Raw genomic sequence first — 72,089 nt, 5'->3', positions numbered from 1 at the left:
TGGCCTTGCAACACACAAATTGACGTTAACATGATTAATGTTATCAGATGTACACTGCTATATTCTCTAATTCGTTGTACGAAATATACACTTGATTGTATTTACTTGATTGTATTCACTTGATTGTATTCACTTGATTGTATTTACAGTTTCTTTTATTGTAAACCGCCTAGAAGTCGCAAGATTGTTGGCGGTATATAAGAATAAAGTTATTATTATTATTATTATTAATAATGGGGAAGATATTATGCTTGTGTAACACACACAGCATCTGTGCCTATTTAAAAAAAAAATAAAAAAATATAGGTTTCCTGCCCTGAACAGCATAGTAGGAGGCTTTCCCCTGCCTTTCAGCTGTTCGGGCTTCCCCTGCCAGCTCTGCGCATGTGTGAGTCACTCTCAGAGCGATCCATCGGATCGGAGAGTCAGAGATTATAGCTAACATCCACATGAATCATTTGCATGCAAACATTTTAGTATATCAATAGCTCTTTTTGAATTGGCAAAAAAATCAGATCGGTGCAAACCCACACATAGTAACGTAGTAACATAGTAGATGACGCCAGATAAAGACCCGAATGGTCCATCCAGTCTGCCCAGTTTTCTTCTTAGCTATTTCTGGGCAAGAATCCAAAGCTCTACCCGGTACTGTGCTTGGGTTCCTACTGCCAAAATCTCCGTTAAAACCTACTCCAGTCCATCTACACCCTCCCAGCCATTGAAGCCCTCCCTAGCCCATCCTCCCCCAAACGGCCATATACAGACACAGACCGTGCAAGTCTGCCCAGTACTGGCCTTAGTTCAATATTTACTATTATTTTCTGATTCTAGATCCTCTGTGTTCATCCCATGCTTCTTTGGACTTCGTCATCATTTTCCTCTCCACCACCTCTCTCGGGAGCGCATTCCAGGCATCCACCACCCTCTCTGTAAAGTAGAATTTCCTAACATTGCTCTTGAATCTACCACCCCTCAACCTCAAATTATGTCCTTTGGTTTGACCATTTTCTGGAAAAAATTTTGTTCTAAGTTAATACCCTTCAAGTATTTGAACGTCTGAATCATATCTCCCCTGTCCCTCCTTTCCTCTAGGGTATACATATTCAGGGCTTCCAGTTTCTCATACATCTTCTGGCACAAACCTCTCATTTTCGTCACCCTTCTCTGGACTGCTTCAAGTCTTCTTACGTCTTTCAACAGATACGTCCTTCTCCAAAACTGAACACAATACTCCAAGTGGGGCCTCACCAACGACCTGTACAGAGGCATCAATACCTTCTTCCTTCTACTGGCTACACCTCTCTTTATACAGCCCAGCATCAACTACTGCCTTGTCACACTGTTTTCTTGCCTTTAGATCTTCGAACACTATTACCCTAAGGTCCCTCTCCCCGTCCATGCATATTAATCTCTCACCTCCCAGCATATACGGTTCCTTCTGATTATTAATCCCCAAATGCATTGCTCTGCATTTCTTTGCATTGAATTTTAGTTGCCAGACATTAGACCATTCCTCTAACTTTTGCAGATCCTTTTTCATATTTTCCGCTCCCTCTTCGGTGTCTACTCTGTTAAAAATCTTGGTATCATCTTCAAAAAGGCAAACTTTTCCTTCTAACCCTTCCGATCCTCTTAGTGCATCTAGGCCTCGGTCTCCTTACAGCGCTGTGCTGCCCGAAATCCCTTCCCCCCTTGAACAGAGAGCCTGGTCATTTACAGGCTCCAGCAAGTCTGTTGGCACCTACTTTTCACTTCTAGGTGCTGATACATTCAAATCCAAACTGTAAACTTTCTGCAGCCCACAGATACCTTATACCACAGGTAGCCCTGGTGTCCAGGGACTACTATCCCAATCTCTGCTGTATTTGTTCACCACTGCTATTAGCAGTCACAGTGAACATATGCACCACTTATTCCTTCCACCATTGCATAATACCGTATTTTCGCGGATATAACGCGCACCATTGTAAAACGCGCACAGGGGTATAGCGCGCAGAAATCACGATGATATGTACAAAAACTTTTCTATACCGCGCTCAAGCATATAACGCGCATGCTGCCCGACTCTCCTCTGGCCACCCCGACTCTCCTTTCGCCCTCCCCGACTCTCATCTGGTTGCCCCGACTCACCCTGACTTTCGGTGCACTGCCCCGACTCTCCTCTGGTTGCCCCGACTCACCGTTCACCCGCCCTGACTTTCGGTGCACTGCCCCGCCTCTCCGTGCCTGTCCCCCTTGAAGTCCTGTCCCCCCTTGAAGGTCTGCCTGTCCCCCCTTGAAGTCCTGTCCCCCTTGCAGGTCTGCCTGTCCCCCTTGAAGATCTGCCTGTCCCCCCTTGAAGTCCTGTCCCCATCCTGAAAGCCTGATGCCCCCCCTCGACGTCCGATTCTTCTCCCCCCTCGGCAGGACCACTCGCACCCCCACCCCGAAGGACCGCCGACTCCCCGACAATATTGGGCCAGGAGGGAGCCCAAATCCTCCTGGCCACGGCGACCCCCTAACCCCACCCCGCACTACATTACGGGCAGGAGGGATCCCAGGCCCTCCTGCCCTCGACGCAAACCCCCTCCCCCCAACGACCGCCCCCCCCAAGAACCTCCGCCCGTCCCCCAGCCGACCCGCGACCCCCCTGGCCGACCCCCACGACACCCCCACCCGCCTTCCCCGTACTTTGTGTAGTTGGGCCAGAAGGGAGCCCAAACCCTCCTGGCCACGGCGACCCCCTAACCCCACCCCGCACTACATTACGGGCAGGAGGGATCCCAGGCCCTCCTGCCCTCGACGCAAACCCCCCTCCCTCCAACGACCGCCCCCCCCCCAAGAACCTCCGACCGACCCGCGACCCCCCTGGCCGACCCCCCCACCCCCCTTCCCCGTACCTTTGGAAGTTGGCCGGACAGACGGGAGCCAAACCCGCCTGTCCGGCAGGCAGCCAACGAAGGAATGAGGCCGGATTGGCCCATCCGTCCTAAAGCTCCGCCTACTGGTGGGGCCTAAGGCGCGTGGGCCAATCAGAATAGGCCCTGGAGCCTTAGGTCCCACCTGGGGGCGCGGCCTGAGACACATGGTCGGGTTTGGCCCATGTGCCTCAGGCCGCGCCCCCAGGTGGGACCTAAGGCTCCAGGGCCTATTCTGATTGGCCCACGCGCCTTAGGCCCCACCAGTAGGCGGAGCTTTAGGACGGATGGGCCAATCCGGCCTCATTCCTTCGTTGCCTGCCTGCCGGACAGGCGGGTTTGGCTCCCGTCTGTCCGGCCAACTTCCAAAGGTACGGGGAAGGGGGGTGGGGGGGTCGGCCAGGGGGGTCGCGGGTCGGTCGGGGGTTCTTGGGGGGGGGGCGGTCGTTGGAGGGAGGGGGCTTTGCGTCGAGGGCAGGAGGGCCTGGGATCCCTCCTGCCCGTAATGTAGGGCGGGGTGGGGTTAGGGGGTCGCCGTGGCCAGGAGGGTTTGGGCTCCCTTCTGGCCCAACTACACAAAGTACGGGGAAGGCGGGTGGGGGTGTCGTGGGGGTCGGCCAGGGGGGTCGCGGGTCGGCTGGGGGACGGGCGGAGGTTCTTGGGGGGGGGCGGTCGTTGGGGGGAGGGGGTTTGCGTCGAGGGCAGGAGGGCCTGGGATCCCTCCTGCCCGTAATGTAGTGCGGGGTGGGGTTAGGGGGTCGCCGTGGCCAGGAGGGTTTGGGCTCCCTCCTGGCCCGATATTGTTGGGGAGTCGGCGGTCCTTCGGGGTGAGGGTTCGAGTGGTCCTGCCGGGGGGGGGATGTATCGGACGTCGGGGAGTCGGCCGGGCAAGAGGGCTTGGGCTCCCTCTTGCTCCGATCGTGGATGCGGGTGCGGGTGGGAGCGCGTGCGAGCGGTCGTTCGGGGTGGGGGTGCGAGCGGTCCTGCTGGGGGGGTGAATCGGGCGTCGGGCGGGGTGGGAACTATGTTTTAAAAGTTTTGTATACCGCGCTCAGGCATATAACGCGCGAGGGGTATGCGCGGTACGTAAAATCACGTATAACGCGCGCGTTATATCCGCGAAAATACGGTAGTCAACCTGCTACACTTTACTATTTTAAACACTTCTGGAATGATGACTTAGTTTTGTCTAATGTAGTCTATTCAGCTTTATTGTGAACTGCATTGAGCCCTAATTTCTAGTGAAGATGCAGTAAATAAGACTAAACATTAGATTAGACCCTTGTTTACTTGTCTACAGGTAACTCCTTTGATAATTGTCCCCTGAATGTTTTCATAACTGTCTCAAATTACACTGTTAAAAAAAAATTTGTTCCTAGGTAATGAGTGTTCTTTCATAAATGCCTATGCTACAAAAGTATAGAAAATGGCTATCACTCTCAAATTTCGCATTTGGGACTAGGATATTGATATTTTATCTTTTTTATAGAACATTTCAGATTGATGTCAAGCTGAGTAAACTTAGGGCCCCTTTTACTAAGGCACAAACATCTGACAGATGCATTTTGCTTTGAATGCGGCCAATTTATCAAGACAAGAGGGAAAAAGGATTCCATAGAAGCATCTGCTAAGATATGTGATGCCTACAAGGCATATTTTGGCATGCCTGCTAGGGATCAAGGCAAACCTTGGGCACCTCACTTAACATTCGAGCACTGCCAAGAAAAACATACATATCCAGGGTAGGAGGGAGGGGGGAGGGGTTTGTATTGGAATTGTTTTGGGGAATTTTTAGATAGTTTCTTATGGGTATTTATTTTCTTGATTAATAGGTGGAAGGGTGGGGGAAAATAATTGCTTATTACTATATGTAAGTTTATTGTGCTTTTCTTGTAATGTACATGAATTATTTGTATGCACAATTGTAGTTGGAAAATTTTAATAAAGACTAGCTGATACCCCGGCGTTGCACGGGTATTTAATTATAGCAATAACACTGTAAATGGATTCAAATAAAGATACTTTATAGTGGTGAATGAAATTATTTTTTTACAGCTTAATAAAAAGTACAATATTCAAATTATAATGTGAAATATTTGACAAAATGAATACAATACAACTAACGCAAAACGTGATTATAAACAACATTTTTAGTTTCACCTCCAGGAGCAAGAACATATAAATTCTTGGGTGAACCCACCCTTGAGCAAGCAACATAGAGTTGTGGGCCGTGAGACCCCCAGAACATATCACCCCAGGTAGTGAGGGATCTGCATACCAAGTTTCGTTCAAATCGGTCAAGCCGTTTTTGAATTACAGTGAAAATGGCAGCTTTTTACATTTTTTCCATTGACATGAATGGGTGAAATCAGATTTTCAGTTTGTAGCTCCGCCCACGTGTGCAGGTGGGCCGCGAGACCCCCAGAACATATCACCCCAGATAGTGAGGGATCTGCATACCAAGTTTCGTTCAAATCGGTCAAGCCGTTTTTGAATTACTGTGAGAATGGCAGCTTTTTACATTTTTTCCATTGACATGAATGGGTGAAATCTGATTTTATGTTTGTAGCTCCGCCCACGTGTGCAGGTGGGCCACGAGACCCCCAGAACATATCATCCCAGGTAGTGAGGGATCAGCATACCAAGTTTCGTTCAAATCGGTCGCTTTTTACATTTTTTCCATTGACATGAATGGGTGAAATCTGATTTTCTGTTTGTAGCTCGGCCCATGTGTGCAAGTGGGCCGCGAGACCCCCAGAACATATCACCCCAGGTAGTGAGGGATCTGCATACCAAGTTTCGTTCAAATCGGTCGCTTTTTACATTTTTTCCATTGACATGAATGGGTGAAATCTGATTTTCTGTTTGTAGCTCCGCCCATGTGTGCAAGTGGGCCGCGAGACCCCCAGAACATATCACCCCAGATAGTGAGGGATCTGCATACCAAGTTTCGTTCAAATCGGTCAAGCCGTTTTTGAATTACTGTGAGAACGGCAGCTTTTTACATTTTTTCCATTGACATGAATGGGTGAAATCTGATTTTCTGTTTGTAACTCCGCCCACGTGTGCAGGTGGGCCGTGAGACCCCCAGAAAATATCACCCCAGGTAGTGAGGGATCTGCATACCAAGTTTCATTCAAATCGGTCAAGCCGTTTTTGAATTACTGTGAGAATGGCAGCTTTTTTACATTTTTTCCATTGACATGAATGGGTGAAATCTGATTTTCTGTTTGTAGCTCCGTCCATGTGTGCAAGTGGGCCGCGAGACCCCCAGAACATATCACCCCAGGTAGTGAGGGATCAGCATACCAAGTTTCGTTCAAATCGGTCAAGCCGGTTTTGAATTACTGTGAGAACGGCAGCTTTTTACATTTTTTCCATTGACATGAATGGGTGAAATCTGATTTTCTGTTTGTAACTCCGCCCACGTGTGCAGGTGGGCCGCGAGACCCCCTGAACATATCACCCCAGGTAATGAGGGATCAGCATACCAAGTTTCGTTCAAATTGGTCAAGCCGTTTTTGAATTACTGTGAGAATGGCAGCTTTTTACATTTTTTCCATTGACATGAATGGGTGAAATCTGATTTTATGTTTGTAGCTCTGCCCACGTGTGCAGGTGGGCCGTGAGATCCCCAGAAAATATCACCCCAGGTAGTGAGGGATCTGCATACCAAGTTTCATTCAAATCGGTCAAGCCGTTTTTGAATTACTGTGAGAATGGCAGCTTTTTTACATTTTTTCCATTGACATGAATGGGTGAAATCTGATTTTATGTTTGTAGCTCCGCCCACGTGTGCAGGTGGGCCGCGAGACCCCCAGAACATATCATCCCAGGTAGTGAGGGATCTGCATACCAAGTTTCGTTCAAATCGGTCAAGCCGTTTTTGAATTACTGTGAGAACGGCAGCTTTTTACATTTTTTCCATTGACATGAATGGGTGAAATCTGATTTTCTGTTTGTAGCTCCGCCCATGTGTGCAAGTGGGCCGCGAGACCCCCAGAACATATCACCCCAGGTAGTGAGGGATCAGCATACCAAGTTTCGTTCAAATCGGTCAAGCCGTTTTTGAATTACTGTGAGAACGGCAGCTTTTTACATTTTTTCCATTGACATGAATGGGTGAAATCTGATTTTCTGTTTGTAACTCCGCCCACGTGTGCAGGTGGGCCGCGAGACCCCCTGAACATATCACCCCAGGTAATGAGGGATCAGCATACCAAGTTTCGTTCAAATTGGTCAAGCCGTTTTTGAATTACTGTGAGAATGGCAGCTTTTTACATTTTTTCCATTGACATGAATGGGTGAAATCTGATTTTCTGTTTGTAGCTCCGCCCACGTGTGCAGGTGGGCCGTGAGACCCCCAGAACATATCATCCCAGGTATTGAGGGATCTGCATACCAAGTTTCGTTCAAATCGGTCAAGCCGTTTTTGCGTGATCGCGGCACATACACACACACACACATACATACCTCCGATTTTATATATATAGATTATAAAAAATACCCCAAACTCTGGAAGGTAAGACAATTTTGGGCTCCTTTTACGAAGGTACACTGGCAGTTTTAGCGCACACACTGGTTTAGCGTGTGTTATAGTGCGCGCTAGCCGAAAATCTACCACCTGCTCAAAAGGAGGTGGTAGCAGCTAGCGCATGTGGCAAATTAGCGCATGCTATTCCACGCATTAAGGCCTTAGCGCAGCTTTGTAAAAGGAGCCCTTTGTTTCTCAATAGGTTGACATAATTTCTGCTATAAAATTTCTTAGAATGTTTAATTTCTTTAAATATGTAAATATTAAAATTTTCAATGAGAGAAACCCATACTATCCAAACCAAAATGACCTCAATGACTTTGATCAGAGATCTTGGCCTTAACAAGTCAAATGCTGAGCTTTTGACATCTAGACTTCAGCAGTGGAACTTGGATGAAAGTGTGCAAGTCACAGATCAGAGAAGGCGTCACCAAGCTTTTTCCAACTTCTTCATCTATCAGAATGGGCTCTGCTTCTGTCACAATGTGACCAAGCTGTTTTGGGCAATTGGAGTCACCTTTAACCCATCTATTTATTGACAGCTCATCCAGGAGCATCAAAGCCATGCTGCTCCATAACTGGAAGAAGTACCCGTCTCTTCTACTTGCTCAATGCACCTCAAAGAGGATTACAACAGCATCAAGACCTTACTAGGTGCCTTGAAGTATGGCTGAGAGGTTATCGAAGACTTCAGAATTGTGGCATTCCTAATAGGTCTTCAAGGTTGTTTTACCAAGTTTCCCTGCTTTCTTTGCCTTTGAGAAAGCAAGGACAGAAAGGTGGGACTGAGCACAACAGACTGAGTTCTTTGTGTGGAGAAATGATGTCAAATGGGTACCACTAGTGGACCCCTGGAAGGTGCTGATGCCAACACCGCACATCAAATTGGGCCTAATGAAACAATTTTGTTAGAGTTCTAGATAATGAGTTAGCAACCTTCAAGACATCTTCCCTAATCTGTCTGAGGCTAGTGTCTTCATTGGACCACAGATAAAGAAAATCCTGGAGTGTAAGGAATTTCCCAAGAAGCTAACTAGGAAGGAGAAAGTGGCTTGGAACAGCTTTTTTGCAGTGGTTTCCTGGGCAATCATAAGGCTGCAAACTATGTGGAGTTGGTTGAGAATCCTGTGAAGAATTACAGTAAAATGGGCTGTAGGATGTCTCTCAAAGTCCAAGTCCGTGATGCTCATCTTCAGACATTCAAGGAGAACAGGGGAGCTTACTCAGAGGAGCAAGATGAGTGCTTCTACCAGGATATAGTGGACTTTGAACGCTGCTACCAAGCACAATATAATGAGAACATGATGGGAGACTATATCTGGGGGCTGTTTTGTGAAAGTGACTTACAGTATAATCACAAATCTAGAAAAACTACTCACTTCTAAATCTTCTATGGTCATCTTTATATAACCTCAGTATAATATAAATACATGTTGTGATTCATATGTTGCTTTTTATGACTTTATAAGAATGAAAAGATGAAAATTTGGCGTTTTCATGTTTTAAATAGGTAAACTGCAAAATTTGACTATCCTGGTCACAAAAGCAAAGTTCTATGGAAATAACAGACATTTTCTGCACTTTTTAGGCATGAGCAATTCAGAAATTACACTTACTGCCCAGGAACAAAAATCATGTTACATAGTATTATTTAACATTTTTTTATACTTTTGTATATTTTATGCTTTTGAATATTTTGCTAATATTTAAATGAAGCATCCTGAATGTAGCTGTCTGAAGTACAGGAGTAGCTTTATGGTTTAAGTGGACTGAAAAAAAGTGAGTCAGGGTTCAAATGCCATTTGCTGCTCCTTATGACCTTGGGCAACCTTCATTGCCTCAGGCACAACCTTAGGCACTGATTCATTTACCTTGCATTAATCATTTGCTAAAACTTAGCACATGCTTGCATAACAGAAAAGTTTTGCTCCCCAATGCTGAAAGTAGCATGCAAATTATCACAGAATTAAAAAGTAAGATGTAGCCATTTGCTAGATTGAGAAGTAACATATTTCCCTTCGGTTAGTGGGATCTCACAAGCTGACAAGAAGGCAAATAAATTTTTTACAATGCTGATCTTCCACCAGCTTACGCACAATATTCCCCTAAGTTTCAAGTTTAAGTTTCAAGTTTATTCATTTGTTTGATTAAACGCTTAACCAAAGGTACAAAGAGTTGTACAAATAATAAAAGTAACATAATATACATAATTCTTTACAAGACATACAAGGGTAACTACTTTTTTAAAGTCACAAGAAACAATAGGGAAGAGGGGGAGAAATACAATTTTGAAGAAAAAGAACATAAAAGGGAAGTACACAAAGGGATAAGAAGAAAGAATTTGGTGGCAAAGATAGGGTCAAAGTAGAGAACTGCTAACATATCGGACTCCCCTCCAAAAGTTTCCTGATAGCTGAGGAGGCCTTAGAGTGACCCCTGACACTTTTACCTCCCCTCTGCTCTCTCACACACTTTATCAGAGTCAGTTTTCATGGTCTCATATTTGAATTCAGATTATTTTGTAAACTCCAGATTTGCTTTTTTTCCCCCTTGGATTCCTGTGATTAATGGTAGAGAGAGATTTTTAAAAGTATTTAAAAGTAGTGTAAATCTTTCCAACAGATGCACAGGTCTTAACAAAAATTGGCTGGATATTGAGATTTCAGTGCAGCCATAGATAACTAGAGTTTGAGTCATATTGTGTCTGGCTGGATTTTACTCAAACTCATTCACAGCCTGTCCAGGTTCAGATCTAATTATCTGATCCTCTTCCTCAGATGAAGTTTGGCTTTAATCGGAAGCAGTTCAACTTTTTTTCTGATTCTTATCATCTGTATTAACAGTAAAATTCTTAATCATATATATCATAATTTTGTTAAATAAACACAGATAACAGTAAAACTTAGTGGACTTTTCAGTTACATTTTCCACCCCTCCCTCCTCATTTTTCTGCATGTCTGGTCATGCTCTCCGCTGCAGGTATTTGGATAGAGATGAAACTGGAGCTTATTCTTAATTACAAGATGCTTTTGGCAGAGCAATGTGCTTAGAAAAAAAAGCACGTTGTAATTCTCTCTGTTCTCCAATCACAATTTGCTCTCATCTTATCTTTTTCACACTCATTATCCTTATTCCCTAAATGCTATTTCTTTTCTATTTGTGCTTTCCAAATTTTAATATCCATCTTCCCCAGCTGCCTCTACTGCACTGATTGCTTGTAATCCTTTTAAGCCCTCTATCCAGTGCTACCTTACATGCTTTAGTATTATCTGCACTTGCTTATTTCTTACAAGAGGGTCTAGAGTCATAAGAACATAAGAATTGCCGCTGCTGGGTCAGACCATTGGTCCATCATGCCCAGCAGTCCGCTCCCGTGGTGGCCCTTATGGCAAAGACCAGTGCCCTAACTGAGTCTAGCCTTACCTGCGTACGTTCTGGTTCAGCAGGAACTTGTCTAACTTTCTCTTGAATCCATGGAGGGTGTTTCCCTCTATAACAGCCTCCGGGAGAGCGTTCCAGATTTCTACTACTATCTGGGTGAAGATGAACTTCCTTACTTTTGTATGGAATCTATCCCCTTTTAACTTTAGTGAGTGCCCTCTCGTTCTCTCTACCTTGGAGAGGGTGAACAACATGTCTTTCTCTAGTAAGTCTATTCCCTTCATTATCTTGAATGTTTTAATCATGTCCCCTCTCAGTCTCCTCTTTTCAAGCGAGAAGAAGTCCAGTTTCTCTAATCTCTTACTGTATAGCAACTCCTCCAGCCCCTTAACCATTTTAGTCGCTCTTCTCTGGACCCTTTCGAGTAGTACTATGTCCTTTTTCATGTATGGCGACCAGTGCTGGACGCAGTATTCCATGGCCTGGTACAGCGGCATGATAACCTTCTCCAATCTGTTTGTGATCCCCTTCTTAATCATTCCTAGCATTCTATTTGCCCTTTTTGCTGCTGCCACGCATTGCGCGGATGGCTTCATTGACTTGTCTACCAGTACTCCCAGCGGGATCTCTCCGAGTACTGTACCGATCATCCTGTATTTGTTTATAAGATTTTTGTTACCGAATGTCACCTTTTACTTATCCACGTTAAACCTCATTTGCCATGTCGCGGCCCATTTCTCGAGCGTGTTTATGTCACAATGCAGGTCTTCACAATCCTTCAGTGTCTTCACTACTCTGAATAACTTTGTATCATCTGCAAATTTAGTCACCTCACTCATCATACCAATTTCCAGGTCATTTATAAATATGTTGAAGAGCACGGGTCCAAGCATCGAACCCTGTGGCACTCCACTCGTGACACTTTCCAGTCCAAGTATTGCCCATTTATCCCCACTTTCTGTTTCCTATCCGCCAGCTAGTTTTTAATCCACATGAGTATTTCACCCTCGATTCCATTGCTCGCAATTTTTTGAAGTAGTCGTTCATGCAGGACCTTGTCAAATGCCTTCTGAAAATCCAGATATACAATGTCGACCGGGTCACTCTTGTCTATCTGCCTGTTTACTCCCTCAAAGAAGTGCATTAAGTTCGTCAAGCAAGATCTTCCTTTGCTGAAGCCATGCTGGCTGGTCCTCATCAGATTGTGTCCGTCAGGGTGATTAATAATGTGGTACTTTATCAGCTCCTCTACCATCTTTCCCAGTACCGATGTCAAACTCACCGGTCTGTAGTTTCCCAGATCTCCCCTCGAACCATTCTTGAAGATCTGTGTAACATTCGCTACTTTCCAGTCTTCCGGAATCCTTCCTGATTTGATCGACAGATTGGCTATTAGTTGGAGCAGTTCAGCTATAACCCCTTTCAGTTCCTTGATTACCCTTGGATGGATGCCGTCCGATCCCAGGGATTTATCGTGTTTTTTTTTAGTTCAATCATCTTTATTAGCATTTTAAAGTATACATCAGTCAGGCACGAATGACATATATTGAAGACAATAACAACGATATGCATATAAGTAATCCTATCAATGGATGCCTGGTGGGTCTAGCTATAGGGACTTTTGTCCTTGGCATGATTTCACATTTCTGAGAGTATGAAATCTTTATTAATGACAATTTTATTGATTAGATTTACCATTTAGAGATCTTCACTTTTGATATTCAATTCCTTTGATCTCTTCTCACATTCAAAACGTTACACTTCTGGTATTTCCCTATACATTTTTTGACTGGATAAAAAAGGTGCCATCTACAACATGTTTGCTGACTTTTAATTCTACAGTATGGGCTAGATTCACTAAGGAACCGATCATGTCCCGACCAATTTACGATCACTTAGCGACTCCGACCCGATTAACTAACCTTACTCCCGATCCGCGCCTGATCCGATCCGTGCATGCAAACGAGGGGGAACTTTATGTAAATATAGGCAGGCAGCGATTCACTAAAAAAAAAAAAAATGAGGGACACCGACTAGGCTGGTCGATCAAAAAATACATAGTAACATAGTAGATGACGGCAGATAAAGACCCGAATGGTCCATCCAGTCTGCCCAACCTGATTCAATTTAAATTTTTTTTTTTTTTAATTTTTTTTATAGTAACATAGTAAATAAGTGATTGCTGAGGACCAGTCGCTCAGGTCCTTTCCGACTGCCCTGCTCTCTGCCCCAAATTTCCTCTTGCCGCCTTGCTCTCTGCCCCGACTCGCCACCCTGCTCTCTGCTCCAACTCTCCTCTTGCCGCCATGCTCTCTACCCTGACTCTCCTCTTGCCACCCTGCTCTCTGCCTCAACTCTCCTCTTGCTGCCCTGCTCTCTTCCCCGACTCACCATCCTGCTCTCTGCCCTGACTCTCCTCTTGCCGCCCTGCTATCTGCCCCAACTTTCCTCTTGCCGCCCTGCTCTCTGCCCTACTCTCTGCCCCAACTTTCCTCTTGCCGCCCTGCTCTCTGCTCTGACTCGCCACCCTGCTCTCTGTCCCAACTCTCCTGCTCTTCCCCACAGTGTGAGCCCATGGTTTTAACCCACGGGTTCAAAATGGGGTAAAACCATAGGTTTGCAAATTAAAAAAGTAAAAAAAATAAAATAAATTCAAAAGCGCTGTAAGCATGCGCAGACCATCTACAAGCAAAGAAGATGGTTTGCGCATGCGTTGTGATCGTTGGGTTGGTTGGGGGGCATGATTACGATCGTCCCCATTTGCATGCAATCGCATCGTGAATCAGGTGGCCAGCAACCTCACGGATCGGATCACTAATGGATTGGATCAGATCCGTGAGGTTAGTGAATCTAGCCCTTTGTCTGTGAAATAGCTTGAGCAAAGATTGGGTGTTGATCTGTGCAAACACAGCCAAACACATTCATAGGTAGTAAAACAAACTCTTTGTTAACTCAACCCCCCCCCCCTCCAGTTGTGTTACTTTACAGGGCCAGGCAGACAAGGAACAATCTCTTTGTTCAATAAGTGAAAGTCCTAAGATGGGTCTATGGCTGACAGAACCCCAAACAAGTCTTTCTACAGTCAGGTAACCTGGTCTGGCTTCAGCCAGACCTCAGAACAAGGCTTACAAGTATTCAGCAAAAGAAGTTGGCTTGCCTCAGCCAAGCAGAATATCTAGCCGTAATAATCAAGGCATCTACTAGGACCACTTCTTTCTTGTACCTTAGGCCTCTTTAACCCAGCTCTGGCCCTGCCTCTTATATTTACTGGCAGCTGCTTTGCTGACAACAACAGCATCAAAAAGCTAAAAATTATTATAATTTTCCGATTATCCTACATGTTAAGATCTGTTCATATTAAAAACCTGATTTACCAGAAAGAAACCAGTTGTCAAAAACACAAGTTATCAGACTTAGGAACAGAAAGGGACCTAGTTTAGTGCAGAGGTAGACACCTTAGATTGATTGAGATATTCAGATATCTGATACTGAAAATATGTCAGTCTCCTGTATTCCGGACCTTGCAAAGTGAACCTAGCATGCAGTCTCAAAGCATTCCAAAACAGAAATGAGGATAGGCACTCTCCTGTCTCGATGTAAAAGTCAATAAAAACTCTGGAAAATTACCCCACACCTTGTTTTTGTTGTGATTTCGGCAGCAGCATATGTTAAGGTAACATTTTCCCTTCCATCGTTTCTGCCCTGATCACATTCACCTTGCATTTTTTGGAACATTACTGTAGCCTAACATACAGAGGTTCAAGATGGACGGTGGAGCTATAATATAAATTGCAGCTATAATATAAATGTTTGTGCAACAGTTTTACTTGGTCATATTGCTAATATGTATGGCAGCAGAGTTCTAATTCTATAAAACTCGATTCTTATAAAATCATTTGCACATCCAGCAATGTTTTGATTTTGCATGCTCCTGGGCCTGGAAGAGAGAGATGCTTTGTTTTCCACCATATAATTCATCTATTGTATTTCATTGATCAAATTTAAATACTGATTTCCTGGCATGATGGTACTAAGTCCTCTGGTTATATAATGCAGCCCATGAAAAAATTCTGTGACGAGTGTTACCTCTTGTTCCTGAGACATCTGATCTTGGTTGTGTTTCTGACCTTTTCTCTGTATGCCCGGTAGGGCGTTTTTTTTTGGGTTTTTTTTCTGGATTGATGTATGTCCCTTTACCCTGTTCTGTTATGTGTGTACTGGTTTGCTCAATAAAGAAATATTATATATATATAAAAAAAAGAAAACAGATTGACATATTTTCAAGGGTCAATTATAATTCTGTGTCTCGGTTGCATACTGTATTATAACATTAGATAAACACAACCACCCTGATTCTTTAATCGGTGTCTGCCGGGTACCTGCCGTGTGTCAATCACCGACAGGCACTACTTCCAGAAATGTGGCTCCCAAGGACCCTATGCACTGGAAATGTAGGCCAGAGTTTTACAGGCCTACATGTACAGCACCTAGGGTCCTTTCTGAATCGTGGCTAGTGTCTCCTAGGTTACCAGACGTCCGGATTTCCCCAGACATTTCCTCCCTTTGAGGACATGTCCGGGGGTCTGGATGGCTTTTCAAAAACCCGCACTTTGTCCAGGTTAAGAAAAGAAATCACTTCAGGAGGGAGCGTCCACGCACGTGTGGATGCAACGCGGCAATGCCACATGCATGTGGGCGTGCACGTGATGTCATCGTGTTGCATCCGTACATGCGTGGATGCCTTCCTGCCTGACGAACAGGCATGGGGTTGGGGCAGAGCTGGAACATAACGGGGCGGGGGTGGGTAGAACTGGGTGGGTTTGGGGGGGGCGGGTCTAGGGATCGGATTTTACTGATGTAAAATCTGGTAACCCTAGTGATGCTGAAGCCTGGCACGACTCCTAAACATGCCCATTTCCAAACTAGGCAATGCAAGGCACCAAGGACAAATGCAGCAGCCCTTGAGGCTGCCTAGCTTCGCTTAATTTTTTGTAAGATTAGGTTTTAATTGGTTTTTAATGACATAGCCTATTGTGCCATTTAGAACCAATTAAAACCCTCAACTTAGGGCTCCTTTTATCAAGTCGCGCTAGCGGTTTATCGCGCATAATAGTACATGTTAAACCGCCGGCTGCGCTAGCCGCTAACGTCTACCTTGAGCAGGCGGTACTTTTTTGGCCAGCACGGGGGCTAGCGTGTGATTAAAAGTCACGCGCGCAAACCCTGCTAGCGCGGCTTGATAAAAGGAGCCCTTAGTTGCCAATAGGTGCGATATAGGCGCCTGCTGGCAACTAGCTTTCAGTGGCTTATTGAGAATCCAGGCCAACATGTAAAAGAAAATTCATGCATTTAGTTATTTTAGCAGAAGCAGTTTTGGAGAAATTTATGAGAAGACATCATACACACTACGTTTAACCACCGTCATTGTTAAAGTACAGTACCATAAGCTGGACGGGCAGAGACAAATCAATGGTGATATTCTCTCTCACTCGCTCTCTTTATTGTATCTGGTTTTCTATATGACTGAATCTGCCATCCAGAATGCAGGTATTACATTGAAGATGGATGAGTATTGCTCGTTTTTAATTATACTTTCTGAGAATAGCAGATCCATAAATAGAATATGACTCTGGAAATATTTCTTTATTGAAAACCTCTGGATTCTTGTTAAGAGGAATGATTGTGCTACAAAACAAACCTGTCCTTGAATGGGTATCATTCAGCTGTAGGGGACATTTTACACATTGCCTTTGCACTAAATTAAGTGAAAGCCGATGTATTTATGCAATTAAATAAAATGCTTCTAAGCTTTATAAAAATTATATTTATTTAGGCGATGTACAGCAGGTACAACTTGTTATACACAGCTTATATAATTGTAGCAAAAATAAGAGGTTGAAGAAGCAGCAGGAGGGATTAATAGAGGTTTTAGGAATTTTAGAGATGGTTTCCCCAGGCAGTACCATTCTATTTACACTGGGTCAAAACTTCAAGTCATCTTTTTCAACTCCTGAAAGAACTTTAGCTGGTCAGGAAGAAAAAATATATATTTAAATTGTGCTTTACTTTACAATGCATTTACAGGGGTATGCCAACAAGAAAGAGGCTCCTAAAGCAATTGTTTCCTGCCTTAAAGATAAGAACTGTTTCCTTCTTTCCGTGTGTGGTTTTTGAAACATCCATATATGCCCATATTTTTTTTTTCCCATAAAATAAAGATTTTGAAAATCTAAAGTACTGCTTCATAAAAGAGTCCAGGTCCTGTTGGAAAATGAAGGAAATCAATAATGTAGCTCTCTCTGCCACCTCACTGTCTTTTTTTCTTTAATATTTCTGGGCAACAGCTCATAGAGGTCCACCCAGTACTGTCTTTAGGCTCCCAGTGATGCCCACTCCAGCCTATCCTAACCATCCTGTTACTGGAGCTTCCATCAAAGCTCTTCCCAGCTCATCCTAAACCAGGGGTGTCAAACTCGATCACATAAGGGGTCGAAATCTAAAACATAGGCTAAGTCGCGGGCTGAATTTTTTATTAATATACTTAGGGGTCCTTTTATTAAGGTACGCTAAGCGATTTAGCGTGCGCTAAATGTGCACCTTAATAAAAGGACCCCGTATTAGAAGTATTGGGTTACAACCTCTCCAATCCCACGCTGGTTCTGTGATGTAAACAAAATAAATAAAAATGACTTTTCCTCTCTCTTTTAGGTCCTAGTTCACGCCTGCTGTCTAACACCAGCTCTGGCAGGATACACATTTCAAATCTGACATATTGTAAGCACAAAACAGAAAATAAAATTATTTTTTCTACCTTTTTCACCGAGACTAGAAGCAGTATCGGGAGCCCCTCTCCAGCAGGGCACCTGATCACAGTTACACCCCTCCCCCGATCCAGCAGGGGAGAACACTTTAAATATATATTTTTTATTTCTCTTGATACTTATTTTTTTTCTCTATTTTTTATTTATTTTACTTATTTATTTTTAATTCTATTTTTAATTTTTTTTTCATTACTTGGTGGAATATTCATTTCTATCTCTATCTCTGTCTTTATATTTTATCTTTATTTTTCATAAATTGTCTCTTCAGGTACTTTAGTTGGATTGTGAGCCTTTGGGACAGTTAGGGAATTTCCAAGTACCTATCTTATTTATTTTTATTTATTGTATCTTTTAATGCATTCATTTTTGTAAACCGCTTAGCAACCTCACGGTTATTAGCGGTATATAAGAATTAAATTAAATTAAAAAATTTTGTTGTCTGGTTAACAAACTCAAGACACATGTTATTTACGAATGCGTTTTGTGAAGACACTTGATATTAAAGAGGAGAGAACAGGTCAAAATTAATAGCGTTCTAGCCGCATTACTACAGTTACAAATAATGTTAATATCCAATAAGAAATACTATCACATCCGAATCAGATTTTAAAAATGCAAACAACTAAACCCTTTTGAAAGAAAAGTGTATTTAACTCCATGATAATCCAATAACTTTTTTTGAGTCTTTTGTTGTACTATATACAGAATCCCGACAGTATTGATCCTAATCTTCCGAAAGTGCACTGATCCCTCCATATATACTGGATTGGTTTTTCTCCTTCCCTGTTCGGTAACCATAATTCAGAGTCAGTAAAAAAACTAAAGTATAAAGCCTACACCCGCCAAAGATATTGCTCTCACCCAGCAGGACAGTTAGTATACAGACAAAAACCGATCGTGGTACTTACCAGAGCCCTGCCACGGCACGCTGGTGATTGAGCGAAACAGCATGACAAAAATGGTACTAAAAAATAGGAAAAAATATAGAACTACCACACTTCCCGCGGAGATCTAGAATGAACTAACTGTGAAAATGATGTTAAGAGGTCCTATTGGTCGAACCAGACCATCAGACTTGGCGTGCTCAGCTGGCTTCCGCTAGTGAGATCACTTCCGGCCGCCGCTCTATGGCTGTCAGGTTGTCAGGCATGAGCGATAGTGCTTGCTCTCCTAGCTGCAATCTGTAAGGATTGTTAGTGGCCCCCACAATATATGGTTGGTGGGGTCACTTGAGAGGCGCCCTTACAAACGCCAGGTCCCAGGTTCAATTCCCTCACAGAAAATTCACCAGGAGTAGAATCCAATAAGAAACACAGCCAGAGGTGATTGCATAAAGAATATATTATAGAAATAAGCTTACAGAAAAGCAATATTTATAAGCATTACAATTAAGCATTACAATTAAGTAGAGAGCAAAGCAGTTTCCCTGCCTTACAGAGTTCAGAGGCAAAGAGACAGAGAGTCTGAAGTTCTAAGGAGAGCCATAGAGAGAGAGAAAGGAGGATGGGGTGATGGTCTAAGTTTCGGGTTCTATAGATAAAGAGAAGGATAGACATGGAGATAGACAGAGAAAGAGATAGCCATGTGTGTTGCAGAGAGGAGGCTTTTATAGTTTGGAATCTTATTCTGAATATAGAAAACTATTGAGCTTCAATAGAAGTTAAACTTCCCCCCTCCTTCATAGACAGGAGAAAAATAGGTTGCAGTCATATGTAATTTCCAGTCTGTCTCTGACAATAGTTTCTGATTAATTTTAGTTATCTGTGCACCTGGACCCATTGTATATCCTAAGCTGTCCCTCTTAAGCATCAGACATTAACACATTAACACCTTTTAGTTGCAAGTTGATTTAATTAGGGCTACTTAAAACCGTCTTCCTGCACTCAGGGTCTATCTGCATTCACATGCCAGAGTCAGATTGATATAATTTCCCATAGGCCTTTGCTGACATTAGTTATGCCAACTGAAAATGCTGAATGCTAGCAATAGCTATGCTGACACAATCATGGCTGCAAGTCACTCGTTTCTGGCTGATGTGGCGCTTGTACCTGTCTGCCGGCTGGCCAGCTTAAGTGAAATTTTGCAATTGTCTGGCGGGCCAAATTTTATTACACCACGGGCCAGATTTGGCCTGCGGGCCAGAGTTTGACATGTCTGTCCTAAATCAAATCACCATATACGGGAAACAAACCATGCATGATTGCCCAGTACCGGCCTTAGTTTGTTTTATGCCATTCATTTTTTAATTAGAGATCCTGTGTTCATCCCCTGCTTTTTTGAATTCCGCCACCGTTAACATCTCATTCATGGGAATCACTGAACTATGTCTCTGTGATAGCAACAATATCTAAGTCTGCCTCTATCACCAGGGCCTGCAGATCATGAATTTTGTTGCTTAGACTGCGAGTGTTTGTGGTCACTGCTTTAAAGCTACCTTTCAATGGCACTCATTTTTTTGCAGTTTTCTGATTAGTCTCACTTTCTACTGCATTGCTAAGAAGTGAATTGCTAAGATTGTAGTTTACATTGCTATCTTTAATACTGTGGCGTCTTTTGCTGGGGAGGTGGAGGGGGGGGGGCCTCAGAGGCCCAGTCAGGGAGTAGTTGGCTAGGAGAGGGATGCTGAGGGTATGGCAAGTAAGTTTCCCTTGGAGCATAAGAACATAAGAATAGCCTTACTGGTTCAGAACAATGGTCCATCAAGCCCAGTAGCCCATTCTCACGGTGGCCAATCCAGGTCACTAGTACCTGGTCAAAACCCAAGGTGTAACAATATTCCATGCTACAGATACAGAGAGAATCCAGCAGTCAGAAAAAAAGGGAGGGTTTCCTTTTCCCAACTAGCTGTGCCCTACAGACCCTGAAGAGAATATGGAAGGAGAACCTGCTGAAAGTCTGCTTCAAAGAGACAGAAGAGATGAAGACAGAGTCCTTGGAACAAAGTACAGAAGAACATTCGGTTATTCCTATGTAAAGGAGGCCCATCCTGCCCTGCAACAGCAGAAATAAAAAAAATCTATTGTGCTGATTTGTGGGGAAATGAAGAAATGTTTTGTTTGGTTTCTGTGCAATGAACTTTTTGTCTTTTGCCTTTGAAATACTAAGTATTCTGAAGGGGCTATGCAGAAGTTCATTATGCATTAGGTTAAGACATACTTCCTAGATTACAAATAGACACTTAAGCACTGGCAAATTAGACACGTGGAGAGGCATAATCGAAAGGGATGTCTAAGTCCATTTACATCCATCTCGCAAGTCATCCAAAGTTAAAAAGATCCTAAGACACATTTTCGAAAGATACGTCCAACTTTTTTTTACTTTCGAGAATCATCTAATTATACGTCCTGCCGATCTGATCGTCCAAGCCACTAAATCGTCTATCTTTATACCACATTTCCATCCAACCTTCCGTCCAAGTCCAAAACGCCTAGAACAAGCCCTGTTGGACGTGGGAGGGGTCTGCAAAGTGATAGACTGCACACCCAGACATGCCACCTAAATAGTGGGGTACCTTACAGGGCACTGCTGTGAACTTCACAAAAAGGGTGCCATGGCTTCTCCTCACTAAAGCTCCCTTATAGGTGACGGTGAGCCCCCCAAACCACCTCCAGAATCCCCTAGACCCACTTATCTACCACCCCAATAGCCCTTATGGCTGCAGGAGCCACTTATATGCCAGTACAAAAGGGTTTTGGGGGTGTATAGGGGAGTGCACATGTTTAAGTATCAATTCAGTGATTACAGGGGCTTATGGGCATGGGTCCTCCTCTCTTTGGGTCCCTAACCCACCCCCAAGATGACTTAAGCTGCCTCTGGGCTGGACGACTAGGCTTTCCTATGCCAGGTGGCCAGGTGATGATGGTCTGGAGGTTGAAATTTGAAGTTGTGAATAAAATATTTATGGGGGTGAGGGGGGTTGGGGATCACTGGGGTAGTGTGTGGGGGTCTGTGTTATGTGTTTTCAGTGCTTATCTGGTGGGTTTAGATGGGTTTTTGTTACTTAGACCATGTTTTACACGGTCTAAGTCACAACGTCCAAGTTCTATCTAGGCTCTTGTTAAACTTTCGGTTATACATGCTGTATGACTAAGTCTAAGCCTGCCCACATCCCACCCAACTCCCGCCCTCGACACACCTCCCGAAACGCCCCATTTAGCTTTGGACGTTGAGAGGCACTATGAAGGCCTAGGTCGTTTAGAAATACGTCCAAAACCCGATTTTATTATCAGCGCTTGGACGTTTTTGAGAAATGTTCGTCCAAGTGCCGACTTAGGCCGGTTTTTGGACGTTTTTCTCTTTCAATTATGAGCCTCAAAGCATTGATAAAGAAGCCTAAAAGAGGAGAAGAAGATAAAGTTGCCACAGAAGCAAAAAACAACTCTTTCAGGTACATCAGAAGCAGAAAGCCTGTGAGGGAATCCATGGGATCATCAAGGAGCAAAAGAAACACTCATGGAGGACAAGGTCATTACGAAGAGAATGAATGAATTCTTTGCTTTGGCCTTTATGGAAGAAAATGCAAGAGATTTACCTGTACAGAAATGGATTTTAAGAGTGATGATATGGAGGAACTGAAAGAAATCTTGGTGAACCTAGAAGATGAACTGTTAAATCACCTGGACTGAATAGGTACTGAAAGAATTCAGATATGAAATTGTGGATCTTCTGTTAGTGATCTGTAACCTGTTGCTAAAATCATTCATAGTACCTGAAGATTGGAGGGTGGCCATTGTAACACCAATATTTAAAAAGGGTTCATGGGGGATCGGGAAATTACAGACTAGTGAGCCTGACTTCAGTGCTGGGCAAAATAGTGGAAACTATTGTTAAGAATAATATTATGTAACACATAGACAAACATGGTTTAATGGGACAGAGTCAACATGGATTAAGTTAAGTTAAGTCTTGCTCACCAATCTGCTTCATTTCTATGAAGGTGCGAATAAACATGTGGATAGAGGTGAGCTGGTTGATGTAGTGTATCTAGATTTTCAGAAAACTTTCAACAAAGTTCCTCATGAGAGATTCCTGAGAAAATTAAAAAGTCATGGGATAGGAAACAGTGTGTTCTCTTATGGATTAGGAATTGGTTATTGGACAGAAAACAGAGGGTAGGGTTGAATAGCCCTTTTTCTCAATGAAGAAGGATGAATAGTGAAGTGCTAAAGGGATCTGTAGTGGGACCTGGTGCTATTTAACATATTTATAAATGGTCTGGAAATCAGAATGAAACTGAGGTGATTAAATTTGCAGTTACACAAAACTATTCAAAGTTGCCTTATTGAATGCGGAGCTACTTGTGAACTATTCCCCTGAAGATTGTCACAACCCTAGCCCTAAAGCTCGGCTTGTGCCAGGGAAGGCTGCGCTTAACCCTAATCTTATCTTGAAGAGGGCTAACCAATGTGACAGGTTAGACACGAATAGAAAAGTAGACTCTGAATTCCCACTTAAACCCCATGTTATAAGACCCTGGGGAGGTGAGGAATATGGGGAGAACAGCCTGGAGCAGAGGGCTTATACTAAGGAACAGCCTCAGAGCAAAACCACCAGCTCAGGTAATGCACAGCTGCTGGGCTTAATTAGAGCTCAGGAAAAAACCCAGCAGAAGCTACAGGCTGCCCTGCCCCCTTTCAAGACAGGGTGTGGTCGCCTTGATGCTTTAGAGGCAGCCCTGAGAAAGAGCAAGTCAGTCTACCCTGGGTCAGCCCAGGAAGGAGGTTCTCAGGACGGGTCTCCTGAACCTCAGAGGAACCAGGATATTGAAATGGTTGATGCAGCCCCTGTTCCTGAAGCCAGCCAGCTAGCAAACCCGGAGCCCATGGAGTTTATGGACACTGCCATGGAACCAGAAGCCTCAGCCATGGATGAGAGCTAAGTACAATGACTTTACTTTTTTGGCTGTGCTTAATTTTTGTGGACTTTTCTTTGCTGGTTGTTTGGGAAACCTGTATGCACCTGTTGGAAGCCCGGTGGGCAGTGCAGAGCTCACGGCTTTAAAGGTGCCTAGATATGGTAGCATTAAAGCCAGGTTTAATTTGTTTGAAAGATTTTTGCTTTTTGCCTTTTTGCGGCTGATTTGGCTGTTAACTGAACTGTGTGCAGGGGCAGTAGAGTGGGGAGAATCCACACAAGATCCTTGGGTGGGATTGTGGGGCCATTTGTGGCAAGCTTATTGAAGAAGTGGATTCGGCTACTCCCCTCCCCCCACCAACTGCTTCTTGAGTTGGTTGGGACAGGCCTGTTGCAAGCCAGGCCTAATTGGAACACTTTCATACAACTGAGAGAGTGCAACAGTCTTATTCCTGCCCTGTTTGGAACTGCAGGCTTATTAGGACTTGACTAGTACAAACTGTTACAGTACTTACCTTTTAAGGAAGGTGTGGGCTTTTGTTTTACAGCCCGGTTATTCTTTTCATGTTTTTTTTGTTCATGAAATAAATGGACTAACCCCCGGTGAAAGCCTATGAACTCAATAAATTGAGACTCAGGGATATTTGAAACTTTATTGTTCCTGACTATTTTGTCCTTTCGTATTGACTAAGAACCAGCAGGACTTCCAGCGTCTTCTGGAGGCACGTCCAGCGCGGTCTATTCTGAGCGCTGATCGGGGGCCATCGTTCAAACCGGCACTGGCAGCGCCACAAGATGCGCCTAGCGAAACGGGGTTCTCCCGTAGGGATTTGTGATTTTGTCTATTTCTCATACAGCCGGATGAAGAGCAGCACAAGATAAGTGGTGTTTTTGAGATCTTTGTACTGTTAAGGGTTGGCTGTATGTATGGGACTCATTAATACTAGTTGAAAGACTGCTATTCTTGGTGTCCGATTGAGGAGGAGACCTATAAAGGTAGCAGATGGAGTTTTTTTAATGAGCTATGACTGTTATGGGATCACTTAATGTACTTGTACTAATGTATGTACTTGTGTTGTAGTGTTCCCTAACCTTTCGGGGCTTTAACTGAAGTCTTTTTCTCTACCTGGCTTGTTTCTTCTGCTTTGGTCTTCCGTTACCTCTCAGATTCCAGAAGAGAGTAGACTTTGTTTGTATTTACTGTTATCTCTACTCTTTCCTTATACTAATTTCATGTCATAGCTAATACACCATTAGGAATGACTGCTAGCACTTAGGCTCTGACATATTTTGTTGGCGCTGAAAAACAAAACAAACTGGAATCCGGGTTTTGCAAATGTTGCGGAATGTGATGACAGCTAATGCCATTGCTGATCTTCACAGGTGCTATAATTACTGCTCTTTTTGTCTTGAGGACTCAGAGAGTATTTTCGCATTTGCTACTGTGGTTCTACATATATTTTGTGATTTTGGTGTGTGCTCTGACTCAACCCTACACCCATTTCATTTAAATTCTGTCTGTACTACTCCTGCTTATTCCTTTCTCACCTATACCTGCTCTACTTTTCTCCATTCCTCCCTTCCCACTACATGTTATTCCTATCCCCCTCCCTTGTTCTCTCCCCCTACCCTGTTTACCACTATAGCCTGCTGGTCTTTTGCACTGACCTCCCTAAGGAAGAAGACTTGTACATTATAGGAAACAGTAGTGTGAAGTTGAAGTGGCAGTGTAGTCACTAAACAGGGGTAGAGATCAAAATAAGCCAATATGAAAAGAAAAAGTTCTGTACATATATATTCACATGTTTCAAATATCATGAATATAAGAAGATCCACATACACTTAGAATTGTATAATTTGACCAAGAGCCGAAGCTCCTACAGCCAAACCCATCACCCAATCACTGTGTATGGAATAGTGCCAAACATTAAAGAATTACTATATGGTGATTCTTTAAAAATGTTTCTTCATTCAAAAAAACTATAGTAATGAATATAACTTAGCTTTTAGGGTGTAGCTAGACCAGTGACGTACCTAAGATATGTGGCACCCAGGGCCCATCATTTTTTGACACCCCCCCATGTAAAAAAATATTTTTTGTAATAACCATGAAACGGAATAAATGGTCATAATAGAAACAGGCAGTGAAAATTTTCTTGTATTGAACCTCGTATATGTAACCATTATTCCAAACATACCATAACATAACATAAATTATGTCTAAATTGTCATGACATCAGAAGTACATATGGAGTAGTTGTAGGTGATCCTTGGGACAGTTCTGATTGTGTTAGTTCAGTTTTATGTGTTTTTTGAATAGAAGGGTTTTTATTTCTTTTTTGAAGGTTTTGTAGTCTGTGGTCGAGGTCAATAGGTTGCAGAGTTGGGGGTCGAGTGTTGCAGCTCGAATGACTAGGAGGTTGTCGAACTGTTTTTTTCTTTTGACGTTTTTGGTTAGAGGGTGTGTGAATGGTGCGTGAGTTCTCCTATGTCTGGTTGAGGTGGATTAAATTATTTAGCTGAAGAAATTAGTTACCCCCCCCCCATTCCACACACATTAATTCTCTTCCATTTTTGTTCCCATTATAAAAAACACTGATAAGTTCCCAGAAAAAAAAATACATTAAAATAAGAAGTGAAAACAAAGGCCCTTACAGATGAGAACATAACATAAGAATAGCCTAACTGGGTCAGACCAATGGTCCATCATGCCCAGTAGCCCATTCTCATGGAAGCCAATCCAGGACACTAATACCTGGTCAAAACCCAAAGAGTAGCAACATTCCATGCTACCGATCCAGGGCAAGCAGACATTCCCCCATGTCTTAATAACAGATTATGGACTTTTCCTCCAGGAATTTGTCCAAACCTTTCTTAAAACCAGCTACGCTATCTGCTTTTACCATAACTTCTGGCCACTTCATTTTTAAGCTGAGATCTTTTCTTCCAAACAGAAACCTTGCTAGATGTCAAATATAGCACAAGATAATTTCACACGGACTTAGCTGTGCAGGAAATGTGAATCTCCTCATACACCCACCATATAGTGCAAAAATGTGCAAAGGTCTGGTTTTTTCTTTCGATCACTACATAGCCTAATGCTACACAAGCAGCGCTGTTACAAACATATTTTGAAGGTCAATGCTAAGGCTAACAAAGTTTCCTTCCTTCAACCACAAGGAGATACTGACAAACCTCTGGAAGAGATCCCAAAACAACTACCCAGGCACAACATCCAAAGACCCACTCAGTGTGTGAACCAGTTGAGTGGAGTGGACTAACTGGGGGGTGGAAATGGGCCCAGAGTTTGCTCAGCAGAATTTCCCAGACCACCTCTTCCTCTCAACACATTGACACGCTGCCACCACCACTAGGAACATCTCACCGGGTAGGCCAGCAATGCTTATAAACTTTATAACCATAATATTTCAATGTCCCATAAATTCTTTGTATGAAATGTATAAATCCTATTTAGGGCTTCAGATTTGCCATTTGGCGCCACTCATTGCTGGGGTCACCAATCAACTTCTGGCAATGGCTTCTTCATCATCCCCATTTAACTTTTTTATGTTTTTGATTTATCTTCTTTTGAGAGTTACTCGTGCCATCCCGATCCACATAACATTTCTTCTAAATGTTATGTGGATTGGGATGGCACGAGTAAATCTCAAAAGGGGGGGACTTTTCTTGAAACAACCTGAGGGCGAAAAATGTCGAATGACAGGTCCCTTCCTGATAACAACTTAAGCTAAGTTATTAAGTTATTGCAATTTTAAAAAAAGCTAAGAAGTGATTTATAAATTTTGCACAGAGCACTTCATATATAAAAAGATAAATCAAAAACATAAAAAAGTTAAATGGGGCTGGTGAAGAAGCCATTGCCAGAAGTTGATTGGTGACCCCAGAAATGAGTGGCGCCAAATGGCAAATCTGAAGCCCAAATTGGATTTATACATTTCATACAAAGAATTTATGGGACATTGAAATATTATGGTGGTGAAGCTTGTTAATGGCTTACTTTAGACTATAATTGATACTGTTATAAACTTTATAAAACACATTATTATATTTTCTTACAAAGCACATATTTTAACTGAACTCTGACATCCTCAGCTTTGCCATTCACAAAAATAGGAAGAAAAGTTCCCATTTCCACCGGTCTATTCAATATTTTTCTTCTGCAGACCCTTCAAAAGTCTGACAAATCCTCGTTTCACTTGCATTATAAAGTACTGAGGATGCCATCTCTCCCCAATCCCAGGTCCTAAAGTCTAAGACAGTAGTGCAAACTAGTGCTGCCCGATTTAGGAAAATAAAATTTCGATTCGATTCAGCCTATTGAATTGGTTTTTCAATTCGATTCGATTTTCCTGCCCAATTGGGTGTTTTTTTCAAACATCCTGGTGGGTTTATTTTATAGCTTTTTCACCCCCTTTGGCTTCTCCTAACCATACTGGCGCTGTGGTGTAAACCAGTGGTTCCCAACCCTGTCCTGGAGGACCACCAGGCCAATCAGGTTTTCAGGATAGCCCTAATGAATATGCATGGAGCAGATTTGCATGCCTCTCACTTCTATTATATGCAAATCTCTCTCATGCATATTCATTAGGGCTAGCCTGAAAACCCGATTGGCCTGGTGGTCCTCCAGGACAAGGTTGAGAACCAGTGGTGTAAACAAAATAAAGAAACAAAAAGGACTTTTCTTCTCTCTGTTAAATCCTAGCTCATGTTTGCGATCTAACACCAGCTCTGGCAGGATACACTTTTCAAATCTGACATATTGTAATCACAAAACAGAAAATAAAATTATTTTTTCTACCTTTTGTTGTCTGGTCAATATTCAAATCTTGTTGGTCCCAGGCTCTGGTTGTCTTGCTTGCCATGACCTCCTTTTTTCTTCTTTCTCCGTGCTAACCATCAATCTGCCATCTCTGTCCTCCACTTCCGTTAACCTTCCCTCCCCCGGAGGTCGGCATCTTTCCTTTTTTTTCATCTCCATTCACAGATTCACCTTTTCTCAACTACCCTTTAATCCAAGATCTCTCCCTCCTTCCCCACCATCCCAGGGTCCACTATCTCTCCCTTTCTCTTCCCAACTATCCTCCTATCCAGTATCTCTATCCCCCCTCCACACCATCCCTTGTGTCCAACTTCTCTCCCTTTCTGTTCCTTCCTTCCCTAAATCCCATTACCCACTCCTCTGTTTTTAGACCCATTATTTCTTCCTCCAAAGTCCGGCATATGCATGTATCTTTGAACCCCTCCTTCCCTCCCTCCCTCCGTGTACTTCTACACCAGGACCCCCTCCCCTGGAGGTCTGTCCCCCCCAAAGAACTGCACCTCCCTCCCGAAGGTCTGTACCCCCTCAAGGCCTGCACCCACCCCTGAAGGACTGCACCTCCCCCCCGAAGGTCTGTACCCCCTGAAGGCCTGCACCCACCCTGAAGGCCTCCACCCTCCCGAAGGACTGCACCTTCCCCCACCCCCGAAGGTCTGTCCCCCCCTGAAGGCCTGTACCTCCCCCCTACACCCGAAGGACTGTCCCCCCTCCCCCTCCCCTCGGGAAGGCCTGCGTGTTCCCCTCTGGTCTCCCTTTACCCGATTCCTCTTCAAAGCAACCTGCAGAAAGGATCGCGGGTACTTCAGCGATTCTTGCAGGTTGCCATAGGCCTCCCGAGTTGTCCCTCTGACCGCGGTCCCGCCCCTCCTCTGACATCAGTTGACCTAGAATGGAAGAGTAGCAGGTTCAAACCCTACCAGGACCTCCTTTCACTCTGAGCTGTTCAGCAGTGGCATACAAAACAGGGGCTTTGTTGTGGCAGGGGTGGGCAACTCCAGTCCTCAAGGGCCAGAATCCAGTCAGCTTTTCAGGATTTCCCCAATGAATATGCATGAGATCTATTTGCATGCACTGCTTTCAATGCATATTCTTTGGGGAAATCCTGAAAACCTGACTGGATTCTGGCCCTCGAAGACCGGAGTTGGCCACCCCTGTGCTAGGGTCATAGCTGACAGAGGCAATCAGGAGTTTTACTGCACCCTGCTTGCCTTTTTTACTTACATCCCTAGGGAAGGAGGCTTGCTCATTGCATTTGGCAGTCAGCCTCTGCCAGGCTCTTCAATATCTGTTATAACTTCTCATAAGCCTGGTCAGCAAGTATGTCATCCTCAGAGAAGTTGGGCTGCCTCCTGCCTATTGCCATTTTTCTTACTGTCCCCACGCCGATGACAGCATGATGCATTATGGGCCAATGTCAGCCTCAAACTTCCATGCGGATCTTTCTAGATTCTACCATATAAAGGACGTAAAAGACACTGTGGCTCAAATTATATAAACAGCGCATAGTGGCGCCTATATTGTAGGTTCCACTTGGCACGGTTGTCAATCAACCGCTAGGCACTGTTTATAGAATCATGCCTAACGGCACCTAAGGGGACTTAGGCATTGCTAGGCATCCTAGACATAGGCACTGCTCCATTAAGTGAGCTTTTCACTCGCCTAATTTGGCGACACCTATGTCAGATGCCTAGCAATTCCCAAGTCAACCATGCCTATTCTCTGCCCATAACCCTGCATACTATTTGAGATAGGCATCATTAGGCTTGGGAGGGTGCTTCCACTTAGGCGTTGCTAGGTGTCCTAAGAGTTCAGTGACAAACTCTTAAATTGCTTAATGGTTGGGTTTTTTGATTGGCTGAAAACTGGTGTGATCAATAACCACTCTGATTAAGAACATAAGAATTGCCGCTGCTGGGTCAGACCAGTGGTCCATCATGCCCAGCAGTCCGCTCCTGCGGCAGCCCTTAGGTCAAAGACCAGTGCCCTAACTGAGACCAGCCTTACCTGCGTACGTTCCGGTTCAGCAGGAATTTGCCTAACTTTGTCTTGAATCTCAAACTTAGGTGTCGCTGGCAGCTGAAATTATGGGGCACTGTTTATATTATGGGGCACTGTATGCTTTTTTAAAGAAATCTGTGCAGAGCATAACCACACTGCCACATGCTAACTGATGAGCTTATGGATAGCACATGAGCCCTTATGGCCCTCAAAATAGGTGTTGGTAATTGCTCACATGGTAATTGCCACGCACTAATGGGCAAATTAGTGCATGGCCATTATTGAAGAAATAGGAAAATTGGCCTTTTCTCAGCAGCACTAAAAGCATCCTTAGAGTGCTGAAAAAGCCTAAGCTGGGGGATAGCTCAAGCCGCTATTTATCACTGCTTAATTAAAGGGCACCTAAATCTTTAAAAAAAGAGAAAAATCTCTGTGAAAAATTACAAAATAAACTCAATGAAACAACTATTTATGATTAAAATGATAAAAAAGAAAAATACTTTTATCAACAGAAAAAAAAAAAAAATTACAGTGCTTCTAGTGGCCCATAAATATAGGAGAAATCCAGTCTATTAAACAATAGAGCATTCTTCCATAGAAACATACAAAAGAAAATAAACAGACTGGCCAACTACAAATTTTAGCACTTTTGGACCCACTTTTGGACTGTAACCATTATCCTATAGTATGAGACAAAAATTTCTTAATTGTTGGGGATTTATGAAAATATACCTTCTATTAATAAATGCTGGGTCTTACTAAATGGCACTAGAGGTTTTTAGCGTGGGCCTGCAAAGTAAATGTTCCTACGCTTATAAGAATATATCAAAGCAATTACCTCGCCAGATCACGCTAAAAACCTCTATCGCCGTTTAGTAAAAGGAGCCCAAATTTCTTTAAACATTTACTAGGAAACTGAAGAAAAAAGATTGCATCGTACACTATACACTTCTGGTTCAAAGGAAGAAAATGTTTTCTTTAGATCTTGGTAGTCTTGGAAACATCCAAAAATACACAGCAACAGTTCATTCTTCTTTTATTTTTATATAGGCATAAAGGACAGACTAAGGGCTCCTTTTACTAAGGTGCGCTAGCAGTTTTAGCACACGCTTAGTGCGTGCTACAATGCCGCGCGCGTTAAACGCTAACGCCTCCATAGAGCTTGTGTTAGTATTTTTAGTTTAGTGTGTGGTTTGCACATGCTAATCTTTAGTGCGCGCTAAAACACTAGCGCACCTTAGTAAAAGGAGCCCTATAACTATCAGACTTGGAGCAGCCTCCATAAGTGCACGCCAGCCTAAAATTATTTAAATGCTTATTCACATAGGTATAAAACAAAAATGCAGTGGCGTACCAAGGGCGGGGAGGGGAGGGGGACTGCCCTGGGTGCATGCCCTAGAGGAGTGCACAACTGGCTGGGTCCGGAACCTTCTGGAACCTGCACTTCAGCACGGCTGCCAATCTACCCCCACAGCCAAGAAAAAGGCTAAGAAGCCGGCAGGAGTGGTAAATGCGTCCTTTAAGGAACACCCTCATGATCTAGCTCTATCCTGCTCCCTTCGTGATGCCACTGGACAGCGTTCTCAGCCATTGATCGACCTTGCATGGGTGCTGCGACCCATATAAAATGACCCCTGAAAATATACTGGTAACATGCTCATTTGATAACAAACTGATTGCAGTTAAGGTGTCTGATGCTCAGAGCCAGATTAATCAATAGGCCAAGTAAGCATGTGCCTAGGGCCCAAAACTGTGAGGGGGGCCCGCTGAAGGAGAACGATTCACCTTGCCATTTTTTAAAAACACCAATGGCCCCCTCCCGGCATTAACAGTAACGGGCCCCCCATCGATGGCAATGCGGCTGGCTCTGTTACAGGAAGGTCCTGCGATGACTGCTTCCATCCCCCTCCGATGTCACTTACTTGCTCCGGAAGAAGTGATGTCGGAGGGGGATGGACTGGCAGACGCAGTCATCACGAGACCTTCCTATAACAGATCTAGCTGCATTGCCGTTGATGCGGGGTGGGGGGCAGGCCTGTTGCCGTTGATGTATGTGGGAGGCCCGTTGCCATTGATGCCGGGGAGGGCCGTTGCCATTGATGCGGGAAGGGCCGTTGCCGTTGATGCGGGGGGGGGGGGGTAACGCATTGCAGTCAGCTGTTCTAATTCTGCTTTCGGGCTGCCTTTTGCAAAAGAGCTCAGAGGACAGAGCTGGCAGATGCAATGTTTGGAGGGGGAGAGAGAAAGGAGCATGGAAGGGTGGTGGAGGAAGAGAAAGGGGGCAGGGATGGTATGGAGGGGTAGTGGAGGGAGAGAAAGGGGCAGATGCTGATGGAATTGGTGTGTAGGGAAAGGTGAGAGAGACATAAGGGGGAAGGATACTGGATGCAATTGGGTTGGAGGGAATGAAAGGGGGCAGATGCTGATGGAAATGGGGGAAGGGAGAACAGAGAGTGAAATGGCAGACCATGGGGGTGTGGGAGAGGGAAGGGAAGGAGAGGAGAGATGCCAGACCATTGGAGGAGGGAAGGGAAGAAGATGGATGCCACACCAATGGAGGGGAGGGAGAAAGAGATGGAAGGGAGAGGCAGACAATTTCTGGAAGAGGCATACAAAGATGCCATATGGAAGAGGCAGAGAGAGGGCAGACAGTGGATGGAAGGAAGAGAATGATGAGAAGATGAGGAAAGCAGAAACCAGACAACAAAGGTAGAAAAAAATTTATATTTGCTTTATTTATTTATTTTTGCTTTAGGATAAGGTATTATTGTAGCATCAGGAGCAGCGTGGGCCATTCAGCGCAGCTCTCTGTGCTAAAAACTGCTAGCGCAGTTTAATAGAAGAGGGGGAATGTGTAAGAGGAAAATTTAAAATCTGAGATTTCTAACTCCAAAAAGATTTTCCAATACTTCAGTCTTAACATGCATAGATAAACTATCTGTAATATTCGAGATAAGAGCAGACTGGAGTACAGTAATTAAAGAATCAGTCTTTTGTGTTCTCTGTCCACTTTCAAATATTATTTCTTTATTCAATTTTCTATTTCATTCTCCCAGGGGAGCTCAGAACAGTTTACATGAATTTATTCAGGTACTCAAGCATTTTCTCCTGTCTGTCCCAGTGGGCTCACACTCTATCTAATGTACGTGAGTCAATAGGGGATTAAATGACTTGCCAGTGTCACAAGGAGCCATGTGGGTTAGTACAATGTCAGGATGTGGAGGCTTCAGTTCTAACCACTTTGCTGCATTCTCAGACATAGGGCTCCTTTTACTAAGCTACAATAGTGGTTTTAGCTCACGCTTAGCGTACGCAGAATTGCCACGTGCGCTAGACGCTAATGCCAGCATTGAGCTGGCGTTAGTTCTAGCCGTGTAGCATGAGTTTAGCGTGCGCTAAAATTCTGCGCACGCTAATAACGCTATCGCAACTTAGTAAAAGGAGCCTATAGTATGGTAAACAATAGCATGATGTGGGCTTCCACAGCCATGTAAGGCTTTAGCTTTGGCTGAACTTATTTTCAAATTCAGGCATTTTAACCAGTGCATCTTGAGAGACCTGGCACAAATCTGGAATAGTCTTTTGAACAAATTGTTCTATTCTGGTAAACACTTACCATATATCCTGTAATGTGACTGTGGTTTGATGCCTTATGTACTTTCTAGAACAGTGTTCTTCAACCTTTTTACACCTATGGACCGGTAGAAATAAAATAATTATTTTCTGGACCGGCATCGGTCCGCAGACTGGCAGTTGAAGAACACTGGGCTAAGTCATGGGCCAGACCCCGCCCATCTCTACCCAATCTCCATACTAGACACCGCCCCCATAATAGTACTAATTGTAAATACTTTTTCCATTCATTTTTCGTAGATACACACAATATAATCTTATTAACAACACATAATGGTTAACCACAAAATTAAACTACAAAAAGCACACTGACAGCAGATGTAAATTCTCAAAATTGACATAATTCAATCACTAAATTCAAAAATAAAATCATTCCCCCCCCACACCTATGTTGTCTCCCTCCCTCTATGCTATTCCTTACCTTACCTTCTGGCCTGCTCCCGCCTGGCCATTTTATGGCGTCCCTGGTGATATCTTCAGGCCAGCTCCCTCTTCCTCACTGATGCAGTGCACAAAGCTGTGGGCAGCGGCTCCTTGCACATCCCACACCTCATCTGGAAGCCTTCCCTCTGACGTTGCGATGTCAGAGAGAAGGCTTCTGGTTCAGGTGCAGGACACATATAGGAGCTGCTGCCCGTGGCTTTGTGCACTGAATCAGTGAGGAAGAGGGAGCCGGTTCGAAGATAACGCCGCACTGAGCGCATTGTGGACCGGCGGTTGAAGAACACTATTTTGGGCCTGATGCATGTGCCGGCCCTGTGGACCGGCACCAGTCCAGGGACCGGTGGTTGAAGAACACTGTTCTAGAACTCTGAGTGCCTCAGCTCAATCTAGATTGGTTCTCCCTAATCAGAAATATTTGCACTACAAATCTACAGTATAAGGAAAAGTGTGTTTTCCTGTGCTGGACCATCAGAGTGGAATAGGCTGCTAGTGTATCTTCGGCAACAGAAAGACTTGTATTAATTCAAAAAAATGTTGAAAAAAACATCTTTCTTTGTCAGATGAAATACATTACTTAGTAATAGTTTTGATTGAAGTATTGATTTTTATCTTTCTTCAGCACTTTTGAGAGAAACCTTTGATAGTTTTGAATGAGATACAGTGGTACCTCAGAATCCTAATGCCCCAGAATTTGAACCCTTTGGAATCCAAACTTTTTATTCTAGTAAATTTTGCCCCAGAATCCGAACTCTGCTTTGGAATCTGAACACCCTGCACATTGTATGTGTGTGTTTGTGCACTAGAATCTGAATGCTGCTTTGGAATATTTAATATTTTACCTTAAAATCCAGTGTATTTACTGTTAAAATTTGAATTTGTGGACTCAGGAACGGATTCATCCAGTTTCTATTATTTTCAATGGGAAAAATTGTCTTGGAACTTGAACGCTTTGGAACTCGAACAGGGTTCTGGAACGGATTAAGTTCGGATTCCAAGGCATCGCTGTATTTATATGTAGTGATTTATTAAGTGTTTTTTTTGTGTTCAATATTTTTATTGAAATTTTGTCAGAAAATATATAAGAAATGTACAAGAAAAGAAACCATGATACAGTACTGTGGCATTGTCTAGAAATACATACCAACTATCACAGGGAATATACGTAACAAGGAATATACAAAAAGAGGCAGGCAAAGTATTATATAAATCAACACATGTCTACAATAGAAGCCCAGATTTTGTTAAAAGTGGACAATGAATTAGTTTTCTCAGCTGCTACTTTCTCATATTTAATATAGAGACACACTATATTCCACCAAATAGTTGCGCTTAGTGATGCAGAATCTTTCCAGTTGGACAGGATAGATTTGTGAGCTAATTGCAATAAACTACACAGTAACCTGGATTGGTGTTTGTCCAAAATATCAGGTAAAGCAAAAGCACCAAATATCACCACAGCAAATGAGTGAGGAGATGTAATAGGTAGAAAGTCGCCCACACTTGGGACCAAATAGGTAGATGATCGCCCACACTTGGGACCAAAACTCATACACATTTGGGCAGTAATAAAACATGGGGGCAAATCTGCCAACCTCCAGAACACAAGACCAGCATTTATTAGAATGTTTGCTGTCGATTATAGACAGCTTGTGAGGTGTCCAGTAGGCCCTGTGGAGGAGAAAAAACATCTGCTGGGCCATGGCAGAAGATTTGAGGGATCTTCTCGCAGAGATCCAAATGAGTTTCCATGTGGCAGGAACAAATGTGGCATTAACAGTATCCTCCCATATCGTGTGAAGGGTTATGCAAGAAGAAAATTTGTTGTCATGAAGCAATTGGTACCATGCAGATGCTTCTTTCTTTTCTCCACTAAATTTCAAGCACCACTGTAATATAGTAGGAGTCAGCGAAGACAACTGATGGGCTTTTAGACATATCAATAAGCAGTGACATAGCTGAAGCCAACGGAAATGTTGAGTGGCAGGCAACTGAAATTCGGAGGCGAGATATTGAAATGACATTAGTTTAGAGTTCACCATCACATGGGCAATAGACCAAACATCCTTCTTGATCCATGATTTCTACTCTATGTATTGACCTTGTATCTTGATGAGTGGGTTGTGCCATATAGGAGAGTGTAAGGTCGAGTTCCAACCCAGTTCAGCACAAGTGTCAATTGCTCGCAACGCAGTTCTAGTAGAAGAGAAAATGACATTGTTGGCAGTAACATAATGAAGTGCCATGAACGGAATAAGTCTCAAATGATTTGCTGAGACTATTTCCAACTCAAGAGAGAGCCAGGACGGAGGATGCTCAAGTGGAGAATCAAGTAACCATTTTGATCCTTGACGTGACAGAAAGGCCAGATGGTATTCATAGTAGCTTGGAAAATTCACACCACCATGCTCCTTGGCAGCTTTGAGTTTTTTTTAATGCAATCCGAGGAGGTTTCCGCTGCCATAGAAATTTGACCAATATCGATTCCAACTTAATATATACCTTAGCATCCAAGAGGAAAGGAATCATGGAGAGAATATAATTGAGTTTAGGCGTCAAAATCATCTTGATGGTATCTAGCCTCCCTCACCAAGATAGTTTAAGTGGGGACCATCGGTCTGTCATAGAGGTAGCAATATAGAGCAGCAGATCTGAGTTGTATTTGCCCGTGTCCTCCAAAGTTGAACCAAAGAAGATACCTAGATATCTCATCTTCTGTGATGCCGGTTGTAGATTAAGATCACGAAGGGATTCAAGATCCACTGAGTTGTTGAGAGGCATGATCTCGGTCTTGGAGAGATTAAGCTTATATCCAGATACCCGGGAATAGTTATCGAACAAAAGGAAAATATGCGGCAGAGAAACTGGTTCAGCGTACAAAAGCACATCATCAGCATATGCAGATAATTTTGCCTGAAAATCACCTTTGCAGAATCCTTTGATGGTCGAATTAGATCTAATAGCAATGAGTAATGGTTCGAGCGCAAGGTTGAATAGTAAGGGGGATAGAGGACATCCCTGCCTGGTTCCTCGAGTAGGTTGAAATGAGTTAGAAATCGAGTCATTGATGCGTATAGTGGTGGTAGGACTCATATACAGAACTTTCACCATGGTAATGAATGTATTGTTAAACCCAAACCATTTCAGCACTGCAAAAACGAAAGACCACTCAATACGGTCAAATGCCTTCTCTGCATCCAAGGCTACCACAACAAGAGGTGTAGCAGATTGTTGAGCTTGGTGAATAATATGTGCAAAGAGCCTGGTGTTATCAGATGAGAGGCGACCACACATGAAAACACTTTGATCTGGGTGGATAACTGTAGGAAGTACAGATTGTAGCCTGAGGGCTAAAATTTTTGCAAAGATCTTCACATCTGTGTTGATCAATGATAAAGGTCTATAGTTTTTGAAACTAAGAGGATTTTTATCAGGTTTCAATAAGACAATAATCGTTGCTTCAGCGAATGTTCCTTGGACCCAACCAGTCAATTAGGTAAGTATAGAGCTGAAGAAGTACAGGAAGGAGCAAATCCTGGAAAGCAAGGTAGAATTCAACTGTGAGGCCATCCGGCCCAGGTGCTTTCCTCTTTGCCATGGAGAGTAAAGCTTCGGATAAATGAGAACATTCCAACGGCGCTGACAGAGTCGCATTTTCTTCATCAGAGAGAACATTGTGAGTCAAACCTGCTAAGAAAAGGTCAAATGAGGGGATATCCTGAGCCTCAGATGAGTATAATGTGGTGTAAAATTGATGGAATTGTGAACAAATATCAACACTATTGAGCCACATTGATCCAGCTTCATCCTGGATAGCCGGGATCATGGTTTTTTCTGTTTTTATTTTAACATATTCCGCTAATTGATGACCACACTTGTTGACATTGGCATAATAATGTGTTGACTTCATGAAAACTTCTTTGGCGGCAGATGAACTAAATAATAAATTGTATTCAAATCTCAATTTCCTTAGAGATTCCAAAGACATAGGGTCATGAAGATGAGATTTGTGAGATTCTTCAGCATCACGTAACTTTTTCTGAAGGGCAGTTTCACATTCCACAAGTTTCTTTTTCTTGGCGGCTGCATAAGAGATTATCAAACCCCTGACATACGCCTTGAAACAGTCCCAGGTGGTAGTCCAGCTCATTACTTCCGGTTTGTTAAATTCAAAATTCCCTGATGTTGCGCCGAATAGTAGATACAAATTGTTCATCAGACAGTAGACAGGAATTAAAACGCCATGCACTCTTGTTGATTCTGGCACCTAAGTCATGGAAGGACAAAAAAATTGGAGCATGGTCCGATACTGCTATTTCTCCAATGGTATCTGAGTCAACTTTAGCCATCAAATTATAACTAATTAGAAAAAAATCTATACGCGAGTAAGAGGCATGTGGAACGGAGTAGAAAGTGTAATCTAGTTCCTTTGAATGCAAGGTTCTCCACGGGTCACCAAGTTTCAGTTGTTCCATTAGTTCCTGCAATTTAAACCATGACCTAGATTTACGATAAGGAACAGTCGACTTCCTGTCCAGTAGAGGGTTTAAGATTAGATTAAAGTCGCCCCCCAAAATATAATGTGAGCCACAGGTAGAAGTAATCAGATCAGCAACAACACTGATCGGAGCATTATTAATTTGCATATTAATAGACAACCATCTGCCACCAATATCTGTAGTATGAGATGAGAAGACAAAATCCGGACGTCTCCGTAGAAAAGTGGCTACACCTCCTTTTTTATGTACTGCAGCAGAGTACAATACCGGATAGTACCCCCTCAGCACTAATTTAGTAGACTCTGTTGCAGAGGTGGGTCTCTTGGAGCAAGATAATATCTGGTGCAAATTTTTCGATATACCTCAGTATTTTGGTTCTCTTCACCGGGTTGTTGAGACCTTTAACGTTGAGGGATAGGCATGTTACTGACATGTGATAGTAAGAAATAATTCAAAAGACATAAGGTATGAAATGTAATCAATAACAAAGATATGAGTACATAGGAATAAAACATCAATGGCATAAACCTGTGAATACAAAATGATAAGTATGGCACAGACTGTATCAACGTGATAGGTTAGCAAACAAGCTAACATAACCTATGGGTTTAGTGAGTAGCACTGATAGTCCAGCGAATCTGCTATCAGAGAAACAAATCAGTGAGAAGTAGTAAACATCACTGCGGTGGAACCATTACAGAGCTTGGCTCAGTCAGCAATAACAGAGATAAAGACAACCCATATATGGAAATAACTGATAACACCATGGCAAGTGACACATATTCAGAGTTCAGGTCTTGTCAATGGAAGATGGTTGTACTGACTCAATGAACTCAGCCAGAACAGCAGGATCGATGTAATCAGTGGTTTTGTTGTTATACGTGACCCGCATGCGAGCCGGGAAGAGAACACCAAACTTGACTCCCATATCTTTTAATTTAGGCCTATAAGCCAAGAATTGCTTACGTCTTTTAGCAGTCTCTTTCACTAAGTCTGGTACAAAGAGTAGTTTGGTGCCTTCAAAGACAATCGGGCCATGGAGCTTCGCATGTTACATGATTAACATGGTCTGGCTGTGACGTAGCATGGTCACCACAATCGGCCTTGGGTACATAGTTGGTTGTTGCCGCTGGTGGGGCACCTGATAGGCATTATCAAACTCCAGCTTGAGTACAGTATTTAATTTAAGAATCTGCGGCAATAAGGCACCCAGGAATTCCACAAGGTCACACGCCTCCCGTCCTTCCGCCAGACCAAGAATACGAAATCCATTTCGACGGGCCTTATTATCAGTGTCCTCCAACGCACGCTCCAGCAGAGCCACACAATTGCTGACCGGCGTCGCAAAAGTTTTAGCAATTCATCAGTCGCCACAGCCTTCATTTCCAGGACATCGATTCTGGTGAGTACCTTGGTAAATTCACCCTTCAGGTTGGTTAAATCACCCTTCATCTCTGAAATGTCCTGTTTGGTGTCAGTAAGCAGCTCCCGAATGCCGCGGAGCTCGGCCATAATGGCTGACGTCTCGTAGTCCAATTTTCCTGAAGCCTGCTTGTGCAGGGAAGCAGGTTCAGCGCTCTTACGTTTTCCCGGCTTCGATGTAGACATATTAAGAATAAAGTTAGCCAAGAGATGGTATTTAATCAATCGGCAAAAGTGAAGTTATTTGAGGCACTAACACGAGGGTCTCCGGAGCTAATCCGCTAAGCTGCCATCTGTGCTTGCGCTCACTAGCGCCCCCCCCCCCCCCCCGTGATTTATTAAGTGTTTTAATATGTATGTACCATTTGTTATCCACTTTGGACAAAAGTAGAACAGAAATAATAAACTATAAACGATCCTGAGAGAGTTCCCTTATCTAAGAATCAAAGCTGTTTGATGAGACAGACTCTAAAAGTTGTTTTTTGAAAGCCTCTGATTTTGCAACAGAAAATAGAACTTTTAATGAACGAATATAGTAAAAAAGAAGAAATATTTTTTTAATAACTCCTTTGTTAATAATCCTCATACTATGAAGGAGGTAGACTTTTAGGAGCCTGATTAAATATGCTGCACCATTTTTATTGGAAGTTGTCATTGCCGACTGTTTGCTTTGAAGAAATGTATTCAGTAATATCTTTCATTTTGGAGCACCATGATAATGTCTGAAGAGGTTCGTTAACCTTGAAAGAGTATGCCTTGACCCTTGCCGATGATAATTCTTTTTTCTTCTTCCGTCAATGTATCCATCCCAGCTCTTGCCAGGGATCCATCAAGCACAGAGCTTGAATTCCCAGAAGAAGGGCTACATTCATAAAATAGATATAATTATGCTTTCTTGCTCGAATGATCATTTCAGAATTTAAGGGGAAAATTATGACGAATGCAACTTTTCCTTTGTTTAAAGTCCTGTCTAGTCATTGCAAATAACTTTGTTAATTTCCAACTGAAAATCTTGTGCTATGTAACTGTCATCCCATGTGTAGGCTTTTTCTGAATTACTCCACAGGGAAAGATGAGCCTTGATGTACGAGGGAAGACAGTTCTCCCCTAGTTTCCTAAATCTTGGTAGAAACAATAATAATAAAAAAATACACACCATGCAAGAATCCCCCTTATTTGGTGCCATCCCCCCAATTAAAAGTGTTTACACACACAAATAACACAGAGGTAGTTCAGAAGGACAAATACTTCAATGGCCTAAAGTTTCATTTTTAAATAAAGCAGGTAGTTGCCTCTTTGTTGCAATCAATTAGGTTATCTCCTGGTTCCGCGTGTGCATGTGCTTCTATGAAGGAGTGTATAGAAAACTGGGAACAGTGAGATGCAGGAATCTACAGAGCTATGTGCAACACACACACAGAGTAGATCACCAAATAGATAACGTAGCCATAGTAGAGGTAAATTTCAAAACTTTAATGCATAAATGTAATTAAGTCTGAAGATTAAAGTGCTAGGCAAACCTAGATTCATCCTGGGATACAAGAGATGCCACAGACTCCTATGACAGTCAGCTTTTCTGGCCTCTGACATCAAGGACATCTCACAGGCCCTTGAAGCCTGCCACTTCTGACTGCAGAGAAGTCTTCCTTGATATAGCATGCATTATATCTTGAATTCTTGAGAGTGTGGTGCAGTGGTTAAAGCTACAGCCTCAGCACCCTTGGGTTGTGGGTTCAAACCCACATTGCTCCATGTGACCCTGGGCAAGTCATTCAATTCCCCCATTGCCCCAGGTATATTGGATAGATTGTGAGCCCACCTGGAAAGACAGGGAAAATGTTTGAGTACCTGAATAAACCCATGTAAACCGTTCTGAATTCTTCTGGGAGAACAGTACAGTGTTCGCCTGGTCGTTCGTGGTTGCAGGTTTGCGGTCCCGGTCATTTGCGGTATTTTCTGACCACAAAACGCCGACAAGGAGAGGACAGCTGGAGAGGCAGGAGAGAGCAGCTGGAGTGCCGGCAAGTGCAGGAAATCACTCGCGGTATGTTCCAACAGCCTCTTCCTGCTCTAAGTCGGGTCTTATCCAATCAGGAGCTGCTTTGAGAAGCAGCCTCCTGTGACTGCTGTCAGGGCTTCTGCCAGCTTTTTTTTTTTTTTTTTAATCATACAGATATTTTGCATGTATTACACACACAAAATAATTGCGCGATTTAAAAAAAAAAAAGCTCCCCCCCAAAGTACCTCCTCCCTCCCTGAAGCTAAATGCCTGCCGCCAATGCCTGCCACTGTCACCGCTGACATAAATAGGATGGCAGGAGGGATGCAGACTCCTTCCTGTCATTGGTGCTTCCCCTCCCAAAAGATGAACTCCCACTCCCCACTCCCCCTACCTCTAAAGTTGGGAGCAAGAGGGGTGCTCAGTCCCTCCTGCTCCATAGGCCTCCAGCGATGGGAGTAGGAGGAGCCGCAAAGTCTTCCTGCTCCTTCTCCTCTGTCCTTCCGTGATGCGAATGTGGGCTTTAGGCCCCATCCTGATGCATCATGTGATGCACGACGAGGGTCCTAGGGCCCTGATTGGCTCAGGTGCATCAGGACCTCCGTTGGAAGGGGCCTGGGTGCCTGAGCCAATCACTGCCTTCCTTAGGTCTGAGCCGAATGAAGTTCCTGATTGGCCATTTGTTTGGTTGGATTGATTTGTTTGTTTGGATCGAATAGGATAGGCAATTGATCGGGCAGCAGTTTAGTAAATCGGGTCAGGGTCGGGAAATGTTCGGAAAACCAATAAAACTGGTTTTGCGATCGTCGTTACAGGATTGGAAGGTTTAGTGAATCTAGCCCTGAGAGACCAAAAGTGGAGGACAGGAATCCACAGATTCACTCTGAATATAAATAATGTGACTTTGATGGTGACACTTTTAAAGCAAGAAATACCGGATTTGATGCTATGAACCACTGGCAGCACTTGATTTCTTTCTACATATTCCTGTCTATCCCCTGAACCAATCATAAAAATTATTGATGGAACTTGAATTGGGCAGCGACATAAGGAATATTTCACAGCATTTTTCAGAGAGGTATATCCCTCATCAAGTAACTTGTTCTCGACTGAAACCGTTGTATTGGTATTGATTAAACGTTAAAGCAAAGCATATTGTGAATATGCTTGGATGAGTGATTGTTACAGGGATCAACTTGAATAGTTCTGCTTTGTGCAATATTAAATACAGTACTGCCGAGTTCACCCTCATCCAAGCTCTTTATTTATTGAAATTCATTATCTTTTGTGCTTCATGGCTTCCCCTTTTTTTTGAAGAATATTAGGCAAGAGTTCTTTCTGAAGAATGATGTTTGGATGCATATATTATTCTACACTCTGACTTAGGTGCTTGTCTTTTGTGATTGACTGGCTAACCTATCGAAGAGGGCTCTAAACCAGAATCATTGGGGCTGGGTGATCAAAACCCTCAGGTAAGTGAAGCATTAAATACCTTTACCCAAATGGGGAAAAGGTGCAACATCTGGAAAGCAGTGTATATTAATCCCTGTAGCATGGGAAATAAAGTTCTGGATCCAAAGGCTTTGTTAGAAGAGGTTGATTTGGATTTAATGGTGGTCATGGAGACATTATGAAGTCAAACAAAAAAACCAGGACTGTGGGACAGATGTACTTGATGCAAGTATTTATTCAATCCAACATTTAAAGAATGCATACTCTTCCATATAAGAAAACGATGGTGCGGACCTTATGCGGTCTGTGCTTCGGCTATACACACCTTCCTCAGGGGTCCTATAAAGTGTTAGGGTACATATGTATGAGCATATGTTATATTATTATATTTTGTGTGTGAACACCATAAGTGAAAAGTGAATGCAAGTGAAACGTGTGAATGAATAAGTGAACAAGTGATATAGAAGAGTGCTCTTGACATTCTGAAGTCAAACATTGCTAAGTGATAGGATGGTAGTATATACTGGATTCAGTCATATCGCACATAGAGTAATGATTGCATTTAAAATGGCCTACCTCTTGAGATGTATTTTCACTTACACAAGACCATATGTACATCAGACCTACATAGCAAATATTTTAAATTACAATTTCTAGAGTAAGAGAATATCCAATTAGCCTCCCTAAAAAATTGATGAACTTATAAAACAGGAAAGTATTTATGTATGCTTTTCACTAACAAAGGAGAATGGTCCAGAATTTGGCAGCTAAGATCTAAAGCTCAAAAAATACAGGGTCATTCTTATGGGCTCCAAAAACCTGATGGAATGGTACAGTTAAGGGGGGGGGGGAGGGAGAACGTTTGTGCACATAAGAAATGGGACTTGGGTATAGAAAAGGCAATGGCAAATCTAGAAGGATGCTTGAGTGCATAGGGAGAGGAATGACCAATAGGAAATAGGAGATGATGATGCCTCTGTATAAGACTTTGGTGAGATCTCAATTAAAATATTGTGTTCGATTCTGGAAAGCTAATAAAATGGTCAGTGGTCTTTATCATACAGCATATGGATACAGACTTAAAGATCTCAATATGTATATTTTGGAAGAAAGGCAGGAGAGGGGAGATATGATGGAAATGTCTAAATACCTCGGTAGCATAAATGCACAGGAAGTGAGTCTCTTTGAAAGGAAATTCTAGAATTGAGGAAATACTTCTCACAGAAGCAATGAATTCATGGAACCGCCTCCAGGTTGAGGTGGTAAAAATGAAAAGTGTATCTGCATTCAAGAAAATTTGGGATGACTACTTAAGATTTCTGAGAGGAAAGAATTGTAGACTATATAGATGGGGAGACTGGATAGGCCATATTGTCTTTATCTGCCTTTATTTTTCTATGGGGCTGATATTCAGTTGGTGGGAGGCAGCCTGCATAAGTGCCACAGATTGGTTAACTCACATTGAAATTTTGCAGTTAGATTCCAAAATGCTATTCAGCCAGTTTCTGGCTGGTTAAATAGCTGCGAATATTGGGGGGGGGGTAGGGGGTTGTTTCTATGTTTTTATTATAAAATAATCCCATGTGACAAGTTGCTGCATATTTTTATCCAACTAAAGTGGGGAGAAATTTGAGTGAAGCATAGATGGCATCAACAGTGGCGTACTAATAGGGGGGCAGGGGGAGGCGGTCCACCCCGGGTGCAAGCCCTGAAGGGGTGCTCCCGGTCCAGTTCCCCCCCACCTGTGCCGGTGTCGCATCTGGAAACAACCTGCAGCAAGATCGCAATGCCAGCGATCTTTGCCTGCTTCGGCTGTTTCCTCTGCCGCGGTCCCGCCCCTCCTCTGACGTCAGAGGAGGAGCGGGACCGCAGCGGAGGAAACGGCCAAAGCAGGCAAAGATCGCTGGCATCGCGATCTTGCTGCAGGCTGTTTCCCCAGGGAAATGGTGCAGGGAGGCCGGGGGGATGAGCAGTGCTTCCTGGTGGTGGTGGTGGCGGCGAGCGGTCCTTCGAGGTAGTGGGGGGCAGCAGGCCTTCAAGGTGGGGTGGGCAGGCAGGCAGGCCTTGTGGAGGGGGGGGAGACAGGCCTTCAGGGGGACAGGCAGGCAAGCCTTCAAGGGGGGACAAGCCTTTGGGGGGCTGCAGGCCTTTGAGGGGGGATAGGCCTTCATGGAGAACAGGCAGGCAAGCCTTCAAGGGGGGGACAAGCCTTCGGGGGGTACAGGCCTTCGGGGGGGACAGGCCTTCAAGGGGACAGGCATGCAGGCCTTCAAGGGGGGGCACAGGCCTTCAAGGGGAACAGGCAGGCAGGCCTTTGGGGGTGGACAGACAGGCAGGCAGGCCATAAAGGGGGGGGGGACAAGCCTTCAAGGGGAACAGGCAGGCAGGCCTTCAAGGGGGGGACAGGCCTTCAGGGGGTGCAGGCCTTCGGGGGACTGCAGGCCTTCAAGGGGGGGACAGGCCTTCAGGGGTGGGATGCAGACCTTTAAGGGGGACAGGCCTTCAGGGGAGGGGGCCCTGGTGTAGAAGTACACGGAGGGAAAGGGGAGGGGTTCAAAGAGACATGCATATGCCGGACTTTGGGTGGGAAGAAATAATGGGTCTGAAAATAGAGGATAGGGAGAGAGATGATGGACCATGGGTTTTAGGGAAGGAAGGAACAGAAAGGGAGAGAAGTTGGACACAAGGGATGGTGTGGAGGGGGGATAGAGATACTGGTTAGGAGGGTAGTTGGGAAAAGAAAGGGAGATATGGTGGACCCTGGGGTGGTGGGGAAGGAGGGAGAGCTGCTGGATGAAAGGGAAATTAAGAAAAGGTGGATCTGTGGAAGGAGACGAAAAAAAGGAAAGATGCCAGATATCTGGGGGAGGGAAGGGAAATGGAAGGGGAGGACAGAGATGGCAGATGGATGGTTAGCACGGAGAAAGAAGAAAGAAGGAGACCCTGGCAAGCAAGTTATCAGAAGACAACCAGAGCCTTGGACCAACAAGATTTGAAAAATAACCAGACAACAAAAGGTAGAAAAACTAATTTTATTTTCTGTTTTGTGATTATAATATGTCAGATTTGAAATGTGTATCCTGCCAGAGCTGGTGTTAAGACCGCAAACGTAAGCTAGGATTTAACAGAGAGAGGAAAAGTCCTTTTTGTTTCTTTATTTTATTTACACCACAGCGCCAGTGTGGTTAGGAGAAGCCAAAGGGGGGTGAAAAAGCCATAAAATAAACCCACCAGTATGTTTGGAAAAAAACACCCAATTGGGCAGGAAAATCGAATCGATAAACCAATTCAATAGGCTGAATTGAATCGAAATTTTTTTTCCTGAATCTGGCAGCACTAGTTTGTGTTACTGTCTTAGACTTTAGGACCTGGGATTTGGGAGAGATGGCATCCTCGGTACTTTATAATGCAAGTGAAACAAGGATTTGGTCAGACTTTTGAAGGGTCTGCAGAAGAAAAATATTGTATATGCCGGGGACATGAGACAGCAGAAAACGGGAACTTTTCTTCCTTCTATTTTTGTGAATAGAAAGGCTGAGGATGTCAGAGAGTTCAGTTAAAATATGTGCTTTGAAAATATAACAATGTGTTTTATAAAGTTTATAGCATTGCTGGCCTACCCGGTGAGGTATTCCTAGTGGTGGTGGTGGCAGCATGTCAATGTGTTGAGAGGAAGAGGTGGTCTGGGAAATTCTGCTGAGCAAACTCCGGGCCCATTTCCACCCCCCAGTTAGTCCACTCCACTCAACTGGTTCACACACTGAGTGGGTCTTTGGGTGTTGTTCCTGGGTAGTTGTTTTGGGATCTCTTCCAGTGGTTTGTCAGTATCTCCTTCTGGTCCAAGGAAGGAAACTTTGTTAACCTTAGCACTGACCTACAGAATATGTTTGTAACAGCGCTGTTTGTGTGGCATTAGGCTATGTAGTGATCGAAAGAAAAAACCAGACCTATGCACATTTTTGCACTATATGATGGGTGTATGAGGAGATTCACATTTCCTGCACAGCTAAGTCCGTGTGAAGTTACCTTGTGCTGTATTTGACATCTAGGAAGGTCTCTGTTTGGAAGGAAAGATCTAAACTTAAAAATGAAGTGGCCAGAAGTTATGGTAAAAGCAGATAGTGTAGCTGGTTTTAAGAAAGATTTGGACAAATTCCTGGAGGAAAAGTCCATAGTCTGTTACTAAGACATGGGGGATGTGTCTGTTTGCCCTGGATTGGTAGCATGGAATGTTGCTACTCTTTGGGTTTTGACCAGGTATTAGAGACCTGGATTGGCTACCATGAGAATGGGCTACTGGGCATGATGGACCATTGGTCTGACCCAGTTAGGCTATTCTTATGTTATGTTCTCATCTGTAGGAGCCTTTGTTTTCACTTCTTATTTTAATGTATTTTTTTTCTGGGAACTTATCAGTGTTTTTTATAATGGTAACAAAAATGGAAGAAAATTAATGTGTGTGGAATGAGGGTGGGGGTAACTAATTTCTTCAGCTAAATAATTCAATCCACCTCACCAGACATAGGAGAACTCACACACCATTCACACACCCTTCAACCAAAAACGTCAAAAGAAAAAAAACTGTTCGACAACCTCCTAGCCATTCAAGCTGCAACACTCGACCCCCCAACTCTACAACCTATTGACCTCAACCAGAGACTACAAAACCTTCAAAAAAGAAATAAAAAGTCCCCTTCTATTAAAAAAACACATAAAACCGAACTAACACAATCAGAACTGTCCCAAGCATCACCTGCAACTACTCCATATGTACTTCTGATGTCATGACAATTCAGACATAATTTATGTTATGTTATGGTATGTTCAGAATAATGGTTACATATATGAGGTTCAATAAAAGAAAATTTTCACTGCCTGTTTCTATTATGACCATTTATTCAGTTTCATGGTTATTACAAAAAATATTTTTTTACATGGGGGTGTGTGTCAAAAAATGATGGGCTCCGGGTGCCACATACCCTAGGTACACCACTAGGCATCACAAAGTACCTCTAATTATAGGGCTCTTTTAAAGCTGCAAAAATGGCCTCAAGTGTTCCTCTTTAAAGCGTTCTGTGTTAGTTTTGCCATGTTGCATTAACCATGCACTAAATATTTGTGCTTTTTTGATGGGGTGTGCTGGGCGGAGAGTGGATACTCATGTGCTAACCAGTTAGAACATATGCATTACTGAATGCTTAATGTGGGTGCCCTTACTGCTGAATGCAGGTGGTAGTAAATACTATTGTGGTAATTTTTTTAATGAACATGCTATAACGGTAAATTAGTGCCTGGCTATTAACGGAAAAACTAGTAAACTGGAACTCTTACGGGTGTGTAAAAAAAAAAAAAAATAATAATAACTTTATTTTTCTATACCTCCATAGTCGAAAGACTTCTAGGCTGTTCACATTGAAAGAAGGCTGGACAATCAGCAAATTACAGAATGCAAGAAGTGAAATGTTACATAAGAAATAGGAATTACTTAATAGGAAATACATCGAGGTTGGCAAAGGGGAAATATAGTGGGTGAAGGGCATCTGTTTAGGAGATGAATTTGTCAAATAGAACGGTTTTAATTGATTTTTGGAATGCGCCGTAGGTCTGCCTGGCACAATTATTGTTGTTTCCTAGCCAGGTTTGCTGTCTGCTTGCTTGGAACATGAAGGTTCTGTCCAAAAAGGATTTGTATTTGCAGCCTGTGATCTTTGGGTATGTAAAGACGTTTCGGTTTCTGGTTGTTCGTGTGGGGTTGTGTAGTGTGAAGTGTGGTGGTAAGTAGGAAGGTGCTAGTCCCCCAGATCTGTTTGAAATAGATACATGCAAACTTGAACAGTATTTGCGCCTCCATTAGCAACCAGTGCAATTTTTTGTAGTAAGGGCTAATATGTTCGTTTTTCCTCAGTCTGAAGATCATGCGAACTGCAGTATTTTGCACTTTTTTTAATTTTTGTATTGTTTTTTTGGGATACCTAGGTAAACGATGTTGCAGTAGTCCAGGATAGATAGGATCAGAGACTGTACCAATAATTTAAAGGATGTTGTGTCGAAGTATTTTTTAATGGTCCTTAGTTTCCACAGCGTATAAAAGCATTTCTTCACCAGTAAGTTTGTGTGGTCAGTCATGGTTAAATGTGTATCTATTTTTATGGTTTTGGAGACTGGGCATTCGTGGTCATTTAATTTTAGCGATGTTCTGGTTATTTTGTCCTTGGGGCTTGCCAAGAAGACTTTTGTCTTTTCTGTGTTTAGTTTCAGTTTGAAGTTGGTTGTCCATTTTTCGATTTCTATCATTATGTGAGAGAGGTTATCTATAATTTCATTTGTTATGTCATTTAAGGGGATTAAGATGGATATATCGTCCGCATATATATAATGCTTTAAGTTTAATTTTTGTAGTAGATGACCTAAGGATGTGATGTAGATGTTGAACAGTGTGGGTGATAGTGGGGAACCTTGGGGCACCCCCGAGGGGTTTTTCCATGGGTTGGAGTAATTTCCATTGCTGGCTACACAGTAGGATCTGTTTGTTAGGAATTCTTGGAACCATTTCTTTACCTTCCCTGAGAGCCCCATTGCATCTAGGCATAGTAGCATGATTTAGTGGTCTACTAGGTCGAACGCACTGCTAAGGTCTAGTTGCAGAATCAGAGCGCTTTTGCAACTAGACCTGTGCAAGGGCATGCTAAGGTCACTTTTTACTGCAGTTTAATAAGAAGACCCTATATTTGATAAAATATACACCTACCCAAGCACTTGATTTACATATATTTATACCAGCTCCCAAGCTGGTGTAAATGTATGCTGCCATTATTTAAGCTGTTTTTGCGCTGCTGATTTTTAAAATAAAGACTTAAAGGCCCTGATTCTATAAAGTCCGCCTAAAGTTAGGCATCAATATTGGCACATAACTTAATTGAGTAATAGACTTAGGACCTGTTTTACAAATCTGCGCCAGTGGCTGCTGCGCGGCAACAGCCCCGAAGCCCTTTAAATCTCCATGGGCTTCTAGGACATTACCACGCAGCAGCCGCTAGCGCGGCTTTATAAAACAGGCCCTTAATCAATGCTAATGTTGGCACATGCTTAGGTGAGAGTACTTACATCAGTCATAGAGCTAGCATGTGTGTGCTTAAGTAATATTGATACTTGTGTATTTCATAGTAATCTATATGTTACAAATAGAAATATGTGTCCCACCCACATGTAAAATACATGCTATTGCAGATGTGTATATTTACACAATAGTGTATAGATGCATGTCTCACATGTGCACATGTATGTGCACACATATGCTAATCTTCTAAACTTTTACATAAAGAACTGGTGTGAAAGTATTGGCATTATAAAATACTCCAGTACGTACCTGTGTGTCTTTTTTAAATAGGCACTTACTTGGCTTCCGGTCCTAAATGGCTTGTTATAAAACTTCCCTCTAAATCAAGGGGCCCAAACTGAGACAAAACCAGCCAGAGGACTCAGTTTCTCTGGCCCACTAGATTAGTGTTTCTCAACCTTTTCAAGCCAAGTACCCCTTAAGCCTAACAAATACCAACCAAGTACCCCTGCCCCAACTCCACCCCAGACCCATCCAAACTCTTGAGAGACTACAGGAACTCACGGCAGCCATTTCCTATTGACGATCTGCACGGGGCAGGAGCGTAGGAAGATCGCTCCTGCCCCGAAAGCCCGCTAGACCACCAGATAAGGCCGGGATGCAGGGGGGAAGGCGGGAGGGGGGCAGGGGTGGGTCAGAGCCGGACCAGAAGATATTCGCAATATTTCACCATTCGCGGTCTGGCTCTGCCCCTATCCCCCGGGAATACGGAGGGAGAAATATAGATAGATTGTGAGCCCGCCGGGACAGACAGGGAAAAATGCTTGAGTACCTGAATAAATTTATGTAGAAAACTGAGTAAATAAAAATAAAATGAAAGCTTTGACCCACATAAGAGATGTTTTGGTAAAATATATCAGCAAATAAACAGGCAGAATCCTGTTTCCCATGGTAAGTGCTGTCATGTGATTTGATGCTGCCTTCTAATTTCCTGAAGCTCTGTGCTGAAATCTTCAACATGTTTCATGAATTTGTCAACAGTCCCTGAAGATCAAATGTCTTTGGATGTCTGAATATAAATGTAGTATCCTAATTAACTTGTCTTTGTTATAAGAACGTGTGCTCAGAAAAGCAATTACCATATTGTTTAACTTTTTTTTGTACTTTGCAATTTTATTTGGCAAGTAAAAAAAAAAAAAGGCGTTCTATGAAAGGCAGTCAAAGGAAATGTGAAATATAGTATTATCACAATTGTAACATTGTATCACCTATAATCTGCAGGAGTCACACGTGTTTCTCATTGTTTGGCAGCTCGTTCCTTAACCCTGAACAAAACTCATTCAAATCACACTATGGGAGCAAATAACTTTTTATGAAAGATCAGAAAAATTGGCTGGGAAACACAGCTGTATGCTACCTGAACAACAGCCAGCATTAATTATCTGGAAAATGCAGCCAAGTATCCTTACAGGTCATCCTGACACTGTCCAGAAAGGGCTAGGGTGGTCCTTGGGCAGAGCTGAGGTGAAGTTGCTTATCATCTGTTTAGCAGCAGTATTCAGTCCATTAGCCAGATGGATTACACTTATATCAACTGACCAGAAATGTGAGATTGGCACAAAAGGCCTTTTTAGAAGTTGTGCAAGTCATTCCAGGTGGTATATTTGGAAGCATATCATTCCACTATTTTTTTTTCTTTTTTTTAATAGTTGAACCACAGTTGTGAAATGCTTTACCCCGTAGACCAGTGGTCTCAAACTCGTGGCCCGGGGGCCACATGCGGCCCGCCAGGTACTATTTTGAGGCCCTCGGTATGCTTATCCTAATCACAAAAGTAAAATTAAACAGTTTCTTGATCATATGTCTCTTTAGCTATAAATTACAGTATTATTATTAAGACTTAGCTAAAAGAAAAGATTTATAAACTATAAAGCAGGGGTGCCCAATAGGTCGATCGCGATCGACCGGTAGCTCGCCAAGGCAAAGTGAGTCGATCACCCAGGATTTACTTTGCCTTGGCAATCTATCGGGCCGATCAGTCTTCCTCTCCCCGACATCAATTCTGCTGTCGGAGAGGAAGTTCAGGCCAGCCAATTGCTGAACTTCCTCTCCGACGGCAGAATTGATATCGGGGAGAGGAATGCTGGTTGGCCCAAAGCAGGGAGAGCTTGGGGTGGCGTCGGCTTTGGGGCCTGTTATCCATTGGTGGCGGTTTGGGTCCTGTTCCCCGATGGCAGCGGCAATGGCAGTGGCTTGGGGAAGGGCAGGGAGAAAGAAAGAAAGGGAGCAGGCAGGGAGACAGAAGGAAAGAAACAGAAAAAAGAAAGGGGGCATGAAGAGAGAAAGAAAGAAAGGTCAGGGAGAGAGGAAGAAAAAGTTGGGGGAGGTAATGAGGTGTGGAGGAGAGGAAGCATACAGGCTGAAAGAAGGGAAGAAAGATTGGATGCACAGTCAGAAGAAGAAAGTGCAACCAGAGATTCATGAAATCACCAGACAAGGTAGGAAATATGATTTTATTTTAAATTTAGTGATCAAAATGTGTCTGAAATTATATCTGCTGTCTATATTTTACAATATGTCCGCTTTTACTAAACCGCAATAGTGGTTTTTAGCGCAGGGAGCCTATGAGCATCGAGAGCAGCACTGGGCATTCAGCGCAGCTCCCTGCGCTAAAAACTGCTATTGTGGTTTAGTAAAAAGGAAGGGGGGGTGGATATTTGTTTATTTTTGTATGGTTGTTACTGAGGTGACAGTGCATAGAGTCATCTGCTTTGACCTCTTTGAAAAAACCCCGGAATAGGAATGATAATTAACAATTCTATGCGTACAGTGTGCGTTGTGTTTTTTTTTATTTTATTGTTGGTAGATCATTTTGACTTGGTCATTTTAAAAGTAGCTCGCGAGTCAAAAAAGTGTGGGCACCCCTGCTATAAAGAGTTTTACCTCATACAAAATTGTCATTTCTATTTTTTTGAGGCCCTCCAAGTACCTACAGATCTAAAATGTGGCCCTGCAAAGAGTTTGAGTTTGAGACCACTGCCTTAGACTGAGATTCAGAACTTAGGGGCTCCTTTTACTAAGCTGCGATAGCGGTTTTAGTACGTGCTTGGCGCGCACAGAATTGTCGCGTGCGCTAGCCACTACTGCCAGCATTGAACTGGTGTTAGTTCTAGCCACGTAGCGTGGGTTTAACGCGTGCTAAAATTATGTGTGCGCTAAAAACGCTATCGCAACTTAGTAAAAGGCGCTCTTAGAGTTGTTCAGAAAAGAATTGAAGACTTATCTGTTTTTACAATTTTATGAGAACGTAAATTGATATTGCAGCTAGGAACATGGTCTTGTTTGGAAATGAAGAAGCTGCACTTGCAGAACACGAGATGGGTAACAATGATTGAGATGACCTTGTGAGATTTAAGGTATTGTAACTATGTTTATGTCTCATGCTTAATGAATATTCCTCCCCTTTTACTAAACCGTGAATGTTCTGCTCTGCTCCCGACGCCTATAGGAACTCTTTGAGCATTGGGAGCAGCGCGGAGCATTCAGTATGGCTCCCTGTGCTAATAACCGCTATCGCGGTTTAATAAAAGTGGGGATTGTGTATATTGAAAGTAAACTATTGAGAATAGTTTAGATCAATCAGAATAGAAGTATTTTAAAATAAATAAATATCCAGATAGATATTGCCCAAAATTCAGTGCTGACCATTATTTGAATACATTCGGACTCTGTGTGAACACCTCTTTTCTGCACCCTGCCTACATAACTAGTGGAAGAAATTCCTGCTGCAGATAAGTTTTTGTTTCTTTCTTTGCTTTGAGTTTTGTGAGGACTATTGTTATATAGCTATCAGAGTTATTATGCTATTTATATGATCAATATTTTTACTCAAGTAGGGAACGATTGCATAGAGTGGAGTTTCTCTAGACCGATGATGTGTCTGCATCTTCAAAATTCTTTTTGAAGCTGTTTTCTCCAGAGGATTGAATCTTTTATTAAATCCACCATGACATGGAGGTCTTTTCTCCACTTTTGAAAATTAAACCTGTGGCACTCTTTTCCCATTGTTATGTGGTACCTGAATGCATGATATTGTTGAACATTATTTGAATATTATATTACATGTGACATTTGTAACTCTCAACTACCTCAAGAGTCCATAACAGCTCATATTAAGAACCGCTCAGCATTCTCAAGATAAATACAGAATAAATTTAATTTAAGATAGTCCCAAAATACAACCACCAATCTTTAACGTCTAGCAGACAAATGTAAAAAAAGAAAAGAAAAGTTTTCAAAACTTTACAAAATTGTTTATAATCACTTAAGCGTCTCAAGATTGATGGTAACGAATTCCACCATCTTGCAGCTTGGCAAGAAAGCTGTGATGTTAAGACTGATTTGTACCTATAAATAATTTTGTTTACACATGGATAGTCGAGAAGTAAGAAATATTTCAAAGCATTAACAAGATTCCTAACTGCTGCAGCCAGTGCAAAACAAAACACCGACAGACCTGGCTAAATATCAATCCAATAGTAAATATAAAATAAGATTTGATAGAAAAACATGTATGTGACTACTCTGGATTCCTTAGTAACCCTCCCTTTTAGTAAGCTGTGGTAGAGACTTCTACCGTGACCTGGAGCACTAAATGCTTTGGCACTGTGACAAACCCAAGCCCGTTTCATGGTTTTCCTATGACAAATCCAAGTCCGGACCGGGTTTCGCCACAAGGATTAGGAAGAGATACAGTATACCCTGTTGTAAAATGGCTGACCAGGTAGAAGCCTCGTCTGTGGATTTGGCTGACTACTGCTCAGACCTGGAAGTGGAATCAGATGAGGCAGAGCAGTAAAGGCTTAAACAGAAAAGCTACACACAGGTTAGGCAGGTGCCCATGTCTGTTAAAGGATTACTTCCTTTCCAGCAGCCTGTCCAGGCAAGGGTTAAGACTGGAAAGGTTCCTGCACTTAGGCAGATAGAACAAGCCTGTGTTTGGAAGGCTCCTCCCCCACTGAGGCTGAATGGGAGTGTCCCTTCCCAGCTTAAAATGGGACAGTGGAGAACTCAGAGGGGGGAAGCAGCCTGGAGGCAAACAGGAGAGATTCATCCACAGCCCGAGGAGGCTGGAGACTGGCAAATGTTGGACACGGAAGAGCTTACTGCTGACCCAGGGAGTGAGGAAGGAACCCCAGGGGAACCCATGGAAATCCAGGAGAGTCTGGTAGGACTGGAGGAGGTGTCCATGGACATTGATAAGCAGTAAGGGGATGTGTATTGCCTGTGTCCACAGTAGTGAAGCTACCAGTTATGCCAGTGATAGTTTGAAGGGGAGTTGTATGTCTCTCCCTGCTGATAATGAACTGTTAATTGCTGCTTGAAAGCTTTAGTTGTAAAGCTAGCAAATGTTTTGGCATTTTTTTGTTCTCTCTGCTAGCAGCCAAGCTGAGCCCAGAGGGTTCTTCCTCACAGCTGTGCATGATTAATTACTTGAACGGCACAGCAGGGAGCTGTGCTGAGAGCCTGCACGTTCCCAGAGCTGAGTGTACCTTTTGAATTCTGTGCTAAAGAAGAAAATACGTTTTACAGAACTACAGTATGTGATAAGCCACGTTAGGCTGTGACAACCAGGTGACATGCTGGCCAGGTTTCTTGTTGCACAGTTTTGGTTAAAGTTTGTTTCTGTTCTGAATTTTTCATGCCTGTGAAATGACACAGCTGCTGGAGCTGAAGCAGCTCAGTGAAAGTTAATAAATCCAAACTGCTCTGGTGAACAGGACTGTTTATAGATGTGCTAACAAAGTCCAGAGGCAGTGGAACTGTAGGTTAAGATGGGACACACCCAAAAACCTGGACACTGGATTTCTTTGAAAGTTTTGCTCTGTTTGAACAGCTTGTGTTTTGCCTCATAGTTTTGAGTGCTTGTTGTGAGGTCTGCTAAGCTGAAGCATTTTTCCTTTTGTTCAATGCAACCAGTGAACATAATAAAACCTTTGATTATATTCTGCCTCAGCCTCTTGCCTGGCATGCCCTCATTAGGCTGTTCTTAAGCCACGCAAAGTCCTGAAGGGTACTTCGGTAATGAGGGACATGTCGGGCCAGAGTCTTGTGTCACAATCCCGGGGCTCGCAACGCAGCGCCAGAGCGTGGGTGTGACAGCTCTCATAGAATTCCTATAAGCATTGGAGCAGTGTCGGCGCATGTAGTGCCTGGGGCCACGGTAGAAACCTCTACTGTGGTTTAGTAAAAGGGGGCCTAAAAGCTATTTCCTTTAAAAGTAGTCATAGAGCGTCTTAAGAATATTTTGTAGAATTGATTTTGAAAAGAAGTACTGTTATGTCTTGAGACAGTAATGTGGTACTTTCCAGACTCAGCCTGGATATCCCACAGAGAGTTGGATTTTTATGGTCTGGTTTCTATTTTCTCATGCTTTAGAGCAGGGGTGTCCAACCTTTTGGCTTCCCTGGGCCGCATTGGCCCAAAAAATGTTTCTGGGGCCGCACAAACGTGCAAATGCTGCAGCAAGACAAAGGAGGGAGCCGGCAAGATGGTAAACACCCAGGGACAGCAGAGGAAAACACTGCATCGCCCTCGACCGGGGCCACACAAAATACTTCATTGGGCCGCAGGTTGGACACCCCTGCTTTAGAACTTTGGCATTATCAGAAAGGAAACTTAATTTCTCAGCAGATAAGACTTGGAATTGCACATAAAGGCCCCCTTTCATCAAGCCATGGTAGAATATTTTAGTGCTGGCCAGCGAGGTAAATGGTCCGATGTTCATAGGAATCGAATGAGCATTGGAGCATTTACCTTGCCAGCTAGTGTTAGAATGCTCTACCGTGGCTTAATAAAAGGGAGCCAAAGTCACTGCACAATTTGGTAGCATTCCATAAGATTTTGTGACCCATGAGGCAGGCAACCTTTGCTGAAACATGGCTCCATGTTGGATCTGTTCAGCTGTGATTACTTTATCATAAACCCTCTTGGTTTTAAATTGTAAGACTTCTTTTTGTTTCTTGAGTATTTTCATTGTCCTTGACAGTCTCCGTTGTACGTTTCTTAAACAACTTACTGCTCCCACTAGAGGTGGCGATATCAAAATGTGGTTACGTCGGCAAGAGCAAATATTAATTTTTGAATTGCACACAGTTGAACCACATGGCCTTAATACAGCAATAGAATGGAAATGAAATATTTGAGTTCAGTAATTTTTAAAAGCAAAGTTCTGTTTATTCCATATGCACTTTATTGAAGGTGGGCTCCTCTTTAAATCTTTCTTTTTCAATTTTGTGCCTTATGTGATGTCATTCATGGCATCTTTTTTTGAGTAGCGGAGCCATGTTAGCCAGTTGGTGCAGTTTTGGAATTGAGAGAGGTTATTCTCATGATTCAGCGACCCGTGAAACAAGGTCTTGCAAGATCTCTTTTTGAGAGTATTGCAGAGAGTTTTGCAAATTATGGATTACAACCATCTTTTGATTTGGATAAAAGTTTAAATATGATCACCGATGGACACATAAGGAAGCAGTAAATCTGAGAATTAAACAAGTGCTCTGAAGCTAAGTAACTGCCAAGAAGTATAATAACCTTTTGATATAGTTTTTTTTGTGCATACGAGTAATTAAATCTAGCCTGTTTTTTTGGCCAGAAAATTTTTCTTCTTTAAATAGAAGAGAGTTTTTTTCTCTCTGGCTTTTTTCCGGTAGCATGCCAATGATAAAACGAATGACTCTATAGGGAACTTTGCTTTTTTTGAGTATTTATCCTTTGGGATTTTGAGATCTAATTGATAGATATTTCTGTAGCTCGATCGATCACTAGGCACATATATAGGTAGACACAGTGAGAGTATGTATTGTACTGTTGAGTATTGTGTCTTTCCCCTCCTTTGATTGTTGATACTGACAAACAATATTTAAACATAAACATTAATTAACAGGGAGACAGGGAGAAAGCGAGGCCACTTGAAGACCCCATCATGGAGGAGGCCGTACAATCCACGCTGCCCTTGGCCACAGCGCACATTGCCCAACTCATCAGCACTGTGGTTCAGGCCTTAGAACCAAGACTGGATAAGCTTTCCGGGCAACTTAACATGTTGGAGGCTTTTATGATTGAATCTTTACAGAAGATCATGGCCCTTGAAGGCAGAAACAGCAAAGACAACAAAAAGCTGCAGCAAGTAACAACAACCAAAGCAGCCCAACACATATTGCTCAGAAAGCTCACCACTTTGGTAGCTGCAACTAACATTGATCCACAAAAAAAATATAGCAAGAAGAAAATTACGTTGTCACACATCACATATATCACTCTCACCAATAAGCTCAACCATTCACACTCAGAGTTTGGGAAAAACAAACCACACCCATCCAAAAAAAATCAGTGGGTTTCCATACTGGAAACAGCAGTGAAACTGCAATCCAAGTTCAGTAACACCAGTATATCACTTTTTCTATGTGTATTTACAATCAAAGCAGTTTATGTATCTAGGGCAATGAAGTGTTAAGTGACTTGCCTAGAATCACAAGGAGTTGCAGTGGGAATTGAATTCATAATCTCAGAATACTGAGGCAGCTGCTCTAACCACTAGGCCACTAACGAAGAGCCAGGAGATCTAACAATTCAGGAATGATGTTGCAATGCATTCTAGTGGTTGCCATAGGTCACCTGTGAAACTTCTCAGATCCTCTATTCAATGCCACTTTCAAATACGCTGGATAAAACAGATCAAATTGCGCCTTTGCCTTCCTCAGTTTCTCACAGCACTAAGAATTGCTTGCAATGGTTCATAGTGTTCTTAATGGGCACAAGAAACAAAGAACCTCAGTACTCCACTGAAGAGAGGAAAAACCAAAACACCAGTAAACCAAGAAACCGACAAAAATAGAGTTGATTAACTGGAAACCCATAGGTTTATTTATGACATAAAATAAAATATAGAAGCAGTAAAATAATAACAGCTGGTAATACTGTCAAATAGTCCCAAACTAATGCAAATCATTCCACCTTATCATATACCATGGCAATTTGCCAAAAGTCCAGTGTTGCAAATCAGCATGCAGACAGTAAACGCCAAGTACATCAAAAGGATAACAGCTGGCAGATGGTGAAGCATATGAAGAACCAATTAGATGGAAAGGACCCTACACGGTTCGGGTTTCGGTGTGTAGAAATGCCTTCATTAGGAGTCCCTTATTGAAATTACCTTAGCTGATCCAAGAGATAGCCGTATTCATAAAACTCGCAGTGAAATGTAAACATCTCAGGTAGCTAACGCTGGGTCAAAAGACTGAGCATAGTGTTCTTATTCAGATCTGGGAAATGTGAAATTCAATGCCCTCGAGCAGCTTGCAGAACTTGTGCAACATGCGAGTAATGCAACACACAAGTTATAATCAGCCTGGGAAATGTTGAACCATTAGGATTTCCAGATAGTGTCCCGTAAGCATATGCCACTTCAAATGCGCAATCAAAATGCAGGTCAAGAGTTCACACCAAAAATTGTTCAAGAAATGCTGACCTATTGGAGCTATCTATTCAGGTAGACCTACCAAACAAATGTTATTTCTTTGCAGCATGTTATTTAGATCCTTAAAATGCCTTTCCAACTACTGTATCTTGTTTACCCACCTATGCAATATAAAAATATCATCAGAATGAGAAGTTGTTTCTCTGAAACATCCATTCTAGCCATAAGATCAAGGATCTTCTCTTTAGTATATGCCAAATCCTTTTGAATTGTCTTAATGGCACTATTATTATCCTAAAGCAAATCCTTCAATTGTAAGATCTCCTGCATAATGGCAGCTAAGGAGTCATCTGAATTCTTTGATGTTCCCAGCATTGACAGTACAGAATTAGACTTTGATCTTTTGGCTGTTTGTCCTATAGCACAGATAAAATCAAGTTTGGTCTGCTTACTCATAATACCAAAAGAACAAAATGATGATCTCACAAGCTGAAATTACACTAAGGGGTGAAGATCAGGGTGAAGATTCAACAGAATCAAAGCAGAGTTAAAAAAAAAAAAAGGTTTGGACAAGTTCCATAAACTGCTGTTGAAACAGACATGGTGGAAGCCACTGCTTGCCCTGGATCAGTAGCATGGAATGCTGCTATGATTTGGGTTTTTGCCAAGTACTTGTGTCTTGGATTGGCCTCGGTGAAGACGGGATACTGGGCTAGATGGACCATTGGTCTGATCCAGTAAGGCTATCTTATATTAACTTTAAGGCAGTCAAATGAGCAGAGTTTTGGTTCTACCCTGCACATAGGTGCACTGACATGATGATAATTGTACAAATATTTCAGATAAAATATTGTTTTATTAAAATTCAACAGACAGTCCTGTTTCAAGGCATTCATTTGTACAATGGAGGAACATTACAAGTTGGAGAGTGTAAATGCAACTTCCCTGACATAACGCCCTCAAAATTCTGTTCTGCTAGGTTCACTTAAATATACCTAATACATGACAACATTTTACTGCCTGCATCTAATTGGTCATGAATACTTGATACCATATAAGGCGCTTGTATGCATATTGGGGGAGTGTCCATCCCCTCACACAAGAATTCCTAAAAGTTACATTTTAATACTAGTTTATCTAATAAAGAAAAGGTACAGAAGAAACCAGGAAAAAGTATTACAATATACTTACAGAGGAAAAATTATCCATTCACACAGCTTTAAATCATTTCTCTTTAAAAGTCGAACTACTGCTCCCATGTTACTGAGTCATTTAAGAGCATGCACTGACAATCCTGTGTCTCAGTGAAAGGAAAGGGGAGTGGCCAATCCACTCCCACAAACCCTACATTTTCCTATATGCATCCTCCAGTACAATTGTTAGAGGTAATTATATTTCAATCTGAACCCTTAAATATGAAAGTCCCTATGTTATTAGTTTACTAAAATTTAATTCATCATTTTGTATATCCAATTAGCATTTCTAACTTTACCCTGCAAAAAAGGAGAGGGAACCCCCTCCCCTGGAATGTAATCTCCGTAGTAAGAAGAAAAGTCCATCTCTGTAGCAACCAGGTCAAAAGCCAACCCTTATCTCTCCAGCAGATCTCTGGAGACCAGACTGAAAACACATTGAAACAATTGGACTTCATAAAACTAAGCTACAGCCTGTGTGTATCTTCTCTGGTCCTTCAACAAAGCTATCAAATTCATTTCTAGGGTCCTAAGAGAATGCTGCTCTCTCCCTGTTTCCAGTGACCTCAGCACAAAAACACATATTTAGATCAATATATTATCCCCTGTTTGTCTTATCTGGTTTGTGTTCTGGCTTCTCCAATTGTAATTTTATCTAGCCATTTAAACCCTCCTCCTTTGCCCTTGGATAGGTCCTTATCTTATAAACAAACCCTGACTAATAAATCCAGAGCAATGGAAAGAAAATATAATGGCTATTTTATTTTTCATGCTTGCCCATTCCACCACATAGCTGTCCATTTTTAATAGGCTGCCCCGCCCAGGTTCAAAAGAGCCTCATCACAACACATAGCAGCTTTCTACCTAAAAACCTATATTTGGCTTCGGAACCTCCCTTTTATGTTTTCCTTGTCATTGTTATCCACATGTTTCAAGATGGCTGCCACCTTCCCAGCATTGCCTAAAATCTTATTTAGATGACAGATGAGATCCACCATCTTTGCACCAGGCAGTTAAATGACCACCAGCCACTCAGATATCTTCATGCCTAATGACTGAACCACCAACTGGGCAGATGCCTTTGGAGACTCATCCTTAGTGCAACAGGATAATATATCACTGACAGGGCAGATCCTGGCTTCAGAATCACTTCCAGCCACACCAAGGAGATGCTTTCCTTTTGGGTAACCTTTCTCCTCCATGACAGCGCAGAGGATGTCAGACTTGAGGTGAAATCTCTCCACTATATCACTGAAGGTCTCCTCTGTATATCTCTGTATCTGCCTTAGCTCCTCCTACTCTAGCCTCCAGGGATTGGACTCATTTCCATCATATAATCTCTCACCACATGGGAGATAATCATACTTGTGACAGTGCAAAAGACTGGAGAGCCTCCATCTTGCTGCGTTACGTACTGCATCATTGTATCATGTGCTGTTAATTAAGTCTACTAATGCAGTAAGAGTAAATGAAATCTCTTAACCAGTTTATAGCGTGCTCAGTTTATCAATCAGCAGTCAGTATGGAACTATGCCGAAAGCCTTATAAAACTCCAAGCAACCAACATGTTACATTTTCCTCTGATCCAACTCTCTAGCTACCCAGTCAAAGAAATTGATAAGATTTCAGAAATGGCATTATCCCCTATTTTAGCAGTAGTTGTATTAATTTACTCACTTTCAAGGTCAGATAAATCTGCCTGTAGTTTCTAACCTCCACTTTACTTCTACCTTTGTGAAAAGGAACCACCTCTGTTTTAGCTAGTCCTTTGAGACCTGCCTTGACTTGAAGAAGTACTAAAAAGATCAGACAGCAGAATTGCTAGAACTCCTTTAAGTTCCCTTAATACTCTTACCATTGCTTTATCTATTTTTATCTATTTCTGCATGAACACATTCCTCAGAAAATTGAGGTTTAAATCAAGTCCTTTCCTATTTTTGGTTTTCTCTACAGTTCTCAGTAAACACTGAACACATTTTTTTGTTAAGCCAAGGGCAGAAGAATGCCTTTTTGTTTGGGGGGGGGGGGGTAATAAGCTCCAATCTTAATTCTTCCCCAACCTCACCTCCAGCTCCATCTCTTATACCACTTATTTTCATTTCTAGTCCCCCCTGCCCAGGTGGTCCAGCATCTCTTCTGTCTGTCTACCAATTCATTCCTTTGTCCAGCATCTTCCCTCCCTGTTCCCTTCCCCTATACCTGTTCTGCATCCCCCAACTCTTCCTTCCCCATCTCCCTTCTCTTCCTGCCCATGACATCATCTATAATCTCTTCCCACATGTAATTCATCATCATCCATCTCTTATTCCCCCTTCCAGCTCCAGAGTCCCCCATCCCTGCATGGTCCAGTTGCTCCAGTAAATTCCTACCTCCTTGCTGCAGTTTCTCCTGCAAAGGAAGTTTACATAAGAAGGGGGTACACATCAGAGGCCCAGTCATGAGTGTTCCTGTGCAGTGAAAGAGAGAAAGAGATAATGGTTGCTGCGGATGGGCAGACTAGATGGGCCATTTGGCCTTTATCTGCCATCATGTTTCTATGTTTTCTTATCTTTACCTTCCTAATAAAAATGTTTGATCTTATAATGACTCCTTTTAATTTGGCCCATGGCTTATCTACTTTTTATAGATTCTCCCATCTAGTTACTGACTTACTGAGTTACTCTATCATATTATCAGTTTTCATGAAGTCTAGGGCTCTCTTTTGCACAAACCACATCACTATCTTACTCTAATAATGAACCATTCAGTAATCACTGGATTCCAAATGATCATCCACTATGACACCAGGTTGAATGCACTAGGCCCAGTAGTATTCCCTCCTGTGTGCAGGTTCTATTATCATAATGGCCAAACAGTTTACTTGGGAAAGAACCCAGGTTCTCTCTACTTAAAACTAAATGAGTCAAAAACAAAACTACTCTGGCTCGGCCCTAAATTAGAATACCTGCCCACCCTCTTCACACTACCCACAGGCTCCGCTCTACACCTTGAGTTCTCTAGTAAGGTCCTCGGCATCATTATTGATTCTTCCCTCTCCCTCAACGATCACCTCAATTCCCTGGCAAAATCATGCTTTTTCAGCCTCCACATGCTGAGGAAAGTAAGATCCTACTTTCGCCAAAAACATTTCGCAGTCCTTGTCCAATCCATCATCCTCTCTAAACTCGACTACTGTAATGCCATATATTTATGCCTAACAAAAAAAAATCTTCAAAGACTCCAGCTTATCCAGAATGCTGCAGCCAAGCTGATCTTTGCAAAACGCAAATTTGACCATGTCTCCCCACTCCTAACTAATCTTCACTGGCTCCCAGTGATTCCCAGAATTCATTTCAAATGCTCCTGCCTGGCTTTCAAGATCATTCATGGCATCCTCCCTCCCCTAATCCCACTATCCTTTAACGCCTCGAGGCCTGCTACCACCAGATCCATCCACAGACATAAACTATCCTTCCCCTCTCTACACAGTATCCTCTACGCAGGCAAACTGGGAAAATCCCTTCTCTCTAAAATCACAGGCCTTTGGAACGATCTCACTACCCCGCTGCGGAACCTGGGCACCCTCCAATTATTCCGCAAACAACTGAAAACCTGGCTATTCTCTAACATATAACTTTATTTCCCTGCTTATATTCCCTCTATTTATATGCTGTAAATCTCTCTCCTTTCTCTCCTTTTGTTTTTAAGCTTTGTAAACCGTGCCGAGCTCCACTTCTGTGTAGAAGATGCGGTATATAAACTTAAGGCTTAGTTTAGTTTAGTTTAGTTCTTGATGACACCACAGCTGAGATATCCCAATCAACAGATTGAAGTCACTTAATTATAGTGCTTCTCCTTTCATAGGAATTCTTTGAGCGTCGGAGCTTTTACCATCACGGCCTGCGATAAAAATCCCTAATGTGATTTCATAAAGGGGAGGGGGTAAATTAATTATTGTGTATCCCAGTCCTGGTTCTTTGTGTACCATATTTCTATGGCTGCCACATGCCACTAAATCAAAAACAACCTCTTCCATAACTGGCTTTAGATCCAGGACTAAGAATGTGACTAAATCTCACCTGCTAGACCTACTACAACTTTGGGACTAGACTTTATATATGGCACCTAAAAAAAATGTATGCCAAATAAATCCCACTGAGCGCTATTCTATAAATGGAGCTCAAAGTTCCACACACCACAGCAAAAGAACAGAAGAAAGATTCCCATGATACAATCAGCAAATCAGTAAAAGTAGGAATTGAAAGATGACTTCCACATAGGACCCTAGTCTCTAAACAGTATCGATTTATTAACAAATATATTGTTCTAATTGAGTGCTGACATATACAACACAACAAAGTGTCTTCATCAGGAGATTAACCAGGATTACCATTTTGGTAATATTAGACTCCTGAAGAAGACACTGATTAGAGACTGGGGGTCCTATGTGGAAGTCATATTTCAATCCCTACTTTTATTGATTTGCTCAAAGTTCAATTCCATTGATAGAATAGTGCTTAGCACAGGAAACTGTAGGCATGGCCATTCACATTAACGGAAACATGGTGCAAATCCTCACACCTAAATTAAGTAAAGATCCCCCCCTTATTCTATAATTATGCACATAACTTGGAGAAATGCCTCAATGTGCCCACGACCCTCCCAATTTTGTGCCCTCTTTTTGGACTTTGCATACAATTTAGGTATGGCTCCCATGCCTAAATTTATGTGCAAACATATGAATTAAATCCAATTAGTGACAATAATTGTTTAAAATCCCTATTAACTGTGCTAATTGACTCATTAATCAAATTGTGACTGCATCAAAATGTGCATGAACAATTTTTAGTGCTTTTTATAGAATTTGGGGGAATGTGTATTGTACATTAAATCAAGAAGTCATGCAATATTGGCAGCATTCATATGATAGCTTCCTGTATCACAAAACTACCACACCCCCTTTTACAAAACTGCACAAGAGGTTTTTGGTGCCAGCTGACATGCTGAATGTTCGGTGCTGCTCCGACGATTATAGGAATTCTATGACCATCAGAGCAGTGCAGAACATTCAGCGTGCCAGCTGGAACTAAAAATGTTTTGCACAGTTTTGTAAAAAGGGTGGGGGGTAAATTAGGTCCAGTGCAAGTAGAGCTGTGTTTCAATGCAAATAAATTCAAGTGGGATTAAATACATTAGTTGGGGGTACTGGGGTGGAATAAGGGGATTCTTCCTGGATTTTTTTTTACTTGTGGGGGGAGAATGGGGCTGGGGGTGAGAACTCAGAAATAACTGCCCCTTTAGGTATGTTTGAAGGAACTCTGAAAGCATCTTCACATCTAGCTACTGTAATTTTCTAAAAAATGCAAAAGAATTAAAGGAAAAGTTGGCATGACCACACAGGTGGACCAGGATGACTGCAGCAGGACTTTTATTGGGTTCCGAGTAAAATGCAGACTTTACAAAGAATAAAACACAGATTTCAAGATCCATGTTATTTCAATATTCATATCTACAATTGCAAAAATATTACACTCCCAATCTAACCACTACTATCAATCGGCAAGGTAGACCAAAGTCACAAGATGATTAAGAAGCAGGAGGATTCCCTTTTTTCTCCTGCCGATTTGGCATCCAGCATTACTGAGTATTGTGGAAAAAGGGAATCATCCTGTCCACTAACCATTAGTTGAGTCTTAGGTGTCCTAAGAATGGAGGTTATATTAATGCAGAAGGAAGGAGGAGAATCTCTCCATCATGGCTGTGAAACTTTGTGAGGGATGGGCTTTGGATAAATAGCTGATTTGCAGTTGGATGATGGGAGGGGGACTTGTGCTGGGAGAATTGAAGGAACATATTTAATTCTGGGATAATGTGCTGAGGAGAGAGGAAAGTGATCAATGTCTGGAAGAGTTTGGGAAAATTAGTCCCTGGTCTAACCAGCAGGCCTGTTTTCACTGAAGCTGTGCTGTGAGTGGAACAACAGATAACGCTAATTTAGAAATCCATAAAACTAATTTTCAGAGTCATCAAACATGTCTGAGAATGACATCTAGTTCTGGTGAGAGCAAGATAACTGCCAAGTGCACTTCAGTCCCTGCTGAGAAGAAATTCTTTTTTATTGAACTGCAATCAAAACACAATTGAAAATAAAAAAGGAAATCATAAATGATTTATATTGGTATTCAAAGAACATTTACATCCTTTAAGAAAATTAAGAGGCAATTCATTTAACAAATAGCAAGAAGTAATGGAATACAGAAAGAATAGAAATGTTAATTGTATATCATCCTTCCAAAAGGCTACAGAACAGAATAGCAAAAAATAAATAAATAAAACAAACCAACTCCCCCCAAGCAATCATTACACTAAAAACACATTGCACTGCATTAAACAATGCACAGTGCATTAAACTTAAATGCTTAAGGCCCTTTTATTAAAATGTGCTAATGATTAGCCTTCATTAAATGCCATGCAGCCTGTTATATTCCTATCGCCTGCATGGCATTTAGCATGTGCTAATTGTTAGCGCATGCAAAATCCATTAGGACACCTTACTAAAAGGACCCCTGCATATCACATAAAAACAAGCTACACACTGATCCCAGCTCCTAAATAATCAGCATTAATGAAAAGTCTTCTCCGAGAGCTGGCCTTTACAATCTTTTGCATTCTCTAGTCTAGACAAATAGAAATAATTTATTTATTATTGATTGTCAACATCTTTATGTGTAAGAGAAACAGAAAATGGAGAGGCTCAATACACTTATTCTTAACTATACGAGAGGCCACTGAAAAATTCTCAGCCCAACCAATAAGAGACTGATGTGGAGCTTCAAACTTACAAGTTATTCCACAACTTTTTTTTATGTTCTTTTTTTTTTTGTGTGTGTGTTCAATAAATTTTTATTAGAAATTTCAAATAATAACAAATAATGAATAACAGAAGTAGAAGTCATGGTTCCACTGGGAACGAGTGATCACAATGTAATCAACTTTAAACTTAACATCGGAAAAGGGAAACATGCCAAAACCTTAACCACCACCTTAAACTTTAAAAAGGGTAAATACGATCGCATGAGAGCCATGGTAGAAAAACGACTCGAGAAGATGGTGGACAAACTTGAAACGGTAGATCAGGCATGGTCCCTACTGAAAAATACTATCACAGAAGCACAAGATCTCTACATTCCGAGGATTCCCAAAGATCGGAGAACAAAGAGCAAAAGAGAACCGGCATGGCTTACCATACAGGTAAAGGAAGCCATAAAAGAAAAGAAGGACTCTTTCAAAAAATGGAAATGCATAAAGACAACCGAAGCCTGGAACAAACATAAAGATGATCAGAAGAAATGTCACAAGGCGGTGAGGGATGCAAAACAGGAATATGAGGAAAAAATAGCCCAGGAGGCCAAAAACTTCAAGCCCTTCTTTAGATACGTGAAAGGGAAAAAACCTGCAAAAGAGGCAGTGGGACCCCTGGATGACCAGGGAAGAAAAGGGTACATCAAGGAAGATAAACAAATCGCAGACAAACTAAATTCCTTCTTTGCGTCCGTCTTTACGAAGGAGGACACCTCAACAATACCTGAAGCGGAGAAAGTGTTTGCAGGAGAAATAGAAGATAGCCTCACCACAGTTGAAGTGGACTTAGACCAGATATACTATCAGATCGATAAACTTAAAAGTGACAAATCCCCTGGACCGGATGGAATTCACCCGAGAGTCTTAAAGGAATTGAAGGTTGAAATCGGAGAGTCATTGCAAAAACTTGCAAACCTGACAATCAGAACTGGACAGATACCGGACGACTGGAGGATAGCGAACGTCACGCCAATTTTCAAAAAAGGATCGAGAGGGGAACCGGGCAACTATAGGCCTGTGAGTCTTACGTCTGTCCCCGGCAAGATGGTTGAAGCACTGATCAAAGATAGCATAGTCCGGCACTTGGACGCACACGACTTGATGAAACCCAGTCAACATGGATTCAGGAAAGGGAAATCATGTTTGACGAATTTACTCCAATTTTTTGAGACCGTGAACGAGCAAATTGATAGTGGGAAGCCAGTGGACATAATATACTTGGACTTCCAGAAAGCGTTCGACAAAGTTCCACACGAAAGACTTCTCAGGAAACTACAAAGCCATGGCATAGAGGGAGATATACAAAGATGGATAGGAAAATGGCTGGAAAACCGAAAGCAGAGAGTGGGCATAAATGGGAAGTTCTCCGACTGGGAGAAAGTGACTAGTGGTGTACCCCAGGGCTCGGTACTTGGGCCGATCCTTTTTAATGTTTATATCAATGACCTGGAGGAAGGAACATCCAGTGAGATCATCAAGTTTGCAGACGATACAAAACTGTGCCGGGCAATCAGATCGCAGGAGGATAGAGAGGAACTCCAGAGCGACTTGTGTCGGTTAGAAACATGGGCGGAGAAATGGCAGATGAAGTTCAATGTGGAGAAATGCAAGGTAATGCATTTAGGCAATAAGAATAAGGAATACGAGTATACAATGTCAGGTGCAACTCTGGGGAAGAGTGAACAAGAAAAGGACCTGGGTATACTGATAGATAGGACCCTGAAGCCGTCGGCACAATGCGCGGCAGCGGCAAAGAAGGCAAATAGAATGTTGGGCCATATCTGTGGGAAATGATTTCCAAATCTTTCTCCGATTCCTCCGTTCCATCCGCTTGGAAAACAGCTCTTGTCTTCCCAAAGCTTAAACAATACAATACAGATCCTACCCTACCTAAAAACTATCGCCCTATAGCCAACCTACCTCTAATCTCTAAACTTACTGAAAAAATTATTCACTCTCAATTAACAGAATTTTTCGACAAAACTCACGCCCTTCATCCTTGTCAAACTGGATTTCGCTCTTCATATTCCACGGAACTATCTTTACTAGGTCTTATTTCAACTATACACTACTATCATGAACATCAGAAATCTGTTATTTTAATTTCTCTAGACTTATCTTCAGCCTTTGATACGATTGACCCTCCTCTTCTTCTGTCCAGATTAAAAGACTGTGGTATCACAGGCAGTGCCCTTTCCTGGTTTTCATCCTATTTTCATGAACGCTTCTCCAAAGTCCAAGTAAAAAACGAAACCGCTCCAACCATACCACAAACATTTGGAATTCCACAAGGTTCTATTTTATCTCCCTTACTTTTCAACATATTTCTATCTCCTTTTCTTACTTTGGCACAGTCTATAGGATTTACAATATATGCCTACGCCGATGATATACAGCTTCTTCACCCTATCAATACCTCCAACATCTCAGACATAAATCAAATAAATAATAAATTAAATACTATAAGTGACTGGCTATATTCAAATAAACTCTCACTTAATGTTGAAAAATCTTGCGGGCTTCTTCTACCAATAAAAAGATCTGAATCACTTTTAGGAACAATATCAATCAAATCTCGACCTCTCCAAATGGAAAACAAAATAAAACTCCTTGGTGTTATACTTGATAGTGAACTTACTTTCCATGACCACATAAGTTCGGTCGTAAAAACTTGTTTTTTTAAACTCCGTACCATTAGATCATTATGCCCTTTACTAGACACTGACTCAATTAACATACTGATACATTCCCTAGTCATTTCCCACCTAGACTACTGCAATTCTCTTCTAAATGGACTTCCTCAAAAAGAGCTCCGACGTCTTCAATTAATACAAAATTCTGCTATAAAACTAATATACAAAAAAGGAAAATTTGAACATGTTACTCCTCTACTCAAAGAGGCCCACTGGCTCCCTATCACTCACCGCATAACCTACAAAATCATTCTACTCTCATTTAAAATTAAACATTCCCATCAACCACTATTCCTCGATAAATTACTGATTCCACAATGTTCCCCTCGCACACTTAGATCTACTGACCAAAAACTCCTTTTCATTCCTTCTCTCAAAGATTTCTACTACACCCGAAAAACTAATTTTGCAGTAACCGCTCCTACACTATGGAACTCTCTTCCACAATACCTTCGGGACGAACAAAATCTAATTAATTTCAAGACTGGCTTAAAGACCTTCTTATTCCAAGACGCTTATGACCGTCCCTAGATCCCTTTCTCTCTTTTTTACTTCGTTTTTTCAATGCGAGTAAGTAATCGCTCCAACAAAGCTACCATACCCCACTTGTTCAACCCTTCCCCCACCCTTTCCTATCTTAACTAATATATGTAACTTCTCCCTTCCTTCCCCTCCTATCCTCACTTTCCAGTTAGTCTAGTTAATGTCATTTTCGTTCACTTCATTGTATTTAATTATTATTTACTTTTACTATATTTTGTAAACCGGCCAGATATTCATTTGATGGTCTGGATATTAAAAAATTAATAAACTTGGAAACTTGGATAAAGAAAGGAATCTCGAGTAGATCGGAGAAAGTTATAATGCCGCTTTATAGGGCAATGGTCAGACCGCACTTGGAATACTGCGTCCAACATTGGTCTCCCTACCTAAAGAAGGATATAAAACTGCTGGAGAGGGTGCAGAGATGAGCAACAAAACTGGTGAAGGGTATGGAGAAACTGGAATACGAGGATAGACTTATAACACTAGGATTGTTCTCACTTGAGAAAAGGAGA

The sequence above is a fragment of the Geotrypetes seraphini genome, chromosome 3 (assembly GCF_902459505.1).
Source record: "Geotrypetes seraphini chromosome 3, aGeoSer1.1, whole genome shotgun sequence".
Classification (NCBI taxonomy): Eukaryota; Metazoa; Chordata; class Amphibia; order Gymnophiona; family Dermophiidae; genus Geotrypetes; species Geotrypetes seraphini.
Note: the sequence above shows the minus strand (reverse complement) of the source record.